The sequence below is a fragment of the Gossypium arboreum genome, chromosome 8 (assembly GCF_025698485.1).
Source record: "Gossypium arboreum isolate Shixiya-1 chromosome 8, ASM2569848v2, whole genome shotgun sequence".
NCBI classification, from domain to species: domain Eukaryota; kingdom Viridiplantae; phylum Streptophyta; class Magnoliopsida; order Malvales; family Malvaceae; genus Gossypium; species Gossypium arboreum.
In genome coordinates, this window is record NC_069077.1 from 139,400,680 (window position 1) to 139,472,768 (window position 72,089).

Below are 72,089 nucleotides of genomic sequence, written 5' to 3' on the forward strand. Positions count from 1 at the left end.
TTCTTGCATGTCTTTTTGCATTTGCTCCAATTTCTCGAGTTTCTTATCCATTGATTTTTTTCTTGTACCGTAAGGGTGCGTGGTTGGTTAGTTTTCGTTGGTTTCCAGGTTACTGAAATAATTTTTAATTAATTAGAAAACTCTTATGGCCTTTAATGCATGATGATATGATGTAATGCAAATGTATGAATGCAAATGAGGCATCAATTTTGATTCAATTGCCCTTAGAAAATTTCACTTTGAAAATAAAATCTTTTACATAAGGTCGAGTTACAGATAACATCTCGCTCTAACACTCAAAGTCCTAATTTTTCTAAGCAACGAGGCCAGCTCTTGTCCGCGGTCTGACTCCAACTCATACTTCACGCTCAGTGTGTCCGTCTGAACCGCTAAAGTTTGCAAGTAGTCTGCTACTTCCCAAATCTGGGTTATGGCTTCCCCCATAAGGTAATCTCTGTTTCTGACTTGGTCTTGCGCATGGTGAAGCTACTCTTTCTAACGATCCTCGTTTGCCTCGAAAAACTGGATCCGCATCTCGCAGTTCTGCAGTGACGCTTCTAACTCTTCTATCCTTCCTTTTATTTCTTCTATCTTGCTCAAGCTTGCCCTCAACTCTATTGCGGTGTTGCGGTTTCGATACTGATGCAGAGACTTTTCGAGTTCTGCCACTCTAGCACTTAATTCCCCTCGCTCATTTCTGCTTACTGACAGACTTTTCTCCAAATCTTCGTTTTGTGATTGAGTTTCTAGAAATTTTCTTTCCCACCGATCGGTATTGGCTTTTTCTTCTCGAATTTCGTGGCGCCATTGTTCGAAAGTCTTACCTAAACCCTCAGTCCTCATAGATAGGCGCAGCTTCTTGTAGTCTGTCTTCAAGCTGTTTAGGTCTTCTTCGGCCTTAGTTTTTCCTTTTCTCCATTTCTCAGCCTCTGACCTCTGAGCATCAGCGTCTAACCTTAGATGCATCAGCGTCTAACCTTAGATGCATCTTCTCTTCTTCTAACTGTTCGATCTTCTTCCCGAGCTCCGAATTCTTCTTCTCGAAATCTTGCCTTATAATTTCCAATTCTGATGGGGCAACATGTAATTGTTCCCTGATAGGTCGAGCATTCTCTAAGCTGGGCCTAGGAATATTATCATTAATCCTCTTCTTAAACCACTCCCTATACTCGGGCGTTACCATGGAACCGACGGCTAACCTCTTCATCCAACAAGTTTGCTTCCAAGCATCCGATAACTCCCGAACCTCTTTTTATAATAAGCACCTTTAAATGAGAATTCACTTTGAACAAGCCCGTAGGTCGTGAGTACAAACTACCTCGACTTATATTGCCTCAAGGCTAACAGTGGAGTATACCCGGTAGCTCCCCAAATTCCTAACAATGCCACCCAATCGAAGTTACCACATCGGTACATGATCTCGTCAGGAACCATCCAATAAGCTCTCCACTCGATATCCCCCTCCTTGAGGTTCTAAAGAATGTCCATCCACTTCTCCTCTGAGATATCCTCTCTCCTCTGTATAGCTGCTTCTTCTTTTAATGGGAAATAACCCTCGGAGAAGACTCGATAGGAAACTTTGTCTACCTTCCAAAAGTGCCCGTGGAACCATGCCATCAATAATTGTGCACATCTAATGAATCGCCCCTTGCCTGTCTTCCGACATGAGCTCAAAGATCTGAACGTTTCTGCCAATATTACCGGTACCGGTGTGATTCCCTTTTCAAGGCGATCAAACAAGTCAATGACTGCCTCGTCCACGTGTCTCAAAGCCTTAGAAAAGATCACTAATCCGTAGATGCTTAAGGCAAATATAGCAACCCTCTTTCTTTCATCTGGATGTGTCAAGATCAAATCTCGCAAATTCTCCCAAGGGATACATTTGTTATCTCCTTTTTGCTGAATCCGAGTAGTGACCCAAGGCTCGCTCATCCCAGAAATGCTCATCAGTTTCTTCACGAAAGTCTGACTACTAAAAACCCGAGCATAAGTCTTCCGGACCTGAATTTTGGGACACCTGAGCAAAGTAGTGTATTCCTCCATAGTAGGTACCAAATCCGTTTCTCCAAAAGTGAAACACTTGTACGCAAAATTCCAAAACTGTACCAAGGCTCGGAACAAATTCTTATCCACTCTAATGTCTAGCAGGTAGGATACGTCACCATAATTTTGGTAAAACAATTGCTTGATTCCTTCATTCCAACTAGCCCAAATGTCTCTCAACTCTTGCAGTTCGTTCTGTACTACACTGACGCGAGTGAAATCTTGCAGCTCCGATACATACCTTTCTGCCAAGCTATCCTCTCTCTCTGATTGCAACCTCTCTGACCATGCACGAACGGCCGCATTATCCTCAACTTTACTAAGAAAATCATTCTCCATGTCAAATTTTCTAACTTAGTAATTGAATACGGATTAACGCCTCCTTTAGTATGCAATGTTATGCAAAAAAGACAAAACAAAAAAAAACACCGGTTAGTGTCAATAATAGCTATTATGACGCATATACGGGTAAGTACTAAGGCTCGGCGCGGCTTTACCCAAGGATGGTTCCTAAGGTTCACTATATGCGGTTTAGTTCTAGAGATAAAGTACCCGAACCAGCAGATTCCTCAATCCTCACCCATTATAGGCTCATATAGATCGAGTTCGGCTCGGGGGGATACATTTCTCTATGACCATGCAGAGATGAAAATCTCACGGAATCATAAGTACGGATATACCCCGGAAGCAATCCACTAGCCCATGCGGAGGTGAAAACCTCACGAAAGCATAGTTTCTTACTCCCAACTTAGAAGGTGTGACCACAGTGGTCATGCAATGCCATGCAATATGATTCTATGGGACTTGAACCGAAACGAATGAAGTAAAAGGATCGTCTATTAAAAACCAAATTTTAAATTTTCAACAAAAGGACAAAAAATAATCTATTTTGCGGCTTGACTCTCTTATTGTCCCCAGTGGAGTAGTCAAGCTGTCGAAACAATTTTTTTTTGTTTTTTTCGATTTAAAAATGATGGATCAACTTTTTGGAAAGCGAAAATGGAGTCGCCACCGATCTTTTCTTGTTTAGGTGTGATCGGATCACCTAGAAATTTAGGTTGTTTTAATAAAACATTTTGGTTTACTAAAACAATGATTTTGGTCTACGAAAATATGAGAAAATAGGCTCGGGAGTCGGTTACGTATGAGGAAGGATTAGCACCCTCATTACGCCCAAAATTGGTACCAAATCGATTAAATACTGTCCTTTTGTCTAAAATTAAAAATGTTTTTAAAATGTGGTTCTTGTTAATAACATTTGAATAACCCGAGTCCTTTGCCAAAAATCTTCTTGTTTCGACGTTCGAAAATTTATAATTCGAAAATAACAAAAGGATGCCCAACTATTTGGTCCAACGAAAAATCGATACCCAGCTCAGTAGGGCACGATTTCTTGAATTTCCAAATATTGACCATTGCCTCACCTTGGAAGATATGAGTGAAATTCCGAAGAGACATTCGATTATTTTGAATAAATGGGAGATTGCAACCCAACACGATAGGGCACTATTCCCCGAATTGCCAAACATCGAACATTTCTTTCATTTTAAAGAGTTTTTAGAAAACGTGAGTGAAATTCCAAATGGATCTTCGATTGTTTTGAACAAATGAAAAAGCGCAACCCAGCACGATAAGACACAACATTTCAAATCCTCGATACAAGATCATTTTATAATTTTCAAAACTCATGCTTTTGAAATTTCAAAAGGATATTTAGTTATTTAGGTTAAACAAGAAAAATTGAAACCTAGTAAGTTAGGGTACTATTTTCTTGAATTTCCTAAATTCGAAATATTGCCTTATTTTTAATTTGAAAAAAAACATGGACGAAATCTCGAGAGAATATTTATTTGGTCAAACAGAAAATCGAAACCCAACACATTAGGGCACAATTTCTCGAATTACCAAACACGAAATATTACTTCGCTTTGAAATTTTATTTTTTTATTTTTTTAAAAGGCAGGGATTATGGAAACAAACTTGCAACGTATTTATTCGATTCATTTGAAGCAAAGAAAATGAAATGAATAATTTCAGGCAAATAGGTTGATTTCAAGCAAATAGGTTGGCAATCTCAATCATAATATAATACATAGGGATGCAAAACAAAGTAACAAATATGGAAAACATATATCAATAATATATTATACAATTTTTTGAAAAGTACAAACACGAAAATTGAAACATGCCCAATGATAATAATCTTACCACATACACTATTTAACGTTTCTAACTAATGGTTAAATAAAAATCTATTTTAAGAAAAATATTTTAGAAGGTAATAAAAATGTTAAAACAAATAAACTTGGAATGAACAATTTTAAAATAGCTAAATTATATATATATATATATACATAAACAAATAATACATGTAAAAATTTACAATAGATCGTAAAATAAATAAAAATAAAAATAAATAATACATAAAGTATATAAAGTTTAACATATAAATGAGCTTCAAAATAAGTATTATAAGAGCAAATTTAAAGTTAGTGTTATGCAAAATAATTTAAAAACCAAGATTCAAAAATGTATATATGTATATAATATATATTATGTGCATAGCAATAGTAATGTGTACCTATATAAAATTTTAAAACGAATAATGTACATATTAACAAGTTGTAACATAGATGAATTATATAAATGCAACCATGTAAGAATATACAAAAGAATATAAGAATGACATACTATATAATATAAATCAATAATTATACAAAATAATTTGAAACAAGATTTACTTACCAACAATTAACAAGATACATAAAGCATAAAACTTAATATAAATATTGTATATAAAAAAATAGTAATATAGGCAAGTGTTTGAAATAAACAAAGTATAATTTAAAATTGGGGAATAAATGGTATACATAAATAGATTTAAAGGGAAAAATATAAACATGTTTGCAAGGGAATTCAAATAAGTAATTCAATTAAATTATGTATATATATATAATAAAGAAAATAAAATAAAATAACAAAATGAAAAATGAACAAAGGGAATACAAGAAATTAAAATCAACCTTTTTTTTACTTTGGATTTTTGATCTCTATGTGAAAATACAATGTTTTTTTTTATCCCTCCTTTTCCTTTACATTTGGTTTTATGATGGCTTTTATAGCCTTGTTACAATTTTTTTTTTTTATTATTTACTATCTTTTCTTTTTACAAGTGGTAGACAAAAGAGGACTAGGGCGGCGCTTAGGGCTGCACATAGGGTGAAGAGGTTAGGTTTTTTTTCTTTTTCTTTATTTTTTTTATTTTTTTATTTTTTATTTTGGGTTGTATTTGGGCTTGTGGTATTTTGGGTTTTAGTTGAGTTTTGGTATTTGGGCTGTGATTTTATTGGACCCCGGGTAAAATTTGGATCTTACACCCAACATTAGCTAAACCCATCAGCCAACCCACTAACTCCAAACGGATCAAAACCCACTAAGCCCAAAATAATGCAGCCCAAAATTCTTTTAACCCTAGCCCATAACAATTAAAAAAAAAAGAAACTAAAGAAAACCCTAAGTCAGCCACCCTAGCCTCTGTCAGCCACCATACCGTCGCTCCACCTGCCACCAGCAACTCTGCCATCGTTGACCTCATCCACCTGCAACAGAAGTGATAGAAAGATTAAAAAAACAACAAGTTGTAACAATGGCTATATAAAGCCACAAAGCCACTTGTATTGACACTTTTTAAAAAAAAAATCAATACGAAAAAATACTTGAAAACATACATCAAACACAAGAAAAGGAGAAAAAAAGAGATCAAACTAGAGATCCTAATATCAAACAGATCTCCAAAAACAGATTAAACAAGTTTCATGAAGGCAAAAGGTTACCCCTTTTTTTCTTTTTTATTTATTTTCCTCTTATTTTCGAACCCATTTACATACATATATTGAAGTTTTCTCTATTTTCCTTAAAAAAAATCAATTACATATAAAAATATAAAAAGGAAAAAAGAAAAAATACCTTTTTTAAACTCCGCCTCACAGACAAGTGGCTTACCTGCAATAGCGTGTGGCAGGACGGGACGGTCCGATGGATGGACGGAGGGAAGAGAGAGGGCCAAAGGGTGCTCTCAGTGTTTTTTTTTTGAAGAAAAGAGAAGGAAAATGAATTTTTTTTGCAAAAATTTGGCCTTTTATAACACTACCAAAACGACGTTTTATTTAGCTACAAAACACCCCAAAACGACATCGTTTTGAGGCGACCCGACCCGATCCGACCCGCTCTACTCAGGATCCGCGCGTTTTTTCTTTAGAAGGGCTAATTGCGCTTTTAGCCCTTCCGTTTTTCTGCTACTTAGCAATTAAGTTTTTATGGATTCTTAATTTTGCCCTAGATTTGCGCTTGGATTTCAATTTGGTCCTAGGTGGTACAGCGCATTTTAGAGAGAAGGTTTATTGTCCGATTTGGTCCCTCCTTTTTGTTTGCACATTCGATTTGGTCCTTTCCTTCTTCATTTATTTTCAAATTCGCCCCGAACTTTCTGTTTCAAATTCAATTTAATCCCTTTTTTAATTGTTTAGCTATTTTACTGTTAAATTAGTTAATTTTATTATTTTTGCTATTATTTATATTATTGTTATTATCATTCATATGTATATCATTATTTATATTATTGTTATTATTACTATTATTTTTGTTTTATGGCTATTACTATTACTATATTATTATTATCTTTTTTATTTTCTATTACTATATTTAATCTTTTATTATTACTTGTTATTACTTTCATTACTATTATTGTAATGGGCCAAATCCGTCTGGGCCCAATAGAATGGCCCAATGCCCAAAACAAGCCCAAACACCCTAAAATTTTGGTCACTGGAAACCCTAGCAGCCTCCAACATCGACTACCCCTTCCATACCTCCGTACTCAAGATGCAAAGACGGCTTCCACGTCACACGCACACTGTAAGCAGACAAGAATAGCACAAGACAAAAGCAATGAAGAAAAAAAAAACAAAAAATTCCATGTATTTTTCTTTTATTTTCGACTATATAGAAGCCCTATGTTCATGAATAAAAAAAGGGGGGCATACACACATACATTATACGAAACTTGAATAGAAAAATTCAAAAACAATTTCTGAAGAGGTGATATTTCATAGTCTTTTTAATTTTTCTGTCATTTTTATTTTTTTTCCATCGATTGTTTTCATCATTTTCATTCTAAAACAAAGAAGGGGAAAAAGCAAACCTTACTTGCGAAACGGCCATGGATCTGTTCACTTCGTTGAGATCGAGGTTGGAAAAGTCCTAAGGTGCCGTTGATTGTTGTTGATATGCTATCGACCACCTGATTAAGTGGTGGATTCGGTGGTTGCTGGAACAGACCTTAATAAGTTGATTTTCTAAGGCTGTGAATTTTGGCCAAATGATGGCCGTGTTTGGGAAAAGAAGAAAGAAAAAAAAAGGTTTTAAAACCTAATTATCAAACGGCACCATTTATAATGAAAAAGCCCCACGTGTTGACCCATTTCGCAAGCCTGATCTGCACATTCCCACACAAAAATGGGGAATTTGTGCGATGAATCCTTCCTATCGCACCATGCTTTCAATTGCGCCCCAGTTTAATTAAGTTTTTTTTAAAATTTGGCCTTATAATTTGTGCGTCTTTTCACTTCGATCCGCGATTTAGTCTAGCATTGTAAGCGCGGGATATTTATCATTCTAGTCCTCGCATATTTGTGCGCATGGCACATTGACCCTATTTTGCAATTATTTTATTTGTAAATTGGTTCTCTTGTTTTAGTTTTGTTTCAATTAAGTCTTATCCACATTTTATATTTACTGCACATAAATTTTTTTTTCTTACATGCTAGATTATTAATTGTGTTATTTTGTTGCTTTGATAATTGAATTTTGTTTTGAAAAGCATTATAGTGATCTTTTATTTGTTCTCTCATCTTAATAATTGGCATATTATTTGTAATATAATTCATTTTAGTTTATGTATGCTATTAGTTTCATGATATTTTGCAATTTCTTTTGGATTTATCCATATATTTTAATGTTTATTAGATATATTTAGTGTTTATGTTTAATCTACATATGTTATTAAAGCCTGTTGTTCTTATATATATATATAGCTTTTAGTAAATTTGTACCTAATTTTTTTTAGTTTTAGTAAATGTATAATATATGATAAGATTAAGCTAATTTAAAATTCATATTTTTTATGTTATTTTAACATATAACTATCTCTAAAAGTGTCTTCACATGTGTATAGCCTATATTAAATCATTATAGTACATGTTATTAATTTCATATAGCTTTATGTAAATATTTTATGTATATATATTTTCCTTAAAATTGTTTATGCGTGTAATATATTTCTTTTTAAAGACCACATTTTAAATTGTACAATTTACTTATCGTATATATTTTTATTGTCGAAACCATTTTCAAATCGAGTTTTGGAAAATGAGAATCGATTTTTTAAAAAAACGAAAACGGGAGTCGCCACCAATCTTTTTAGGTGTGATTGGATCACCTTTAAAACATTTTGTTTTTAAAAAAATCATTAGTTTTGGTCCACGAAATAAAAGAATGGGTTCGAGTCGGTTACATGCACGAGGAAGGATTAGCACCTCGTAACGCCCAAAAATTGGTACCTAATTGGTTATCAAGTGTCTTTAATGTCGGAAATTTAAAAAATTTTAAAATGTAATCCTCCTTAAAATACTTTGATTTTGAAAATTTGGGTTCACTCGTATCAAAACATTGACTCTAAGTTAACCTTTTGGAAATCCCTATCTCGAAACGACAAATCGCCACATCCAATAAGTTAGGACACAACGCTTTGAAATTCCAAGACAGGTTGCTCGTATTTTGAAAATCTTAAAACTTAGAAGGGTACTTGACTATTCAAACTCAACGAGAAAAGTTGCAACCCAATAAGTTAGGGCACTACTTTTCTCAAGCTTTCAAACACCGTGTATTGCCTTTATAACTTTTGAAAATTTTGGAGCCTTATCTTTTAAAGATGATGCATGGGAAATCGTATTACATTATAAATCATAATAATATATTATTGCACTAGGTAGATAAAAATGAATACTATGATATAAAGAATAATTCATACGAGGTAAAAAAATGCAAACAAGGATATATGTATAACATGTATTGAATATGAATAAACGAAATATACAAACACACGAAATAATATTTAAATGATGCATGATGTAAAAACATAAATCAAATAATGTATGGTATACAAATAAAAGAAATATAGTGCATATTATAAAATAGACTTAACACATACATGATACATACAATATAAAACATATGAAAAGAAACTAATATATATATATAAAAAAAATTGATTGTTAACAAAATATACATACAATTGAAAAACAAGACATTTCATAACCATTTTAAAATAGCATTTAATAGATAATATAAAAAGAATAATAATTATATGATAATATATTGGTTTAGAAGTATGTAGAGATTTCATAATATAACAATATTAGTTTTAAAAAATAATATATAGTAAATAAATAATTAATTAATAAAAATATATAGTGTGAGTTAAAAATATGATTTAATAATAATAATTTTCATTTTTGAAATAATATATACAATATAAATGTAAATAATATAATTGACCATACATGATATACATAACATATATAAAAATATATAAATATTATTTAATAAAATGTAATATAAATATATAAGAATTATAGTAGATATAATATAAAATAACATGTAAATATATATAATTAATAAATATATAATATATGTGAAAAATACAATAATATATAAAAATAGTGATAATTTGAGGAAAACAATATATATAATAAGTAATAACAACATATAATTAAAAATAACACTCATAATAAAACAATTTTATAATATATAATATAAAAGTAAAATTAAAATAAACAAATAATACAATATATATATAGAATAATATAATAAATATAGGACTAAATTTGATGTTTAACAAAATTATAGGCGATTCACAAAGCTAAAACTGAATTAAGACCCAATTTGAAACATTTATAAATCGAGGGAGTTATTAGGCAAATAGCCCTATTCCCAAAACGTCACCGTTTCCCTAATACGATTGTAAATCATTGGGAGGGTCCAATTGAAATGTAATTAAAATGTTAATACCAAATTTCACAATAAATAAAATAGAATTGAAAGTATAAAAATAGCGAGGATCAATTGGGCAATTAGCCCAATTCTCAAAAATGCGCGGACCTTCCCTGTAATCGGTCGACGCTATGATCCTATAGTTGTAAAACGACACCGCTTTTAAACAGACTATATAAGCCACATTTCACCCCTAAAAATCATTTTAACATCTGTTTTTTTAAAAAAAAGAGACAAAAAATCCTCTGAAGAGGATTCGGGCCGATCCTGGGGCACGAGCTTCGTCGAGGATCTCCTCACGCGCCACGCCATACTGCACGGTGGTCCGAGGTTAAAATCCTCGTCCTTCCACAGGTAATCTCTTCCTCCTTCTTAAAAGCTACTACTTTTGCTAAAAAATAATGTACATACATGCATATATTCTAAAAAACACACGGTTAAATCACCTTTTCTTTGAAACTGCTTGTATTCTCTTTTATTTCTGTATGAGTATATGTGCGTGTCCGTAATCGTTACAAGAGTTACAAAGGCTTTTTATAGCCTACTGATTTATTACATAAGGAAAGAAATCTCTGATTTCTTGTCTATGGTATCTTTGACTGATATGCTGAGATTCTTTTAGTTTCCTTTTCTTGCTCTTCGTATCTGCTGCGTTTCCTTTTCTTGCAGGTATCCCAACGATCTCGGCGTTAATGATGGTGCTAAGGCTAGAAGAGAGGCCTGAGATCGCGGTGCTTGGACGATCACGAGAGGGACGGACGCATTGATGGCGCGTCAATCTGGGGAGTTGTACCGACACCTCCGAAGCTTCCAGAAACTGTTGCGGCGCGAGAAGATAGTGGGCAGAAACCTTAGGGTTTCTTGCTTGGGGCTGCAACCATTTGGGTCAATTGGGCCTTAGGAAATTTTGGGCTTGTAACGGGTATAGGCATTTTGGGGTAAATGGTGTAATTGGGTCTATTTTGTAATTGTAATGGGTCAAGGGTAATTGTAATGGGTCAAGGGTGTAAATGGGTCAATGTTTGGGCTACTGTAATCGGGTTAGGGTAACGGGTTAGTTTAGGGTTTATTGGATTTGTGTATTTGGGCCTGGGCATTGTAATCTGGACTGTTAAATAAACATTAATTTATTTTTTAATTTTGGTTTTGATTTTAAAGGCCCGGTCAAATTTGGGCCATTACAGCTGCCCCTCTTTGCTCATTGCTATGTAATAGGAATTGAGCAAAGACTCATAGAAAAACCCAAATTTGACCGGCTTTATGGTATTCAACCTTTTTTATGGTCGCCATATTGATATTTTTGATCTGCTCATTGTCGAACATAGAGATGTCGAATCTACCTCTTCAATTTGTAGGGATGCCGCATCAACTTGAATTCATTTGAGAATGTTTGAGAGTTATATCTGCCATATCCTCGATTTGTCCTTTGTAAGCACAATGATGCCAAACCATCTAGAGTTTGTTTGAGAACATTTGAGAGTTATATCTGCAATGTCCTCGATTTGTCCCTTGTAAGCACAATGATGCCAAACCATCTTAGATCTGCTTCAGTATAAACATCTGAAGGTTAGATCTGCTATTTTTGAGAACGTCTGAGAATCAAATCTGCTATGCCCTCGATTTGTTTCTTGTAAACACAAGAATGCCAAATCATCTTGGATCTGCTTCAGTATAAACATCTGAAGGTTAGATCTGCCGCCTTTGAGAACGTCTGAGAGTCAAATCTGCTATGTCCTCGATTTGTTCCTTGTAAGCACAAGGATGCCAAATCATCTTGGATCTGCTTCAATCTGAAGTCTAGATCTGCTGCCTTTGAGAACGACTGAGAGTCAAATCTGCTATGTCCTCGATTTGTTCCTTGTAAGCACAAGGATACCAAATCATCTTGGATCTGCTTCAATCTGAAGTCTAGATCTGCTGCCTTTGAGAACGTCTGAGAGTCAAATCTGCTATGTCCTCGATTTGTTTCTTGAATACCAAATCATCTTGGATCTGCTTCAGCATAAATGTCTGAAGTCTAGATCTGCTGTCTTCAATTTGTTCCCCATAAGCACAGGGATGCCATGTTGAAATCTTTAATCTTTATTGTCCCCTAGAGGACCGGACCTGTAGGATGAGTATGTGTCTATGCCTAAGTATGCTATGATTGGAATGAGTCGAATGTCCTTAACATGTTATGATGCAAAGTGCTGGGAATATGACCCCTATCTCAGGCGTCATCATTCATTCCTTCATTTGTCTTTCTCAAAATTTTATTCCATAGGCCTTCATCCAATGCTATGATCTACTGAGGATGTCTGTAAGAATTGAATCATCCATTTCTTTTTGGATTGGAAAAGAAATCCCTCGAGTTTCTTCATCTCTTACTTATGCGAATTTCTCGAACAATTGTCCTGTTTTAGTTTCTTGCATTATCTAGAAATTCCAAAGTAATGTGCAAAACTTTGTTTGTGAAAATATTTTAGTTCATCTATCATTATTCCAATGCAACATACTTTAAAAATATCCGGAGATGAGTAAATCTTTGAGAATAATTGGATTTGAATTGTTAATAGTACAGAGGAAATAAGTCCGATAGCATATCTTTAAGAAGAAATAGAATCTAAAGATAGCAAACAAAAAAAAAATCAAATGCTCTAAATATCGCCGCTTGAACCTCCACACATTAGTTCCCCGAAGCCTTTCTTGAGTTCGACATGTGTTTAAAAGATCCACGGTACTTTGTTGATGCTCCAATGTACACTGTGTCTCACTCTGTTAAGTCAAATAAGGTTGCCGTGTGTCCTTCAAAACCTGAGCTGCCCTTTCGGGTTTTCAACTCAAAATCCCTTTGGTCTCAAGGTGCCCTTTGTGGGTTTTCACCCTGGCCTCTCCGTTTTTTTTTTTTTTGAATTCAAGGCGCCCTTTGCGGGTTTTCACCTTGGATTCTTTTCTTTTAGACAAAGTACTTTTTGACTGAGTCTGAGTTCACCGGATTGGGTAGGCTCTTTCCATCCATTTTTGTCAAAATCAATGCACCTCTAGAAAAAGCCTTCTTCACAACGTATGGCCCCTCCCAATTTGGCATCCATTTTCCTCTAAAGTCCTTCTGAATGGGAAGGATTTTCTTTAGCACAAGGTCCCCCTCATGGAATTCCCTCGGGCGAACCTTTTTATTATAAGCTCGCATCATACGCTTCTGATACATCTGACCATGTCGGATAGCCTTCAGCCTCTTTTCCTCAATCAAATTTAGCTGGTCATATCGAGACTGAACCCATTCAGCTTCATCCAACCTTATCTCTGTTAAAATTTGGAGAGAAGGTATTTCTACTTCAATGAAGGTATTTCTACTTCAATAGGTAAAACTGCTTCTATCCCGTAAACTAACGAGAACGGAGTTGCCCCGGTAGAAGTTCTAACAGATGTCCGATATGCTAAGAGTGCAAACGGTAACTTTTCATGCCAGTCTCTATAAGTCTCAATCATCTTTCCCACGACCTTCTTAATATTCTTATTGGCAGCCTCCACTGCCCCATTCATCTTTGGGCGATAGGGTGAAGAGTTGTGATGCTTAATTTTAAACTGGTCGCAAACCTCTGCTATCGTTTTGTTGTTCAAATTCAATGCATTATCGGATATGATTCTCTCAGGCATTCCATACCGACAAATGATTTCCTTCTTCAAAAATCGACTTACAGCTGTCTTAGTAACATTTGCGTACGAAGCAGCCTCTACCCATTTTGTAAAGTAGTCAATAACTACGAAAATAAACCGATGTCCATTCGAAGCTTTCGGCGATATTGGTCCAATGACATCCATGCCCCACATGGAAAATGGCCATGGAGACGTCATGACATGTAAAGGTGAGGGCGGCAAATGAATTTTGTCCCCATAAATCTGACACTTATGGCATTTTTGGCATAATTGATCTGATCTCCTTCCATAGTGGCCCAGTAATAGCCAAACCTCATGATTTGTCTTGCCATTGTGAATCCATTTGCATGCGTACCACATACACCTTCATGGACCTCTTCTAGAATTAGCTTGGCCTCTACGGCATCGACACATCTCAAAAGTACTTGGTCTTTCCTTCTCTTATACAGAATCTCCCCGTCCAAAACATAGTCACAAGCTAATCTTCTCAAAGTTCGTTTGTCATTTTCGGATGCCTGTGCTGGATATTTACGATCTCTTACATATCGCAATATGTCCAGATACCAAGGATTATCATCCTTTTCTTCCTCTTCAAGGTTACAACAGCTGGCTGGCAATTCATAGACACTCATTTGAATCGGTCTCATCTCTTCCTCTTTGTTCGCCTTAATCATTGAAGCCAAGGTTGCTAAAGCATCTGCCATCTGATTTTCATCTCGTGAGAGATAGTTGAAAGTGATATCATCGAACTCTCTTAGTAACCCCAAAACTACCATTCGATAATTGATCACCTTGGGGTCTCTTGTCTCCCATTCACCTCTCAGCTGATAAATTACCAACGCAGAATCTCCATATACTTCTAGGGTTTTTATGCCTCTTTCTATGGCTGCTTGGAGCCCCATGATGCATGCTTCGTATTCAGCCATATTATTTGTACAGTCAAAATCCAACTTGCATGTGAAAGGGTAATGGTGACCATTCGGGGATACTAAGACTGCCCCAATTCTATTTCCGACTGCATTAGAAGCCCCATCAAAATTTAACTTCCATGGAGAATCTTTAGTTGCTGCTATACACATTAACTCCTCATTCGGAAAATCAAAGTTCAATGGCTCATAATCCTCCAAAGCTCTACTGGCCAAGAAGTCTGCCACAGCACTTCCTTTGATAGCCTTTTGACTTACATAGACTATATCAAACTCTGAAAGCAAAATTTGCCATCTAGCCATTCTTCCATTTAAAGCCGTTGATTCCATCATGTATTTTAATGGATCTAATTTCGAGATGAGCCAAGTTGTATGGTATAGCATGTACTGCCTCAATCTTCGTGTGGTCCAAATCAACGCACAGCACAGCTTTTCGATTGATGAATATCTCATTTCACAGTCAGTGAATTTCTTGCTGAGATAATAAATTGCCTTTTCCTTTTTCCTTGACTCGTCATGCTGACCAAGCACGCATCCCATAGAATTGTTGAATACTGACAAGTATAGTATTAACGGTTTATCTGGGCTAGGCGGAGATAACACTGGAGCATTCAACAAATACTGTTTGACTTTCTCAAAAGCATTCTGGCATTCTTCATCCCAAACACCTTGATTGTGCTTTCTGAGGAGACGAAAGATAGGATCACATTTCTCAGTTAATTGTGAAATGAACCGAGCAATGTAATTCAACCTTCCCAAGAATCCTCGAACTTCTTTTTGAGTACATGGTGGAGGCAACTCTCGTATGGCTCTGACCTTGTCTGAGTCAACTTCAATTCCCTTTTCACTGACTACGAAGCCTAACAACTTCCCCGATCTGGCTCCAAAGGTGCACTTCGCTGGATTGAGCTTCAACTGAAATTTTTTTAATCTTAGGAACAATCCTCTCAAAACCTCAATGTGTTCTTTTTCTGTTCGCGACTTGGCAATCATATCATCAACGTATACCTCAATATCCTTATGCATCATGTCGTGAAATAAGTTTACCATGGCTGGTTGGTATGTTGCCCCTGCGTTCTTCAACCCAAATGGCATTACTTTATAACAAAAGGTGCCCCACAATGTTATGAAAGTAGTTTTATCCATATCATCTGGATGCATCTTTATCTGATTGTATCCTGAGAAACCGTCCATGAAGGAGAACAACGAATATCCCGCCGTGTTGTCTACTAAAGTGTCGATGTGTGGCAGAGGAAAATTATCCTTTGGGCTTGCTTTGTTTAGATCTCTGTAATCAACGCACATTCGTACTTTTCCGTCTTTCTTAGAGACTGGTACAATATTAGCTACCCATTCAGAGTACTTCACTTCCTGCAGAAATCCTGCATCAAACTGCTTCTTGACCTCATCTTTTATTTTCAGGACAATGTCTGGTCGCATTCTTCGCAACTTCTGTTGTATCGGTCTACATTCCTGTCTTATCGGAAGACGATGTACTACAAGGTCAGTACTCAATCCGGGCATATCCTGATAAGACCATGCAAAGATATCCTTGAATTCTTGAAGCAACTCAATCAAGCTACGCCTTGTGTTATTAGCAATCAGTGTTCCAATTTTCACCTCCTTCCCTTCCTCTAAGGCTATATTTTCTATTGCCTCTTTTTCATGTGGCATGATTTGTTTCTCCTCCTGTTTTACCATTCTTAATAGATCGAGAGATACGCCACAATCTTGAACATCTTTAAAATCCTGAGACTCCTCTAAACACATGTCTTGCTCACAAGAGAAATCAGGAACGGCAGTATTAGCACTCATATCATTGATATCTAGAGACCTGTGAGGGGTACGAAAGAATATACAAAGAATGAATGAATTTGAGAATGATTGTTTATGTGCTATGAATAAAAGAATAGAAGTTGTTAGAATTTAAAGGAATATTGGTTGATAAAAAATGAGACAATACTCTTTTAAATTGGTAAAAAAGAAATTATGCTTTATTTGAATAATAATAGATGAACATAAGCCTATTCTCACAAATGTAACCTTACTACTCCTAGGCTCTAGAGTAATAAACATGTTTCGGAATTACTCGAAAATTTCTAAAGACTAGGAAGATCTTCCGTGATCAATTGTTTAGAGAGCTCCCGGTTAGTGAGGCGAATACCTCGAGGTTTTCCTGTCCAAACCACTCACTATGTACAACATTGATTTGATGGCTCTTTTCTACCAGCGTCCCTCCTGACTTAAAGGTTTTGGATATAGGTGGGAATATCATCAGTTCCTACTCCACTTCTCCTCCGTTCAAACGCGCCTTCCTTCTTGCTTGACGCTTTTCCATCTCTTGTCTCCTTTGTTTATAGTTTGGCTTAAAGCCCAAACCAAAGCGATCCTTCTTTTCTATCAATTTCTGGACTTGAATCCCTCCTTGCAACTCTAGTCCTTTTTCTGGAAATGCTTTTTTCCCCATCATTGTTTGCAAGGCCATCTTTGTTGCTCTAGATATTTTAGGAAGCGGCACCTTACTTCCCTCTGAAATGAAAGTAGCGTTAACAATTTCCAAGGAACGAAAAGAACACTCGATAGCCTCCTCGTTTGTCTCCACATAAGGGGCTTTACTAGTGAGCTGCTATGATGTCCTCCTTTGCATTGACGGTTATCAAGCGTCCGTCTGTCACTAACTTCAATTTTTGGTACAGTGAAGAAGGCACCGCTCCTGCTGAGTGTATCCATGGCCTCCCCAATAAACAATTATAGGAGGGCTTGATATCCATTACCAAGAAGTCAACTTCGTATGTATTTGGTCCAATTTCCAAAGGGATGTCAATTCGCCCCATTACTTTCCTTTCAGTTCCATCAAAGGCTCTTACCACATTATGACACGTCTTCATGTACGAGCTGTCAATGGGTAATCTATTCAATGTAGATAATGGAAGGACGTTCAAAGCGGACCCATTATCAACAAGTACACTTGGAAGCGTATATCCTTTGCAACGAGTGGTGATGTGCAAAGCCTTAGTTGACCCTATGCCCCCGGGTGGAATTTCATCATCATTGAAGTAGATGAAATTATCAGCATTGATGTTATTTATCAACCGGTCCAACTTATTAACAGATATATCATGAGTGACATATGTCTCGTTGAGTACCTTTAACAACGCTTCTCGATGCACTTTAGAGCTTAGCAGTAAGGCCAAAACCGATATGCGTGCTGGTTGTTTACGCAACTGCTCGACCACACTGTACTCACTATGCTTAAAGAACTTTAGAAATTCCTTAGCTTCCTTTTCCCCTACTGGCTCGTTAACAGTTACTTCACCTTTTTTTCTTAATTTCAACATTCTTGGGTTTTGTGGGCTCTACTCTGATGTCCCCCATGTCATAACGCTTTCCACTCCGCGTATGGGAACCTTCATCTTGTACATCTTTAGATGCACTGGCTATGTTTCCTTCTCCCGGCACCGTCACGCTGTAGTCATAACTCCATGGTACTTTCTTGCTATCTTTGTAAGGGAAAGGAGTAGGTGTAGGGATAATAACCTTGGGCGCTACTGGTGTCCCTATTTCATTATTCCCTGGCAAGGAGATAATGATCCTTGGTCTACTGGTTCTTTGCTGTTCATTTTCCAACACACATACTTGCTTTTCATTAGAGCTACCTTCATAAACCTGTAGCTTTTTGTTGTCCATAAAGCCTTGCACCAAGGCCTTGAATTCCTCGCAATCTTCACGGAACTCACCATAGTCCCACGCATTTTTAAAAGTCAACATACCCCTCTTCATCATCTCCTCCCTGATTACCTTCATAGGCATCCTTATCTCTTCAACGTTGCCCTTTTCCCTTACTTCACCGATTTTACCAATGGCATTTATTCCCTGATTGTCATGATTTGGTAAAGGATTCTCCGTACTTGAGGTATTCTCAAATTTCAAAACCCCATTCTTGATCAACCTTTTCTGACTTTCTTGAATCCAAGACAATTCTCGATTGAGTGCCCGATATTCAAAGATGATACTCACATCGGCATTTGCATCATACCATTTAGGATACGGAGGTTGTAATGGTTTTAAATGGAAAGGGGCTATAGCATGTGCATCATATAGATTTTGATAGAGCTCTCTATACGTTACAGGTATAGGTGTAAATTGCATCCTCTCCTGCCTAGTGTTGGATTCCTTTTGAGAGCCTTGTTGCCCAACTGTGGCTACTTTGGGTGGGCTAACTGTGACTGCTTTTGAATTGAAATCACTTGTATTGTTTACCTCGTTGTCTTTTCTTCTTGGGGCTGATCTTTTGGCTACTTCCCCCTCAATTCTTCCCCCTCTTATGGCATTTTCTATCATTTCTCCTGCCATAACTATGTCCGCAAAACTTTTAGTAGTGCTTCGAATCATATGGGTAATAAATGGGGCTTTCAGAGTATTAATAAATAGCATAGTGGTCTCCTTCTCCAATAGTGGTGGTTGGACCTGCATTGCTACCTCTCTCCACCTCTGTGCATATTGCCTAAAATTCTCATTAGGCTTCTTCTCCATGTTTTGTAAGTTAATCCTGTCAGGGGTCATGTCTGTTACATGACTGTATTGTTGCATGAAGGCTTGTGCAAGATCCCTCCATGAACTTATTCTAGCCCGGCTTAATTGATTGTACCATCTGGCTGCCGCACCTATTAAACTATCTTGAAAACAATAGACCAACAGCTGGTCATTATTTACATACCCCGTCATTCTTCTGCAAAACATTGTGATGTGGGCCTCTGGACAAGTAGTGCCATTGTACTTTTCAAATTCTGGCATTTTGAATTTATGAGGTAACACTAGATTTGGGACCAGACTTAAGTCCTTGGCATCAACCCCATGATTATTGCCAGTGCCTTCCAAAGCCTTGAACTTTTCTTCTAACCATCTGCAGCGTTCATCCAATTGCCTTGCAGCTTCGACCCTCAAATCCTCTTTTTCCACCATATCTAGATCGGGAACAAGAGGATTAGTAAGATTATCACCCATATTAAGTCCTGAACCAATCGGGAAATTCACGTGAACACTAGCATTAATCGGCCCATGTTGAAGCCTCACAGTAGTAGATGGCCTTCTAGGAGGTGCCTCAGTTTGCAATGATACATGCGGCGGTGTAAAACCTGGAGGAGGACCTTCATTTTCCTCTTCAGTGATGGCCATAGGAGCTTTTCCTTTCTCGGTGGCCCTCGATGAATCGAGCCATTTCGGCCATTATATTCCTCTGAGCTTCCATCATTTGCTCCCTCATCTCGTTCTGCATTCTAGCCAACTGTTCTTGCAACTGGTCTTGCATATCCTTTTGCAACTGTTCAAACCTTTGATCCATGTTCTTAGTTTTAGTGCGAGTGCCGTAAGGATGTGTAACTTCCAGTTTTTCTTTTCTACCTTTATAAAGAAACTTTAACTAATTAGGGTTTTTCTATAACCTTGAATGCATATGATATGATGTAATGCAAAATGTATGAATGCAACAAAGGCATCAATCTCGATTCAATCTCATTTAGAAAACTTTATTTAGAAAAAGAATATCTTTACATATAAGTGGATTACAAGTACGCTTTCGCCCTAGTGCCCAAAGTTTTAACTCTACTTAATAAAAGGGCTAGCTCCCTTCCGATGTCTGACGACGTCCCACACATCATGCTTAATACATCGGCTCGTACAGCCAAGTCTTGCACATATTCAGCAACATCTCGAATCTGAGCTATGGCTTCTTCCATGACATGATCCCTTTCTCTAATCTGCCCTCTAGACTGATGAAGCTCTCCCTTCAGATAATTTCCTTGCATCTCGAGTTGCTTGATTTGAAGTTTACCTTCCTGCAATGCTGCTTCCAAATTTTTAACTTTAATCTTTAGCTCTTTTAACTCGACTGTAGAGTCTTGGTTGCGATGCCAACGAAGGGATCTTCCAAGCTCAGTTACTTTAGACTTCAACTCTTTATTTTCTTCTTCCAATGCCAAATTCCGTGATTGCATCTCCTAAAACTTCTTTTCCCAGTACTCAGCTCTAGCCTTTCCTTCTTGGGCCTCTTTCTGCAATTGATCTGAAGACCCTCCTATTTTCGCTCTTCTCAAGGATACCTGTGCCTTTTTGTAGTGTTCCTTCAAGTCATCTCTATCCTCTTCAATTTTCCTCTTTTCCTTTCTTTCTTTTTCAACCTCCATCTTCTGGACATCAATATCTAAACTCAAGTACATCTTTTCTTCTTCAAGCTCTGCTATCCTTTTCTCGAGCTCCAGATTTTTCCTCTCAAATTCTTGTTTCATAATTTCTAACTCCGAGGGCATCACTTGCAGGTATTCCTCCATTGGTCGAGCTCCTTCCATATTTGGCTCAAGAATATTATCATTAATCCTTCTACCTCTCCATTCAACATATTCTGGAGTCGTAGCAGGGCCAATAACTACTCCTTTTAATCGACACGTCTTGTTCCAAGCGCTAGAGATCTCAATCGACCTTTTCTTGTAATCTGCTCCTCTATATGCGAACTCACTTTGAATTAACCCATGAGTTCTTGGCACGAATCGCCTCAAACCGAATCGCCTTAACACGAGCAAGGGGCATAACCAATGGCACCCCAAATTCCCAATAAAGGGACCCAATCGAACCGCCGCAAGCAAGAAAGAATCTCACCAGAATCATCCACGAGCTCTCCACTCAACGTCTTTCGATGAAGATTTTGCAAAGTGCCATCCAATTCTCCTCTGGAACATCAACTTTCCTAGTCAAGTAACTATATCCTTCATGGTGAGTAATCCTCGAAGAAAACCCGACAAACAACCTTATCTATCAACCGAAAATGACTATAGAACCAAGCCAGAAGCAATTGTGCACAACCAACAAACCTGCCTGCACCAGCCTTTCTACATGCGCCTAAAGACCTGAATGTCTCTGCCAAAATTGCAGGGACGGAAGTGACCTTCTTATTGAGTCTATGGAAAAGATCTGTGGTTGCCTCATCCACATATCCCAAAGCCCTAGGGAACACCATCAATCCGTACAAACTTAAGGCAAATACATCTACCCTTTTTGTTTCATCGGGATGCGTTAAAATCAGGCCCTTTAAAGCATCCCATGAAATGCACTTGTACTCACCTTTCTCTTTAATCCTGGCTGTAATCCACGGCTCACTCATCCCTGTAATAGCCATCAATTTCTTCCAAAAGGTTGGGACATTAACAGCTCGAGAATAGATTCTATCCATCTGGAACCTGGGACATCGTAACAAGGCAGTGTACTCCTCTACGGTAGGCACCAAGTCTACTTCCCCGAAAGTGAAGCAACTGTACGCTGGATTCCAAAATTGAGCCAGGGCTCGGAACAAATGCTCATCTATTTGAACATCAAGCAAGTAAGGTAAATCTCCGTAATTACCGTAGAATAACTGTTTAGTCTTGCTGCCCCATTGATCCCAAATCTCCTTAAGCTCTTGAAGATTATTCTGCGTAACACTGATGCGAGTATATTCTGGCAGCTCCGATATATATCCCGCAGCTACACTATCTCCCTTTTCTAACTGAGTTTGCTCAGACCATCTATGGACGTTGGCATTGCCCTCCACTCTATCAAGAAGTCCGTTCTCCATAATAAAACTCTCTAACTTAGAAACTGACCGAAAGTCGATACCTTTTAAATGCGAAATGATATGCAACAAAAGAAAGGAGATAGTTAGTATCACATGATAACAATAAACTCAAAGATAACCTGCAAGGGTAATAATTACAATATAATTCTATCTAGGTTGAGCTCTTACGGTCCTTCTATATGTGGTTTAGTTCTAAAGTTGAGGTACCTGAACCAACAGATTCCTCGATCCTCACCCATTATAGGCTCATTTGAATCGAGTTCAGTTCAGGGGGACACATTTCCCTATGGCTACACGGAGATGAAAATCTCACGAAACCATAGGTACGGATGTATCCCGAAAGTGATCCACTATCCTGCACGGAGGCGAAAACCTCACGAAGGCGTAGCTTCTCACTCCCACTTAGGGGTGTGACCACAACGGTCATGCAAATGCAATGCGTATTAGAATATAGCAACACATGCAATAACACAAACACATGTAATGCAAAGAAGATTAAATTTTAAAATTTTTAATTTCCGACATTAAGACAAGAGGTAATCAATTACACGGCTTGACTCTCTTATTAGTCCCCAGTGGAGTCGCCAAGCTGTCGAAACCATTTTCAAATCGAGTTTTGGAAAATGGGAATCGATTTTTAAAAAAGCAAACGGAGTCGCCACCAATCTTTTAGGTGTGATTGGATCACCTTTAAAACATTTTGTTTTTAAAAAAATCATTAGTTTTGGTCCACGAAATAAAAGAATGGGTTCGGGAGTCGGTTACGTACGAGGAAGGATTAACACCCTCGTAACGCCCAAAAATTGGTACCTAATTGGTTATCAAGTGTCTTTAATGTCGGAAATTTAAAAAATTTTAAAATGTAATCCTCTTTAAAATACTTTGATTTTGAAAATTTGGGTTCACTCGTATCAAAACATTGACTCTAAGTTAACTTTTTGGAAATCCCTATCTCGAAACGACAAATCGCCACATCCAATAAGTTAGGACACAACGCTTTGAAATTCCAAGACAGTTGCTCGTATTTTGAAAATCTTAAAACTTAGAAGGGTACTTGACTATTCAAACTCAACGAGAAAAGTTGCAACCCAATAAGTTAGGGCACTACTTTTCTCAAGCTTTCAAACACCGTATTGCCTTTATAACTTTTGAAAATTTTGGAGCCTTATCTTTTAAAGATGATGCATGGGAAATCGTATTACATTATAAATCATAATAATATATTATTGCACTAGGTAGATAAAAATGAATACTATGATATAAAGAATAATTCATACGAGGTAAAAAAATGCAAACAAGGATATATGTATAACATGTATTGAATATGAATAAACGAAATATACAAACACACGAAATAATATTTAAATGATGCATGATATAAAAACATAAATCAAATAATGTATGGTATACAAATAAAAGAAATATAGTGCATATTATAAAATAGACTTAACACATACATGATACATACAATATAAAACATATGAAAAGAAACTAATATATATATATAAAAAAAATTGATTGTTAACAAAATATACATACAATTGAAAAACAAGACATTTCATAACCATTTTAAAATAGCATTTAATAGATAATATAAAAGAATAATAATTATATGATAATATATTGGTTTAGAAGTATGTAGAGATTTCATAATATAACAATATTAGTTTTAAAAAATAATATATAGTAAATAAATAATTAATTAATAAAATATATAGTGTGAGTTAAAAATATGATTTAATAATAATAATTTTCATTTTTGAAATAATATATACAATATAAATGTAAATAATATAATTGACCATACATGATATACATAACATATATAAAAAATAAATAAATATTATATAATAAAATGTAATATAAATATATAAGAATTATAGTAGATATAATATAAAATAACATGTAAATATATATATAATTAATAAATATATAATATATGTGAAAAATACAATAATATATAAAAATAGTGATAATTTGAGGAAAACAATATATATAATAAGTAATAACAACATATAATTAAAATAACACTCATAATAAAACAATTTTATAATATATAATATAAAAGTAAAATTAAAATAAACAAATAATACAATATATATATATATATATATAGAATAATATAATAAATATAGGACTAAATTTGATGTTTAACAAAATTATAGGGCAGATTCACAAAGCTAAAACTGAATTAAGACCCAATTTGAAACATTTGCGAAATCAGAGGGAGTTATTAGGCAAATAGCCCTATTCCCAAAACGTCACCGTTTCCCCTAATACGATTGTAAATCATTGGGAGGGTCCAATTGAAACAGAATTAAAATGTTAATACCAAATTTCACAATAAATAAAATAGAATTGAAAGTATAAAAATAGCGAGAGGATCAATTGGGCAATTAGCCCAATTCTCAAAAATGCGCGGACCTTCCCCGGGTAATCGGGTCGACGCGCGGATCCTATAGTTGTAAAACGACACCGTTTTAAACAGACTATATAAGTCACATTTCACCCCTAAAAATCATTTTAACATCCGTTTTAAAAAAAAGAGACAAAAAATCCTCTGAAGAGGATTCGGGGGCTGATCCTGGGGCCGCTGAGCTTCTGTCCAGGGATCTCCTCACGCGCTCACGCGCCGCCCTGTACGGTGGTCTGAGGGTTAAAATCCTCGTCCTTCCACAGGTAATCTCTTCCCCCTTCTTAAAAGCTACTACTTTTGCTAAAAAATAATGTACATACATGCATATATTCTAAAAAACACACGGTTAAATCACCTTTTCTTTGAAACTGCTTGTATTCTCTTTTATTTCTGTATGAGTATATGTGCGTGTCCGTAATCGTTACAAGAGTTACAAAGGCTTTTTATAGCCTACTGATTTATTACATAAGGAAAGAAATCTCTGATTTCTTGTCTATGGTATCTTTGACTGATATGCTGAGATTCTTTTAGTTTCCTTTTCTTGCTCTTCGTATCTGCTGCGTTTCCTTTTCTTGCAGGTATCCCAACGATCTCGGCGTTAATGATGGTGCTAAGGCTAGAAGGGAGGCCTGAGATCGCGGTGCTTGGACGATCATGAGAGGGACGGACGCATTGATGGCGCGTCAATCTAGGGAGTTGTACCGACACCCCCGAAGCTTCCAGAAACTGTTACGGCGCGAGAAGATAGTGGGCAGAAACCTTAGGGTTTCTTGCTTGGGGCTGCAACCATTTGGGTCAATTGGGCCTTAGGAAATTTTGGGTTTGTAACGGGTATAGGCATTTTGGGCTAAATGGTGTAATTGGGTCTATTTTGTAATTGTAATGGGTCAAGGGTAATTGTAATGGGTCAAGGGTGTAAATGGGTCAATGTTTGGGCTACTGCAATCGGGTTAGGGTAACGGGTTAGTTTAGGGTTTATTGGATTTGTGTATTTGGGCCTGGGCATTGTAATCTGGACTGTTAAATAAACATTTATTTATTTTTTAATTTTGGTTTTGATTTTAAAGGCCCGGTCAAATTTGGGCCATTACATTTATATTTTATTATCCTTATGTATGTATTATTTGTATGTACCATCAATTTAAATTAATTTGTTACATGTAAAATTATGTTATATATTATTTGTTTTAAATTTCCTTTATAAATATAGTTTTATAAATTATGTATTTTGTACATATAGTTTTTTTTCTCCTTTTTGTGTGTATGATTAGATTTTTTAAAAGATTAGTTACATGAATAATTTATATATTTACTTATCCTTTTTATGTACATTATCAATTTCATGCTACCTTTTACAAATAATTATTCCTAAATATTTATATGTGTGTGTGTGTTTGGTACGTATATCTTATCGTGTATTCCACCATTTTTCATATTTTAAGTTTTCATGTACCTTGTCAATGTTTAAATGAATTTGTGTTTAAAATATTATGCATACGTTTTAATTTAAACTTCATTTTTATAATATCCATTTCAAAAAATATATATATCTAGCCCTAGTTTTTATATATGTGCAAATTTGTCAATCCACGTTTTAGGTGCCATTTTATTCGTCGTTAATTTAGAATGATTTTATGCCATATTGCTTCTAGAGGTGTGCATGGGTCGGCTGCCTGCCTACCAAGGCCCTTAGAAAAATGGGAGGGTTTGGGTAAAATATAGGCCCAAAACGGGCTTGGATAAAAAACGAGGCTGTTTAGAAACGGGCAGACCTCGGTAAGATTTTTTTGGCTCGAGCAGCCTGCCCGCCCGATTTTAATATTAAATTATTTTAAAATTTTTATTTTTAATTTTAAATAACTTTAGTACTTTTACTTTACTTTTTTGTTGTTTTGATGTTATTTTGATATTGTAAAACTTTTGTTATTAATATAATTTAATTCTTAATTTAGTTTTAATTTGTTTCAATTTTTCAATTTTAATATAATTACTTTTTATTATATTTTTAATTTATGTATTATTTTAATAATTATTTTAGTCCCATTATTTATTTATTTTTGTTTTAATATTTGTTTTATGTTTTAAATGTATTTGATTTATTATATTTTAAAGTTTTTATTTAATAAAAAAGCAAAAAAATTAATATAATCGGGCGGATACGAGCAGAGCTCAGGCCTACCATTTTTTTCTCGGGCCGAGCTTGGATAAATTTTCAGGCCCATATTCTGGCCCGGCCCGGCCCAAGCACACCTCTAATTGCTTCTTCGATTTGCATTTTGTTTCGTGTATCTAGTAGTAATCATTTTATTGTGTCATGTACGTTATCGTTGCATATTATTTATTCATTGTTTCATATCGTCATGTTAATTATTCTCCATGCGTTGTTGTAATTGGATTACATTTTTAGGTTCGCTATATGTAATTATTAGTTTGTTAGTTGATCACATCTCATATATGTCAATTACCCCATCTCATCGTTTTCATTCGATTTTTGAAATGTGGTTTTATAAAATCCGAATTTCATGATTAATTCCATTTTATTAATGCGCTTTAAGCTAGTTTCACATTTAAAAAAAAAAACTCTTTAAAATGAAGACGAGATTCGATATTTGGCAATTCGCAGAATCGTGCCCTAACGTGTTGGGTTGCAATTTCGCGATTGCTCGAAATAATCGAATATCACTTCAAATTTCACTCATATCTTTTAAAATCCCTTAAACGAAGACGAGATTTGATGTTTGGCAATTCGCGGAATCGTGCCCTAACGTGTTGGGTTGCAATTTCGCATTTGCTCAAAATAATCGAATATCACTTCAAAATTCCACTCATGTCTTCTAAAAATCTTTTAAAACAAAGGCGATACTCGGTGTTTGATAATTCGGGAATCATGCCCTATCGTGCTGGGTTGTGATTTCTCATTTGCTCAAAACAATCGAATATTCCTTTAGGTTTTCACTCATGTTTATTAAAAAATTTTCAAAACGAAGGCGACGTTCAATGTTTGGCAATTTGAGAATCGAGCCCTATCGTGCTGGGTTGCGCTTTTTCATTTGCTCAAAACAATCAAAGATCCCTTCGGAATTTCACTCGTATTTTCTAAGGTGAGGCAATGTTCGATGTTCGGAAATTCGAGAAATCGTGCCCTACTGTGCTGGTTTTCGGTTTTTCGTTGGACCGAATAGTTGGGCATCCTTTTGTCAAGTTCAAATTGTAAACTTTTGGATATCGAAACAAGAAAGTTTTGGCAACCAACTCGGGTTATTCAAATGTTATTAAAAAAAGAACCACATTTCAAAAACATTTTTAATTTTAGACATAAGGACAGTATTTAATTGATTTGGTACCAATTTTGGGCGTAGTGAGGGTGCTAATCCTTCCTCATACGTAACCGACTCTCGAGCCCATTTTCTCATATTTTCGTAGACCAGAATCGTTGTTTTAGTAAACTAAAAATGTTTTATTCTTAGGTGATCCGATCACACCAAAACAAAAGATCGGTGGCGACTCCATGCATTTGTTTTTCAAAAGTCGATTACCCCTTTTTTTTTAAATTTAAAATTTTTAAACCGAGGATGGTTTAAACAATTATTATTTACGTTATTATTATTACTTATTATTTTACTATAGTTACGATATATTATCATTATCATTATTATTATTTTACTTTTGTAACTTAATATATTAGTATTGTTACTTTTATTCTCATCGTCGTCATTAATATTATTACTATTAATGTATGTTTTTATTATATATGTATATATATGTATATATATTTATATATAATATTTTATTTACTTTATTTTAATATTATTATTATATTATATTTGCTTTTGTATTTCATTATTATTGCTAGTATTATTATCATTATATCATTATTATTAACATATATATATACATGTGTATTTTTATGTACATATTAGTTTTTTCTACTATTATTACAAATATATTATTTCGTGATTATATTATTAGAACATTATTTTTATTATCATTTTCTTTATTGTGAATATTATTGTTATTTTTATTCTAATATGGCATTTTAATATTTGTCATTAATTGTATCATCGTTCGCATTATTTACAAATTCCTATTGCATATGATATTTTTTTTTATGTTTTTAATAAATAAGGCAACGTATCGATTTCAACACTAAATCACCGGTTTCATCGCTATGTTGGGTGGATATCATTGGCTCGTGTTAAAAACGAGACGTCCTTCTAAAAAACCAAAAATTTCTAATTCTCGTATTTCAAACGGATCGCGATTAAATATTAAATTAAACTTGTATTCTTGAGAATTAAGACAACGCGTGTTTAACAAGATACCAATTTTGGGCGTCGCGAGGGTGCTAATACATTCCTCGCGTGTAACCGACTCCCGAACCCTATTTTCCTCTGAATTTTTCGCGTAAACCCAAATTCGGCCTTCATTTTTGTTCAAAAATAAATTTTTTTAAAAAAAGAGGATTTATTAGGTGCCCGATCACACCTAGAAAAAGATCGGTGGTGACTTCTTTTCTTTTTAAAACCGAAATTCCATTTTCAAATGTTCAAATAATCGCCTCAACTAGCGACCAAAGCGAAATTTACACGTCGCTACACAGTATAACCGAAAGAAATAAAGAAACTTATGATAGTCTCCTAAGAAATCAACTGGGATTCTTCAATCTTGACGGAAATCTAATTTAGAATCGGCTTCAATGGTGTTTTTCGAGTTATTTTCTTGAAAATTCTATAATGGCTCCCTTCTATCTTTTTATTTTTTTGTCATATATATGTCTTAGAATGCCTAAAAAAACCTAAAAATCATGATTTTTTGCTATTCAGAGTGCAAATCCGCGCAATCGACACGACCTACCATACGCTCGTATGGTAGCTCATGTGGGTCATATGGTCCTGTGAAATGGGCCTGCTCGTATAGGTCCTATAGCTTGCTTTGATTTTTTAGTTTTTACTCGTTTTTCGCTCATTTTTCTCCCAAATGCTCTATTAGGCATCAAAACATAAATTTAAAGTATTAGGAGTATAAAATTCACAATTAACGTCAAATTATCACCTAAAAACGCATTAAAAATGAGGTTAAAACATATTACTTTTAATACTTATCAATACTTTAAAAAGCTAATTGATGTAATTCTTTTATTTAAAGTAATTTATATTTGAGTATAGATAATAAATGAAAAGAAAAGTTATCTATAAATAATAAAACCATCTCCTTTGATAGCCATTAGGAGTAAATAGGGTAGTTTAGGTATTATAAAAATTAGTAGAAGTAATTTAGGTATTAAAACTTAATAAAGACAATTTAGTATTTTGAAAAAGAATTAATTTTTATAATTTTTAAATTTTATTTTTGCATTTAAGTTACTTGTTTTTTTTTATTTTGCTACTTAATGTTCAAATATATTTTTTAACAAATTTTAAATTTTATTTTTCTATTTTAATTATTTGTGATTAATTTCTACTTAATGATTAAATAATTCATTTATGTCTATTTATCCTCAAAAGTAGAGGGTTTAAATTTCTGAAAAAATAGGAGGATTAAAGTATATTTTAGCCTTCAAATTTATACTCCATAATTTGAGATAAACGAATAATCAACCTAACGCGAAGCATGAAAATTATTTTAATTTTCATTGAAAGAATGTTAAAATGTGAATTTGGTTAGACATTTTATAATTAATTTAAATATTAATTTTGTTTGAGATGATGAGATAAGTGGATGAGTTTTTGTTGGTCCCAAAAATTAGTCAATCAATATGACAATAACAAGGGGTGAAATTAAAAATCCTTTAAGAGTCGAAATTAAATTGTAATTTTTACAATAGAAAAATATAATTTTATTATTTTAATAGACTATATTTTTATAATTTTAAAAGATTAAATTAAATTTTTATATTTTAGGTTTAATCAAAGTGCAATTTTATCTTTACTAATTTAAAATTTAAAAAATTTTAAAAATCATATGAAAAAATTTGCTATTCTCCCTTGTTTCGCTATTGACAATGACTCACATTAATTAACACTACTGATTTTAAGCTAATGAAATCTTTCAGTTCACTCAAATTGCACAACAAATCAATCATGTTTATTTGAAGATTCATTTCGATATTTTCAAAATTCAAATACACGATTTCTTTTTAAAAATTTAATGTAATTTACTATTGGATATAAAAACACCTATATTTTTAAAGTTTATTTTAACACTCATTGATATTATCTTAAATAATTTATTTTTATTTAAAAGCTCAAATTTTAAAATCCGATTAAGTTCCTGACTTTGATATCTATCTGCTTGCACCAACCAGACATCGGAAGAAGGCACCAAACCCATTAATTAAACATGCATTTTGGAAGGAAGGAACAGCCATTAGTTATGTATTATCACATTTGGACCCCTTATTTCTTTCTCTTTTATGGTTCCAGCTGTTTACAACTTCGATTCACTCAATGTCCCGAGGGAAACACATTGCACGAAGCTTCCAAACAACCCCTCTCTACTCTGTTTCACCAAATCCTTCCCCCCTGTATAACCACCCTCTATCACTCCCCCATTTCAAACATCAGTAATCTAAATTACAATACAAACCCACCAAAATAATGACCACTTCGTTGCTTCTATCTCTTTTATTCAGCTTTGTAATACTTGCTTCAGCTGCCAACTTTAACCAAGACATCGATGTTACTTGGGGTGATGGCAGGGGCAAGATTCTCGAAAACGGCAACCTTCTCACTCTCACCCTCGACAAATTCTCCGGCTCTGGTTTTCAATCCAAGAACCAATATCTGTTTGGGAAAATTGATATGAACATTAAGCTGGTCCCAGGCAACTCTGCTGGCACTGTTACCACTTACTATGTAAGTTTTATCATCATACTTGTCTCTTATTTATATTACAACTCCGTGCTGATATGTGGGGTGACAATTGCAGCTTCGTTCGGAAGGGTCAACATGGGATGAAATCGACTTCGAGTTCTTGGGGAACCTAAGCGGAGACCCATACATAGTCCACACCAATGTATATACACAAGGCAAAGGTGACAAAGAGCAACAGTTCTACCTTTGGTTCGATCCCACCAAAGACTTCCACACCTACTCCCTTCTTTGGAACCCTCAACGTATTATGTATGTCTTCTTTTACAGCCACCCCCCCTTCCTTTTTAATTTTACAGTTTCGATTATTTTCATTATGTTTAATTGTGATTCTTTTGAATGTTCACAGCTTCGCTGTTGATGGGACTCCGATCAGAGAGTTCAAGAACTTGGAAACGACGGGCGTTGCGTTCCCAAAGAGCCAGCCGATGAGTGTGTATTCGAGTCTTTGGAACGCCGATGATTGGGCCACTCGAGGTGGTCTTGTTAAGACAGATTGGAGCAAAGCTCCTTTCACTGCTGCTTACAGGAATTACAAGGCTGATGCATGTGTCTGGTCCTCCGGGAAATCATCATGTTCCTCCACCTCGCCCTTTCAAAATTCATGGCTATCGCAAGAACTGGATATAACGAGCCAAGAAAGGCTGAAATGGGTTCAGAAAAATTACATGATTTACAATTACTGCACTGACACCAAGCGATTCCCTCAGGGACTTCCTAAAGAATGCACTGCTCCTTAACAGGGATTTTAATTTAATTTGTTATACCAGAGATTTTATTGATTAAATTGTGGTTAAAGACAGTTATTTGGAGAAAATTTTCTCCATTTGTAATGTATAATATAAGCTCAATAATAATTATTTAATATCATTTCAACACATTATTTTAATAATATTTTTACCAAAATCTTAAACTTTGGATCTTAAAACTTAAATCTTGGACATTAAATTTGGACATTAAATATTGAACTCTAAACTCTAAAACCATAAATTTTAAATTCTAAATTTTTATTTTCAAACCTTAGACCCTAGATTCAAAATTCAAGATTAAAGATTAAGAGTTTAGAGTTTAAATTTTAATTTAAAAATTATCAAAATGATATGTCAATAATAATAAAAATATTAAAATGACATTAAATAATTGATAATAATTATAAAATGATGTGACGTCTTTATTTTATATAAATTTTTCGGTAAATGTTATATTTTTAAAATGTTATATTTTTAAATATTATATTAGAACTTTTGACATAATTTATTAATTTTTATTAAAAGTCAACACATCTGACTTGCATAGAATACGGAAATCTCTATACTGCAATAATATAAGCTCAAAATTTAATTATTTTATACAAAGAAAATTGCATTTTAAATGCAAATTTAAGTGGGCAATATATATATATATATATATATTCGAATTGGACTGTGTATGATAATGGAAACTTTTAAAGTGGACCAATTATATTATATTACTATATTGTGATATTTTGCCAATGATTTGTTCATGTATTGTGTGCCAGCCGACTTGATGTTGGTGGAATATACATACATCCATTCCAAACAAGTCCTCGGTAGGACATTCCACAGCATTATTTTATAGGGATTTAGGTAGATCTCATCCCACCGTTCAAAAATTGAAAAGGTTTAAGTAAGAAAAAAAAAATGATGTTTGTTTTTTAATCGGGTCAAATTTTGGATAAGTTTTTCTTAACTCGAGCTTAGTTCGAATTTGTAAAAAAAAAATTTTTTTGCTTTTTGTTGTTGTTTTCACTACTTTTGCTGCTATTTTATTATTGTTTTGGTGTCATCTCACTATTATAATATTACTATTTTATTATTATTTAGATATTATATAACTCTTATTATATAGTTACTTTTGCTACTATTTCTAGATGTATTTGTTTGCTAAGTTGCACCTATATTAGTGTTATTTAAGTATAAATAATTTTTAATTTATTTTTAATTTGTTGGAAAATATTTATTTTAATGTTTTTAGTATATTATATTTTTAAATTTATTTTATATGAAATTAATAATATAAAAAATTAATACAGACGAGTCGGGCTCAAGTTTTAACATTTTTATCGGACCAAGCTTGGACAAAATATTAAGCCCATTTTTGGGCGAACCGAACTCAGGCCTAGAAAACACACCTAAAATTCTATTGAGACTGACCAGACACAATCCATGATCACCTGTACATTTAGAAGCTCAAAATTATTTAAATTAATATAAGCTTGATAATTATTTTAGAAAGTGACGCGACAAGACAATAATAAAAAGTATTTGAAGTATGAAAAAATGAAAAAAAAATATTGATGTAGTTGTAAAATATTTAAGATATTGTTGAAATGGATAACCATAAAAAAATTTGGTTTCAAATAGCGTTAGACTATTAACTCAACCCTTAAATAGTATTGGCTTAAAGATACAAAAAATCCTCAAACTTTTTCAAAAAAAGCAATTAAGCCCATACCTTTTTTTACACTCGATTGGGTACTTGAATTTTTAAAATACATAAAAAATACCCTCAAACTTAAAAAAAAACAATTAAACCCATGCTTTTATTAAAAATTAGAAAAACAATATTTAAAATTAGAAAAAATTATAAAATTTTATAAAGTCGTAAGAAAATTATAAAAAAGTAAAGAAATATAAATTTTAGTAAAAAATTTTATAAAATTATCGTACCAAAAGAAACATTTTATAATTTTTCTATAACTTTTATGGATTTTTATTTTTTATTATTTTTCATCACATGTCACACTGTGTTGTGACACGTGATGACTTTAATTGAAAAAACTAGGGGTCGTTAACTTTAACGATCAACAGTTAAAGTTTATTGTTAAAGGGATTTTTTGATGTATTTTATAATTTTTTTTATGATTACTATAAAATTTTACAATTTTTTTATTTTTACGATTTTATTAAAATTTAATATTTTTTAAATTTTTTCTAATTTTAATAAGAGCAGTGGCTTAATTGCTTTTGAAAAACTTTAAGGGTCGTTTTAATGTATTTTGAAAGTTCAAGTACCCAATTGATTGAAAAAAAAAGTAGGGGCTTAATTACTTTTTTTAAAGAAGTTTGAGGGTCTTTTTTATTTATTTTAAAAGTTTAAGTGCTCAATTGAGCGCAAAAAAAAATATTAAATTACTTTTTTAAAAAATTTGAAAATTTTTACACAATTAAGTGAGTAGTATATTATAAATTATTGTTATATTATGAACATTGTAGCTAGTGGGAAACACAAAATTCAAACGTGATGCATAATGTAAATCTATGGTTTTAAAAATTAAAGTGGGAAAACATGTGTCCTTGTCTATTAATTTAGATTGTAGTAGTAGTAGGTAAAGCTGCATGATTGAGATTTGCACATCTCTAGTCTATCTTTGTATATAATATATTATAATATATACTATAAACTTACGTTATAAATGAGCTTAATGCCAATCTTTTAATAATATTATCATGTGTATCTATTAAAGATAGGTTCACTTTCATACAAATTTTCCTACAAGAAAAATCTGTTTGAAAGTAACATAAAGTTGTATAAATTTATTCGGAAATTTTTGTTTAGTGTAATTATATATGATGGGGTAAATTACGAGGTTCAGATTGAAGATGGTTATGACTTTGACTGTGATTAGAGTTATCTTTAGGGGCATCATCATGCATAGTGTTTTGACGGGGAAAGTAATTTCTAATTATGGAAGCTTAGTTAACTTTAGCCTATAAGTCCCCCTCTAACATTGCACCCATTTCCTTCACAATTTCATCGTCAAACCCATTATTACATTTGATACTACTTTCCACCCAAACAAACACAATTTACAGCTTCTTAAGTTATTTAATCACAACGAAGCAATGGTTTCTTCCATTTTCAGAACAAATTATCTTCCTTTGCAGCAACACCAAGATGGATATAATCCCATTTATCGCAAGGTGTGTCTTGTTGGCCAAGTTTTCATTAGTTTTACATTGATGAACACTCACAGTGTGTACTGATATTATTGCAGTTTCGATCCAATGGAGTTGCAGTAGCACAGCTGGAAACGGGGAATGCTAATAATGAAAGGAACACCATGGCTAAACGAGGCCAACAAGCAACACAAATCAAAAGGTTACTTAACTTCTCAGGAGAAAAACCATCTACTCCACTTCTTGATACCATAAACCATCCCATTGATACGAAGAATCTTTCCATCCAGGTAAATAATTAATTACTATACTATTAGCTATAACTATGTGATGTACGAAGCAGAAAACAATGTATTTACTCATTTAACACTATAGGAGCTTGGGAAGTTAGCTGATGAACTACGAGAAGAGGTGGTTTATACAGTGTCAAACACTGGTGGGCATCTCAGTGCAAGCCTTGGGGTGGCTGAACTAACAGTGGCACTTCACCATGTTTTCGATACTCCTAAGGATAAGATTATTTGGGATGTTGGGCATCAGGTAATAATGTTATGTTGTCTATTGTCATATACAGTTAGCTCCATTGATGTATGATGGGTTATTCATTATTGACATACTGAATTTCGGTGTTTGCAGTCCTATCCGCATAAGATTTTAACTGGTAGAAGATCCAGAATGCATTCGATTCGACAGACATGCGGTTTAGCAGGGTTTCCGAAAAGGGAAGAGAGCATTCATGATGCCTTTGGAACTGGACATAGTTCCACTAGCATTTCTGCTGGATTAGGTACTTGTTCGAAGCTCTTCGTCATTGTTCAGAATAGTATTCGTTATTACATCTGCAACCACAGTAAATGCAAGTTAACGTAAGCTGATAATGGTGGGATGCTTTATTTCCATTTTTGTAGGGATGGCAGTTGGGAGAGATTTGTTAGGGAAGAACAATCATGTAATTGCAGTAATAGGTGATGGAGCAATGACTGCTGGAATGGCTTATGAAGCACTCAACAACGCTGGTTATCTTGACACTAATCTCATCATCATCTTGAATGACAACAAGCAAGTTTCGTTGCCGACTGCCACAATCGACGGTCCAGCTCCACCAGTTGGAGCTCTTAGCAAAGCTTTAACAAAGCTGCAATCAAGCAGGGAGTTTCGTCAACTTCGCGAAGCTGCAAAGGTGTCTAAATTTGGCTATGCGAACCTAAATACTTCACTATGATAACTAGGCAAACTGGTCTTATTTAAGTTGTTTTGACATATTGACAGGGTATCACAAAGCAAATAGGTGGACAGACACATGAAATCGCTGCCAAATTCGATTCCCACATGAGAGGAGTTGTTGGTGGTTCAGGGGCTAGCCTATTCGAAGAGCTAGGACTATACTACATGGGACCAGTGGATGGCCATAATGTAGAAGACCTTGTTATTGTGTTAAATGAAGTTAGATCAATGCCAGCCCCAGGGCCTGTTCTCATTCATGTCATTACCGAGAAGGGAAAAGGTTATGCCCCTGCTGAGATTGCACCTGATAAAATGCATGGTAATTACAATTCGGCACTACCTAAGCGGACTCGAAGTAAATTTCGTCCTAGTAGTGTTTAACACGGGTGTTTTACTTCTTCGTGTAGGGGTTGTGAAATTCGATCCCCAGTCCGGGAAACAAATGAAGAACAAGTCAGCAACACGATCGTATACTCAGTACTTTGCAGAGTCCTTAATAGCTGAAGCAGATGAAGATGATAAAATAGTGGGAATCCATGCCGCCATGAGTGGAGGAACTGGACTTAATTTATTCCAAAAACAATTCCCAGACCGGTGTTTCGATGTCGGTATAGCCGAACAACATGCTGTTACTTTTGCTGCTGGTCTAGCTTCTGAAGGGCTCAAACCATTTTGTGCCATTTACTCTTCATTCCTACAAAGAGGATTTGATCAGGTAATTCCAAGTTATAAGCTAACTTCAAAGTAATGATGTGATCGGAATCTGATAATAACAAAGAGTTCATTGATTGCAGGTTGCCCATGATGTTGATCTTCAAAAGCTACCAGTAAGATTTGCAATAGACAGGGCTGGCTTGGTTGGTGCAGATGGACCAACACATTGCGGCGCGTTCGACACTACTTTTTTGGCATGTTTGCCTAATATGGTGGTAATGGCACCTTCGAACGAAACTGAGCTCATGCACATGGTGGCCACGGCAGCCGCCATCGATGATCGTCCTAGCTGCTTTAGGTACCCTAGGGGCAATGGCATTGGCTCCATTCTCCCACCAAACAACAAAGGAACACCATTACAGGTACATCAATTTTATCCTACTACATCTCTTTAGTTGAAAACAGTCATACGTTGTTAACTAGAAATTCAAAAATGTTCAGATTGGGAAGGGAAGAGTACTAAGAGAAGGAAGTGGCAGGGTGGCGATTTTAGGGTATGGAACAATCGTACAAAGTTGTATGAAAGCAGCAGAGCAACTACAAATGCTCGGCATCTCCACAACGGTGGCGGATGCTCGTTTTTGTAAGCCAATTGACGGAGATTTATTAAGACAACTATCTCGAGAACATGAGATATTGATCACGGCGGAAGAAGGATCAATCGGAGGGTTTAGCACCCACGTCTCTCATTTCTTGTGCTTGAACGGACTACTAGATGGCAAGCTTAAGGTAACACTATCATCCATTAATGTACAGTTAGTGATAACATAGGTTAATATCTAAGCTAGTAATGAAAATTGAAGATTTTGTATGATTATGGTTCTAACATCAATGTTAAATGGTGCAGTGGAGGCCAATGGTGCTACCAGATAGATACATTGACCATGGATCTCAAAGTGATCAAATTAAAGAGGCAGGGCTGAGCTCAAAGCATATCGGCGCCACAGTTTTATCACTACTAGGACAAACCAGGGGAGATATGTAAAAGAAAATGTATAATATAAGGCAATTAGAGTTCGATTCATAGGTACACCTGTATGATAGTTTAGTGTATGTGTGTGGTAGGTTTACCTGTGCGTGTAAGTGAATGTTTGAGATGATTGTATTGCATTAATATATACACGTGGCTAAAATGTATTTGCATTAATTTCACATTTACTAATTCAAAATTTAAAAAATTTTAAAGGGTATAAATGAAAATTTTTTTATTTTAGGGGAGACCAGGGGCTCTGCTAGTCTCCCTAGGAACGCCCCTGTAGTCACAAACCCTCAAAAAAGTAGTTTTCATAAACCTTACAACTAACATAAAAGATACCTTAATTATACGAAAAAAAAGAGTTGAATTTTCAAATTTTATTTTTAAATAATTATTTATTCAATTTTTTGCTTATCAGCCATTCTTATATTAGGTTTATAAATATTAGATAATGACATATCCCGTTTGTGAGTCAAAATAATTATGTAACAAATCTATTAAAACTTGGTACAAAAATTAAATGTGAATTTAGCCGAAATGATAAGGTCGAGACAATTAAAATTATGATACCTTGGGGATAAAATCTCATAGTTGACATTTATATGTATATATATTTTAGATTTATCAAAATATAAAAGATATAAATATCCTTAAAATAATGTTTGTTATTTTATAAAATGAAGGGTATTTGGTAATTTTCTAACTACGTTAAGCTTTAATATATGGTAGGTTAAATTTTGCTATTTGTCCCTATACTTTACAAAAGTTGTGAATTTAATCATATATTTTAATGTAGTCAGTTTTAGTTTTGTACTTTTCAAACTATTAAATTTATTAAGTTAAGTTCGCTACTTCTAAATTTTGATACGACAAACATAGTATCATATGTGTAATATATCATGTCAGTTTGTTATATCCACCTATTATTTAATAAAAATCTAGTTAATGTATTAACGGTTGGTATTTTTGTCAGAATTGAAATTTCAAAATTCGAAAAAGTATAGGGACTTTGAACGGTCCAATTGGAAAATACAAACTAAATCTACAACTACATACATTGTACATGACTAGAGATTAATTTAACTAAATTAACTTAATTGCTATTGTTTGGGTCAAGACTTAAAATATGAAACTTACAAGGACTAAAAGTGATCAAATTAAAATATAAAGATTAAATCCATAAGTTTTACAAAGTTCAGGGACTTATTGCAGAATTTAACTTATATAGTACAGATACAATCTTAAGTCACATTTTAAATTATTTTCTCAAATAAAATGAAAAAAAAAAAAAGGAAGCAAAAATAATGTCATTTCCAAAATTGTCCTTGACCTTAAAGACAAAAAAAACGACACGGTTGGCCGACCCATTTGCCCGCCCTGTCAGGCACTCTAAATTTCTGACAGTGACTTTTGTAGATTTTTGTGCCAAAATCTCTCTTATGGTTCCGAGGGTAAACTTGTCCAAATTAAACCAATATTATTTACCTATGAATCTATGCTGTGTTAGCTAATATATATATATATCTAGATTTTTTTATTTTAATTAAATAAATATTTTTACTTCTATCATATTCAACAAAGTAAATAATTTTATAGAACATTAACATATATTTCGTACTTATTTAATTTTTCTAATATTTAATTATTAAAAATAACTTTAATTTTAAAACAAATAAATGCTTTTTTTGTTTGAGACATCCAATATTCAATAATTACAATTAGCCCCAAATAAATAAGAAATCCAGTAACATCAAACTCTTAAATAGGGAAAAAAATTTCCTCAATATTGTTTCTCTTGTTTTTAATAATTTTTATAAAAGTATACTTAATTATAAATAATGTCGGATTTTTTTAACAATCTCATTATAGGTTCTAATTATATCTTTTTTTAACATAATATTTAGAACTACTCTCAATCCATATATAGGAGGATAATGTACTTCTGTGCACTTGAATTCACGTCCTCCTATATTGGTAACATGTCCATGTTAATCAAGTTAAGACTTAATCGACTAAATAATTAAAGTAAAAATATATTAATCAATACCTTGAATTAAAAGTTAATTATAAACTTTAAATAAATAATAATAATAAAATTACCAGTTTTTTTTCATATTCTTTTTAATTATTTGTTTTTATTTAATTTGTTTTTTTTGCATTTTAAAGTTTGGATACGAAGGTATTTTTATAATTTTTAATTCTTCAAAAGAAAAATAATATTAATAATAAAAAGACAATTATAACCTTTTCCTTAACTGAAGAGGCAACAAATTAAAAGATGGTCCCAAGGAAAGATACCAGAAATTGTCATTTTCCAACTTTAAACAAAACATTAATTTATTATGGGACATTGTGGTATGGTAATGCTACCTTTTTTTAGGGATGTCTAAAATATCTAATCCTAAACCTCAATAATATTTGGTGATGGATTTAAATAATTTAATCAATTCTAGATTGAGTTTAGGATAGAGGTTTGAATGTGTTAAAGCGTATTATCCTCTTATTTATGGGTTGGGGAGCAGCTATAAGTAGTTTCAGGCGTCAAAAAGATCAAATATGATCAGAAAATAAAATGAGATTGTTAAAAAAAAAACTAATTTGATCATTTAAATTGGTATATTCTATGAAAGTAGTTGATGTGATTACGTATAATAAATTAAATTTTTTAAAATGTTTGACAACCGTTTTTTAGAGTTAATGACATTGGGTATACTCAAACGATGATCTTCATTTTAAATTAGCTTTCAAATTTTAAAATTCTAATGACATCTTTAAACTATTGAAATTATATCAATAAGGTTCTTTCGTTAGTAAAATTGTTAATTTAATCGTTAAATTAGACGTCATACCTCATGTGAAATAATTCAAAATGAAAATTTTAAAGAAAACTGAATATTGTGAGAATGGATGATGTAGAAATTTTGGTTTTAAGATTTTCGTAGCTTTTATAGCAGTTTTATTGTTCACTCTCTCTTTTTTTCGGTTTTACTTCATTTTTAGTTTTAACTTCTAAAAGTTGTGTGACAACATTTTACTTTTCTTTAAATTTTTTATTTTAAATTATGTCATAAAATTTTTCATTCGACAATTAAATTAACGATTTTAATAATGGAAGGACTTGTTGTAACATTGATAATTTAAAGATATAATTAGAATGCTTTGAAGTTTAGGGACCGATTTAGAATATTGAGAGACATAGTTTAGGGATGCCTATTGCAACTAACTCTTATGTGTACGAGGAATTTCCAATTTTATAAAGTGTATTTAATTAAAACGAAGTAAATTGGTGAGAGATAATTCAATCTATGATTTAATTGAAAAAGAAAATAGAACTTTTAACCTGGGTAAAAGAAATTAAGTTATACAAAGTGTTGGGCAGGGGATGGCGGTATTTCACAATGTAGCTAGTGTAGAGAGACACTAAGAATGATAATTTTAAAGGGTTAGAGGTGGTATTTGAGGTGAGTGTGGGTTGTAAAATTGATCTTGTTGCTTTCTTACCTTGGTGTTGAGATGAAGTATTTATAGAGAAATGACAACTTGGTGTGTATCCCAACCATCAAACGTTTTACTTTATAAGAATACAGGGTAGAGTGACCAATGCCAAGTAGAAGCACCATTGGAGTTGAAGCGAAGGGATTATGTAATATGATTGGACGAAGTCTCGTTAGGCTTGAAGAGGTATAGATTGGCAAATACCAAAAATGGATTCTTTCCTATCCCCCCCTAATGTGACGTGGGCTTTGGAAAAGCAAAGGTAAGAATATGTTCTTGGTGAGTTTATAAGATCTAGCTTTGTTACGTTTTATCTTTAAGAGTAGGCGTTGATTGATTTGGCGAAAGGTGATATGATAAGAGTATAACAATTGCCCTTTAGATGAAAGACGGATTATAAGTGACTTGAGTTGAGTTAGATTTCTAGAGATGCTCTTGGAAGTTTTGGTAAGGCCCAAAGAGATTTTAAAGCGTCATGATTATTTCCCTAATCATTGTACCCTTGTATTAAATGTTTCTGAATATGTGTTTATCTTCAATTGAGGCTTTTTAGCGTTGTTCCTCCTAGGTGCTACTTTAATTTCTTATCTAGATACCTATAAACAAGACTTTTTTGGGATTTCAGGATCCTTATTTTTTCCTTTTTTCCCCTCTCTACATCTATTCTTGTTTTGTTATTTTTGTTGAGAAATTCTTTATTCTTATCTTTCATCATTTTACTTTTGACATATTATGATGCGAAAATCCAAGATCTAGACAAATAAGCAAAACAAAAAAAAAAGAATTTAAGTGATTAAATAAATATCAAAAAGAAAACAAAAAAAAAACTTGTAAGTTTATTGGGAAGATTAAAATCACAATTTTCAATATCTTAAAATTTTAATAGATTTAAGTACACTTTCGCATTTAGTCTTATTTTTTATTTATTATTTATAATCTGACATGACAGATTTAATTTGTTAAGTTTTATATCAAATTTTGTTTTACGGTGCTAACATTTTGTCTAAAGAAGATCTAACACAATAGTAATTACTATTGTAGTGGATGGCACCTGTTAGCATTAATGAAATGCTTCCTTCATTCGTGTGGCAACTTTCTACATTTTCATTGTTTCCTATTTTATTCATGTTATGCTTTTATATTTTCTTTAATAGAAACGTTCCATTGATCACAAGAATGCACGTTCTTTATGCCTAAATAGGTTATGGTAGTCCTTTATACAATCTGCTTAGTTTTGCTTGGCAATTTTATTATAAAGTGGGTATTGTAGTGCGAGATAAAAAATAAGTTAAATACATTGTATTGCACCTTATCGCCTATCCAAATCTATAAATGGGAGGATAATGCACTTCAACACACTTGAACCCACGTCTTCATGCATTGACAACAATACACATGCCAATCGAGTTAATATTCAATCGACTTGACTTTGTCATTTTAAATATTTTTTTTATTTTTTACAACATTTATCACATTTATAAATACAAATATTAATTTTACTAAAATATTTGTTTAAATAAATTTACTTGATAAAAAATTATCATACTTATAAATTAGAGTTATGATTCTATTAGAAAACTTTTATTAAATGAATTTATATAACAAATAAAAATATTATATTAAAGATGCATCACTTAGATGAATCATTAATAATGGCATCTTAGCATTGCTATTGTCAAATTATTTTAACGACAAATTCCGATCAACTAATTGGACATTACTAAAGATGCATCACCTAGATCAATCATCAATACTGGCAACTTAGCATTGCTATTGTCAAATTATTTTGACGACTAATTACAATCAACCAATTGGACACTACTCAAGATTCACAAAGGACTCTCACCACATCAGCAATGCACGAAAACCAAATCTCAAATAGCTTATCTTTTTCACCATTATCTTGAAGTCTAATCTTGTATTCAATATTACACTACTCTATATTGACAAAGTCCTTCAACAATAATTCTCAATAGATCTAGCGACACACTTACCTCAATAGTTCCCATATATGCACCATAACACAACTAAAAAAAATTGAAAAACTAACGAAAACGACACTAAAAACAAAGTGAAAGTAAAAGAAATTAGACAAAATCTCCATAAATTAGCAAAGGGAACTATGAACACTATCACAATTTTGAGATAAAGCAAGGCAAACTTTTATTTATACACATGCTTTCAGTTGGTGATGTCCAATAAATTTCTATTGCCACAAGAATCACCTTAAAAAGAAAGTTGGAAAAAAAAATTAAAAATAAAAGTTGAAAAAAAAATCAAAGTAGGAAAAAATTTGAGGTTGAAAAAGAAAAAGGCAAACAAAATTTTGGAAGAGATTGAGATGTGCTTAAACCAAAGAAAGTTATAATGCGATGGCCCCTCCCAAAAAGTTATAATAAAGTATCTAATTGTAATTGTTAAAAGCATAAATTTGAACATGCAATCTATTTTACTTTATCAAATATCGAAGTTATTCTATAATTAGGTACTCGAATTTGATTTTTGTTTTCTCTAATATGGTATCCGTGTTATTTTCTTGGTCCAATTTGATAAAAATTATATATTTTGGTACTCAAAAATAACAATGTTAACTATTTAGTGTTTAATTCTAGTTTTAGGGTTGATTTGATGAAAATTAATTGCTAATACAATATGTGATTTTAATTCATGTTTTCAAATCTGAATTAAACACTAAAAAATTAATGTCGTTATCTTTAGGTACCAAAATATATAACTTTTGTCAAATACAAGTACCAGATTGAACATGAAAATAACACGGGTACCATATTAAAAAAAATATCAAACTTAGATACTGAATTATGTATTCAGTATTTTATTAGTGATTCAATTAATAATATTTTTATATAAATTAGTTTACCAAATAATTTGAGACTTGTATTAGTTTTATAATCTTTTATATTCTTGGCTCCAAATCATCTTATGAAAATCAACATTATTAAAACCGAATTGAATTGATCGATTAAATTGAAAACCAATAGTATATCAATTTGGAATAGATTTGTTCATAGATTGGATTACCCATCTAGGCCCGAAGGTTCGCCCGAAATTTGAGACGGTTTGGGTAAAAATATTATATTCAAAAAATAGGTTTGGACAAAAAAATTAGGCATGTTTAAAATATGGGTTGGGCTCGAGCTTAAACATTCAAGGCTCGAGCCTGGCCTAACCCATTTTAAGTTTATATTACTTTATATTATATTTATATATTATGTAATTTAGAACACATTACAAAAATAAATATATACTAAATATATAATACTACTCTAATGTAAACATTAAAATAATATTAAGATCACTATATAAAAAATTTTCAATAAATAAAAAAATATAAAATTATTAAATATTAAAATAATATAATATAAATATTTTTAAAAAAATAATATGGGCGAGCCTAAAAATAAGTTTGAGTTAGTCTTTTGTGAATATAAGAGAGTTTAGGCAAATTTTTAAGTCTAGATTTCGAGTAGAGTCGAGGTTGGACAAATATAAAGTATGTTAATATCATGCTTAGATCCGACTTGAATTCGGTTTGACCCAGCCAATGAACACCTAGTTTTATTTTTAAAAATTTAATTGAAATCGATGAGAACAAAAATGGGTGGTCCGGTTGAGAAAGGATGAAAACTGGCGGTCGTTATCATCTTTCCGGTTGGGCCCATGTCGGCACAGACAAACGACAGCAACTTGACCCAAAATTATTAAAATCCCCCAAATATTTTCGTCCTAACTTTATTTCATGGCCTATATAATTCCACGTGTCCCTCCTTCAGTAGAATAGATACCCAAAAATCCCATCTCCAAACCCAAAATAAAAAACAAACACTTCAAACCCTCCACGTTTGATCCAAGCATAATATTTTTTATTTCCATTGCTTTGATTTGATTCGCGATTATGGGAATCGAAATAAGCGGCGGCACGATTATTCCAGGAGGTTGGGGCGCCGCCGCCATGGCTGTCGCGGCTAAGACATGCGACGCATGTAAATCATCGGCGGCAGCTATCTTTTGTCGTACTGATTGGGTCTTTTTATGCTTGAATTGTGATTCCAATTTCCATTCCGGTCACGAAAGGGTGTCTATGTGTGAAGTTTGCGAACAAGCTCCGGCGGCTGTCACTTGTAAAGCCGACGCGGCGGCTCTTTGTGTCACTTGCGACGCCGATATCCATTCAGCGAACCCACTGGCTCGCCGTCACGAACGTGTACCCATCGAACCTTTCTACGACTCCGCTGATTCCATCGTCAAATCTTCCCCTTTTAGCTTCCTTGTGCCGACGACGGATCATAATGGTACTAATTGTAAACAAGAAATTGAATCTAACAAAGGGGATTTGTTTTTCACAGAAATGAATTCGTTTATCGATTTCGGGTACCCGAATTCATCTCAACATCTTCATGATGCCGCCATGGATAGCGTTGTTCCAGTTCAAACTCCAAAACCAATCATTCCAGTGATCAACGATGGAAATTGTTTCGATACTTTCAGCTATCAAACTCAATCATCTCTCAGTCATAGCGTAAATACTTCAAAATTGAAATCCATTTTCTTCAATTACTGCAAAATTTTCATAAATTAAACGGAAATTAAAAAATAAAAAATTTCAGGTTTCATCATCGTCGCTTGAAGTAGGAACAGTTCCAGATGGGAATTACCACGCAACACAAGTGGGTGGTTCAATCGATCGAGAAGCTAGGGTTTTAAGGTACAAAGAGAAGAGAAAGAACAGGAAATTCGAGAAGACAATACGATACGCTTCAAGAAAGGCTTACGCTGAATCAAGACCAAGAATCAAAGGTCGATTCGCTAAAAGAACAGAAACCCACAACGATGATGTCGATCACATGTTCAATAACTCGTCTTCTTTTGCTGTTGGTCCTGCTGGTTTCATGGCGGAAACAGACTATGGTGTCGTTCCATCGTTTTGAATGTTGATGTTTTATGTTTGGTTTAATTCTGTAATGTATTAAATTATTTAATCCAATTTCCAGCAAAGTAGAAATAACCTTATGGCCATTGAAAATCAAGGAAGATAGATGCTTAGTTCTTTGATTAATCATTAAAGTTTCTGATGTAAAAAAACAAAAAAACCAAAAAAAAAAACAGTGTATCGGTGGAGTTCTTCGTTTGTTTGCCATGGTTGATTTGCAGGATTCCTGCAAGGGAGATATATTAGTTATCATAAAAATGTTTATTTCAATCTCTAAATAAAACCAGATATATGGTAAGTAAATGCTTCAATTTAGTTCAATAATTTATCTCAATTTGATTTCGAAAATTTCAATAAATCCTTAGAAATATTGGTAAATCATTATTTTGAAAGAAGTGTAGATCAAACCAGAAATTTTGTTTAGAGACCGGGTCAAAAGGTAAACTTTTATTAAATTTTTAAAATTAAATTATTAATATTTCAAAAGAATTAAAATTATAAATTTCCGTTAAATCAAACGTTATAAAACACTAAATTAAATATTATATATTTGGAAAGGGACTATAAAATAATTTTCTCATCGTGACCAAGGCTCTTGCCTGCCTCTTTCGACTATGCCCTTAATTTTGAGAAGATAATTTAATTGTTCGTAAACATGTTAATTTAACAATTTTACGATAAAATCTAATAATATTTTTGATTGGAGTGAAATTTACAAGTAAATCTTTTAATATTTTTAGAGTTAAGCACGTAAAATTTCTCGTTCAGTAAACTTTAAAATATTTAAATTCAATCTTCAAAATAAATTATCATTTCAATCATTACTTGCTAATTTTGATATTAATGTCATTTCGGATATGATTGAGTAAAGAGAGTATTTTTTTTATAGCTGGTTTAATTGACTTGATCAACCTCGATTTTGGCTAAAATGATTTAATTTGTTGACTTAGTTGTATAATCAATTTTGCAATTTCATTTGTCGATTAGTGATTATTGAATCTCATTATAGGACTTCCTATTGATACTTTAAAACTATTTTAAATATAATTAATTTTAAATTTTATAAAAAAATATATGATATAACTTATATTAAATCAACCAAGTCCAATTATACAAACCCAAACCCAATAAAATTGAAAAATATAACCCAATTGTTTTGGGGTTAATATGTAAATTTACCACCCCGTTTTAATTTTGTTGATATTTGTCATTATAATTTTAAATTAAAGGTAAATTTACCACTATGCTTCAAATCTATATTGAATTTCACCACTTCAATTTTATTTAATTGAATTTTGACATTAAAGTTTCCTTTTTTAATTAAATTTTACTATTCAAATATAATTTAAATTAATTTAAGTTAAATTTAATAAAAGTTAAAATATTTTATTTAATAATTAATTAACATAATATCAAATATTAATAAAACTGTACTTATAAAAAATAAAATGAAGTAATATTTTATATTTTTAAAAATCAAGTCTTCCTTCCATTAAATAAAAATTTGAAGTTAATTTGTAATTTTAATAATTTTATAAATTAACTTAATGTTTACTATTAAAATAAAATATTTGAAATAATTTTTCCATTATATTTTGTTTTCAAATATTCTTTTTTTTGAAAATTTCAGAATGGGCTTTGTACTAAAGAATTTTGTTTTCAAATAATTAAAATCAATATCTAATGAGAAATTTTTATTTAAAAATTTGATGGAAAAATTAATTAAAATTTAAAGTTTAATGGCTAATTCCAAACTAAACCCAAATAAACTTTACGATGATAATTTACACTATAAACTTTTAAAAAAAAAAGACTAAACCCAAATAAAAAGAAATTAATTTTATCTAATAAAACATAATCCAATAAAAATTAAAAATATTAAAAAAGGTAATTACACCCAATTTTACGAAGTATTAGTGAATTTATGTTTTGGTCACTCAATCTCAAAAATTATAAAAATATTGTTGAATTATTCGAATATTTTCATTTAAATCACTGCATTATTCATAATATTTTATTTTAAGTCATTGGTTTGTTAAGTTTCTTTCTTAAAAAGCTTGGCTAGCGAGTGATAATTTGATGATTGATATGGTAGATTAGTACCCATCAATAAGTAGAATAATATAACTTAGACCCAAGTCAAGCAGACTGTAGCACCCCAAACCCGACCTAGACGTTATGGCCGGATCCAACATGTCACATCGAAGCGTTCAAAACATTTTATATTGTTGATCCAGAAAAACCTACTTAGTGTTTTAAAAGATAATTTCATTATAGGTTAAAGTGAATGGAAGCTGTGCACTAGGTAGGAAACCGGAAAATAGGAGGTGAGTCTATCGGACTACTTAAGTACCAAGCTCCCTTCGGATCCAATCCTAGACATGCACACAGCCATTGCCACACCTTAACGTCATGTATATTTCTAGGAAACCGATTTGATTAAGTCATTTTTAAGAAAAGTGATTAATTTTGGAAAATACTTTCATTGCGGAAGCTTTGCTTGTTGTCGTGTTATTTTGAAATCAATTGTTATTTTTTTTTTGAAAACGCGCCCTAAAGCTATCCAATTTCAACAGTTAAAATAAGTAATACCTATCTTAGTAATACATATTAAAACCATCAAAAATAATTAAGTGGCCTTATTACATTTAAAACCCAAACCTCAACGTAAATAATAGGATGTCCAGTTCACGAAGAAAACCAAACTTTCGAATGGGTGGCCACTCGAATTCCCTCACGACTCCAAGCCCACTATGGTTGGGGATTTCTGCGTAGATGAAAATAAAAGGGTGAGTTTGGGGAAACTCATGTGTAAGGAAAACCCATTCAAAGCCCAAGTCACTCAAGCCTATTGGCCTAAGCCCATTCGGTAATAGTGGTCTGGACGAGCCTTTTTGATTCAATAAATTGGGCCTTAGCCCTTATTCAAATAACAAGATGACCCATAGGCCCATTTTAAAATACATGCAACATCAATAACATATGCAAGCCCATTTGGGAGACTACTCAACCCACCAACCACTACACTCCACCCCGTACCAGCCCTACACTCCATGTGGGATTAGCTCAACCCACCCAAATTTAACACTCCACGATTGCGGCCTTCTTTGCTCGATTATCAAAGAATTGAGGCAAAGCCTCCAAGATCGTGGACAAGCCACTTCAGTACTTCCTCCGTCAATATCCCAATCCCATGCATCGATAATAACAACATGGCATGCGTAAATAACAACAATCAAACATGCATTTAGGTCAATTTAAACCTAGGGGTATTTCTGTAATTTATCTACTAGGGTAAAACTGTAAATTTTCCACTTTTAAAGGTATTTCAGTAATTTACCTATTTTAGGGTTTTTCATGCATATTCCTACTTTTCACGTACTAACAGAATCATGTACCGAGGGTTCTTACCGAATGGGCCCGTTGGCCCATCATTCCAATTTTGGCCCATTAAGCCCAAAAATATCGAGGGCACAGAAATCATGCACTTTGCAGTCCAAATTTTGCAGCTTACCAAAAACATTAATCGATTTACCTCACGAGCATTCGCTTTTTCGCAAATCTATAAAATACCGGTTTTCGGTATTTCGCTTTTCAACTTTTGCCGATCCGGACTAAGAAAGAGGGTGTTAGTTACACACATTTGCTATGCGACGATATGCTGACGAGATCCACACACGAACCGCCTACAATTGGATTACTAACACGTTAATCTAACTTATTCAAATACGAACTACGTATTAACCCCTTACAATATTCGGCCAACCACACCTACAGATCATAGTAAGCTTATAAGAAATCAATAAGCAATTCATTAACAAATTTGTCAATGTTTACCACATAATCATAATTTCACTGCAAGCTATCTTCCTGAGCAACAGTCACTAAATCATTTATAATTAGAGCTACGAAACTCCAAATCAAGTACCGTTAATTTTCCCTGAAAATAGACTCATATATCTTCTATCCATAAAATTTTCAGAATTTTTGGTTTAGCCAATCAATACCAGATTTTTCTTAAAGTTTCCCATGTTTCACTGTTTGACTAATCTGACCACTCTTCATGACGAATCAAATTTCTCATTGTACAAAATTCAAAATATGTTCTGGTTTATTTCATTTGAAACTAGACTCATTAATATTTAATTACATAATTTATTCAGCTTCTAACTCATCTCCCACAATTTATGGTGATTTTCCAAAATTACGTTACTGCTGCTGTCCCAAGCAGATTTATTACCAAATTCACTCTTTCACACATAACTTATTCAAATACGAACTACGTATTAACCCCTTACAATATTCGGCCAACCACACCTACAGATCATAGTAAGCTTATAAGAAATCAATAAGCAATTCATTAACAAATTTGTCAATGTTTACCACATAATCATAATTTCACTGCAAGCTGTCTTCCTGAGCAACAGTCACTAAATCGTTTATAACTAGAGCTACGAAACTCCAAATCAAGTGCCGTTAATTTTCCCTGAAAATAGACTCATATATCTTCTATCCATAAAATTTTCAGAATTTTTGGTTTAGCCAATCAATACCAGATTTTTCTTAAAGTTTCCCATGTTTCACTGTTTGACTAATCTGACCACTCTTCATGACGAATCAAATTTCTCATTGTACAAAATTCAAAATATGTTCTGGTTTATTTCATTTGAAACTAGACTCATTAATATTTAATTACATAATTTATTCAGCTTCTAACTCATCTCCCACAATTTATGGTGATTTTCCAAAATCACGTTACTGCTGCTGTCCCAAGCAGATTTATTACCAAATTCACTCTTTCACACATAACTTGCATGCATGTTATTTAAACATGTATATCACCAATCAATCATCACATATCTATGATTTTACTCAAGTATAATCTCCATTTCATCATTTTAAAGCACAACATATTAGCCGATTTTTCCCCTTAGCATCTAAGCACATGCATGCTCATTTGTTTGGCTCAACTTCACATATCTTCCATTTTTCATCAAAAGAACATGAAACAACAACCATTTCCTTCATTTTAATTCATGACTAAATGCTCACAACACAACTAAAAATCAAAATATGCTTAATGAGTTAAGGTAGAATTAAGAAGAACTCATGAACATCAAGATATAAGCAAACTACCATGAACTTACCTTCAATTTTCTTCCCCAAGTGACCGAACATTCAAGAGCTTTCTCCTCTCCTTTCTCTTCTCTAACTTTCGGCTATGATGAACAAAGATGGACAAAACTTTATTCTTTTCACCCCTTTTTCTTTTAATAAAATTTTATATTTATCCATTTAATTCTTTAATTCAAAAGACATGAAATGACCATCATGGAACATTTACCTAAACCATTATCATGGAATATTTACCTAAACTATTATCATGGAATATTTACCTAACCCATTATCATGAAACATTTACCTAACCCATTATCAATTTTTATCAATTTGTACCATAAATTATGGATATCAAGTGCACATATTGTCTACAACAACATGATGGCCAACCACTACATGTAAAATAGGAGGTTTGTCATGCAAATCCTCCTATTTTGCACTCCTATTTATTTGGCCACTACAAATTAGCCTATAGCATTTTCAAACATTTCCACATAGGTCCTATTTCCTAATTTCACTCCCTTTTTCTTATAGAACAAAAATTAATTAAAATTATCGGGTTCTATCTTAAGATTGAGCCTTCTAGAGGCCCACTAACATAATTAAACCTATGCCAACATTCACAGAATTCTCCAAAATTGAGGCGTTACACAGACAATCACTGTTGAAGATAAAAAAAGAAATTATTTAAATTTTAGTTCAAAACATTAATAATTATTTGACTAAGAAGTTTCATTTTTCATTTTTCAACTCGTGAAACAGTAAAAAGTGGTATAGTAAAAATAATTAACTTCAGTATTTAAATCTTTTTCCTCCCACTCTCCGCAAAAATGTTTCGATCCGTAGCTCGATCGGCCGCCGGAGAGCACCTCATACGCCGATGATGAATCCGTTCCCGCCCGGAAATTCGCCGTCTTAGGCTCTGCCGGAGGGATCCGTCAGCCCTTAGCTCTCCTCATGAAGCTTAACCCCCTTGTTTCTCAACTTGCTCTCTCTGATATCGCTAACACCCCTGGCGTTGCCGCCGATGTCAGCCACGTCAATTCCCGAGCTGAGGTCCAAAACAAAAACTCATTTCTTATATGAAAATGTGATTTTTTAGATTGAATTTCAAAATTTGAAATCACTGTTTTAAGTTTGTTCCGAGATAGTTTTTCTTCATTACTTTTTTTTTTTTTAATCTGATTCTTATGATGTAATTGTTTTGGTACAGAAAATAATTGTTGATAAATGCGATCATTTTTGTAATTTTTTTCAAGAAAAGTTTTGAAATGATCTAATATTTCGGAGATGGCGGTTTATATTCAGTGATTTAATTTTTTTTTCTATTGAAATTTGGCTTTGCTATTATGCTTTTATACATGTTATATGTAATGCATTAATCACCTGATTGAAATTGAGTGATTTTCTATTTTTAAAAGTAACTTTTCTTTATTTTTTGCATAATGTGTATTTGTATGTCTTTTGGTTTGGCTCGGTTACTAGATTTTGCTTTTTTTCTTAATAGGATTTAAGGAGTTAGAGTTTCAATTTCACAGTTCTGGATTGAATTCCCTGTTTATCAGAAATTTGACTGCAATGTGATTATATGTTTGTTTTAATCTCTTCAGAAATTTATATGACTGTGCTAAGAAATTTATATGACTGTGCTAAGAATTTCAGCTTGGTATGGCTTAGTTTCATTTAATTAGTCTATACATATATTCAAATGTTTTATATATATATATATGGAGTACTGATTACTTTTTAATCCTTTCTCAAATTGGTAATGGCTTCCATCTTTTTACTAATTTGTCTTTAATCTCAGCTCATTCACCAATTAATTTGATTTAATTTATCTGCTCTGTTTTCCTGCTGGTCACTCTTTCTTCTGGATTTTCATTTGCATTCATACTGTGATTCCTATTTATTTCAACGAGCCTTGTATACATTATATTTTTCTTGGCTTTACTTCAGGTTGCCGGATATGTTGGTGAAGAGCAATTGGAGAAAGCTTTGGAGGGATGTGATCTGGTCATCATTCCTGCCGGGGTGCCAAGAAAGCCTGGTATGAGTCGTGATGATCTTTTCAACGTCAATGCAGGAATTGTCAAGGGTCTATGTTCTGCTATTGCTAAGTATTGCCCCACTGTGAGTGTCTATCCTTTTTCTGTTAATCAGAGAAAGAAAAGAACATTTTATTATGGATCCTTGATGCTTCTAAGTGTTTAATAAGTTTTGCTCTATTTCTTTTATACAACTATTAAAATTTACCTTACCAAAATGTGATAACTTTGGAAGTGATGGGAGAAGTTTAATAAGTTAAACTGGTTATCATACAATTCCAACAATCGAAAGATGTTGTTTAACTTCAAAGAATTGTTTTTATTCTGATGTGACCTTTTTCTAAGTATAATGTTTTCTTTTTCGCCAAGTTTTTCTTTGATGAACTGAATTTATGGCACAGGCACTTGTCAATATGATTAGCAACCCTGTCAATTCAACCGTTCCAATTGCAGCTGAGGTTTTCAAGAAGGCAGGGACATATGATGAAAAAAGCTGTTTGGCGTAGCTACCCTTGATGTAGTTAGGGCTAAGAATTTCTACGCTGAGAAGGCAAAAATAAACGTTGCAGGTTTGTTCAATTCTATGCTTATCGAAGGCCTCTTATAAAGGGGGAGAACAAAGGAAATAACTAGTTCACCTCTCTTCCATCACACTTTTTTTTAGAACTGTTGTTTCTGAAGAATAAGCGAAATTCTTAGTTGAGGTGGCCCAGAGATCAAGTGTTTTAAGTAGATTTCTTTTCTCCTTTATGAAAATCCTTTTTGTCCAAAGTGCATCATAGCATAAGAAACTTTGGATTATAGGAGGAACTTTCTGTTAAGTTTTTTCATTTGCGTACAGATGTCAATGTCCCAGTTGGTGGTGGTCATGCTGGAATAACCATTCTCCCACTATTTTCTCAAGTACTTCCTTCTTCTCATTACCCTTCTTATCATTGATTTTGTTTAACATCAAAATGTATCTAATGCATAACACTATTGTTCTCCTTCCATTTTTTACTTATCGTAGTCTTCTAATTTCTAGTTGCATTTTATTATTATTACTTTTTAGGCCACACCAAAAGCCAACTTGGCTGAGGGGGATATCAAGGTTCTCACAAAACGAATGCAAGATGGAGACACTGAAGTTGTGGAAGCTAAGGCTGGAAAGGGTTCAGCAACATTGTCAATGGCGTAGGTATTAGGTTTTCCTTTCAATTGTATGGTCATAAAATGGAAGAACTAAGATTTTAGTCACTTCATTTTAGCTCGACTAGGTAGTCTTGTTTTCTTTATGCAGATATGCTGGAGCCATTTTTGCTGATGCTTGCCTTAAGGGACTGAATGGTGTTCCTCATGTCGTCGAATGTTCATTCGTGCAGTCAACGGTCACTGAACTTCCTTTCTTTGCATCTAAGGTAAACTTTCCAAAGGCATAACTTTTTTAAGTTCTTCATCCCGGAATTGAGCAATGGTACTTGCATTCCTCTTCGTCTGGGAATTGAGCAATGGTCATTTTTCGTCACATCACTCCGAAATCTCATTTATATATGATTGTTGCAGGTAAGGCTCAGAAAGAACGGCGTGGAGGAAGTTTTGGGATTAAGTTCTCTCTCAGAGTATGAGAAGAACGGACTGGAAAGCCTTAAACCGGAACTCAAAGCATCGATCCACAAGGGAATCAACTTTGCCAACCAGAGTTAGTTTAAAAATTATTTACAAATTTCTTCCCAAATTTTGCAAGACTGCATTGGCGTTGTTGCTCTTCTTCATAAGAGTGCTTTGGTAATCGGAGTTGTGTGATCGTTTTTTAATCATTAGATTTAGTTCAGTCAATTAAACCGATTTATTTAATTAAAATAATTTTGTAATATGTAACTAAAAATAAAGATTTATTTAATAGATGCTCTTCATAACTCGCGTGACTATGTTTCTGAATTTGGTTTGATCCTGCATGATTGTTTGCTGTTGAAATCTTTCTTTGGATCCTTATTCTTTCATTGGATTCGTCAAAGGTGGCTCATGCTCATGCTCATGCTCATGCTTGGGTAGTTTTTAATATTAAAAACTATCGTTGTTATATAAATTAACTCCTTCAATTATTAAAACCGATAATTCAACTATTAGATAACATGTCAAATCTTATATTACATAATCTACATAACTTTTACAAATAAAAACTAAAAATAAAGTAAAATCGAAAAAGAGAGAATCTGAGCGATAAAATTTTTGTAAAAACTCTGAAAACTTTCAAAACCAAGATTTTTACAATATTCATTTTAAATTATGTCACATAAGATTTAACATTTTATTTAACGGTTAAGTTAATAATTTTAGTAATAGAATAACCTTCTTGACACGATGGGAATAGTTTGATGGTGTAATTAGAATGTTTTAAAGTTTAGAGACTAATTTAGAATGAAGATTATAATTTAGGGATGTATGGTGAAATTAACTATTCTAATTTTAATTAAAAATTAATATTTAAAATAATGATAATAATATTAATTTAGTCATATAATCAACCTTCTTTTCTACGTGTCATGTCAAACTGAATAAAATTTTTGATTTTTTTTTGGTAAATTATAAGAGGAAGACAAAGTTTTAACATCAAAACAACGAGTGTAATTTATCCTAAATCGCACCTAAAATAATAAACATCTTAACCATTAGACTATACAGGAGTTCAGCTTTTGATTTTTTATTACACTCATAAACCCAATAGTCGGTTGATACCTTTAAAAGTTTTCAGTTTAACTAATTTTGGATTCGAATCCTTTGTTTTGGGATTCCAATTTCGGTATCTAATTCTTCCAATAGAATACACTGTGTGTAAAAGGAATCCATTTACATACTAAGATTCACATAATATGCGTATTAACTTACACGTGTAACAATTACATATTTAAAATATATGTGTTTATAAATAATATAAATTTAATAATAAAATATATGATTTGAAATTAATTAATAATATATGAAATATGTATGATATATTTTTAAAACGAAATTTAAACACATGAATACATCGATTAAGAATACTAAATGAATATATCAATCCTGAGCTAGTGTCGAGTTAATTACTAACATAAACTCAATTAACTGTTTATTAATATATATAATTGATTGAGGTAATAACGTGTGCATAATAAAATTAAAATGTATAAAAGATTAAAATAAATATTTAGTTGAGTGGTAAATCAAAGGTTTTATTAATATAATTGATGTAGGTTCAAATCTCGTAATATATATATTTTTTATTTTTTTAAGTAAAATATTATAGTGCCTTGAAATAATATAACTTATTTTAAATACGAATGATATTTTTTGTAATTTTTCTAATCGAGTTAGTACTCGATTGCCTCATGACACCAACTTAGTTATGAGCTTAAATAATAGTATAGATTAACTTACTATTTCAGAATCGAACCTACCAATTAGACTTGGGTCTAGAATCGATTAGGATATCGGTCCAGAATAATGAATTGGACCTATTGACTCATGAACTAGTATGAATTGATTAAATCAATTATCTCTATTTTCATATTTTTTTAATATTTTATGATTTTTTTTAAAACATTATTCAATTAAACCAAACAACTGAATCAGCCATTTTTAATTTCCAATTTTGTGTAATGTGTGATGTTTTTATGTTGTAATTATATTAAGGGGGAAAATGAATTTTTTTCTTCCAAGGAGGTTAGAATTAAATTTAAAGTTTTTGGAGGACTAAACTATACTTTCACCATTGTATTACATCATAATTTCATAATTATTGAAAGGGTTTAAGTACAATTTTATCACTTTTGAGTCAAAACCGTTACTTCCCCTTAAATTTTCTAGAGGTCGAATTAAATTAAAAGATTTTGAAAGGTCAAAAGCCAAATTAACCATTGTATTGCATTGCAATTTCATGATTTAAAAAATAGTACAATTTATCATTTTTGTGAGCCAAGACATTCAAGTGGTAATGCAATATTTCGAAAATGTGATTATTATGTTTGGATTTCAAACATGCGGTTAATCTTATATAATGTCAACATTTTGAAATATAGAGGATAATCTCAATACCATCTCTTCTTTAAATAATCTTACATTTTAGCAAGATTTTATCTTTTACTTTTATTATTTCAATCAATTTTGTCCCTTTTATGTAAATAAAATATAAGTCTAATTAGAATAATAATTTTTAGTGGGGTTCTACTTTTATACATTGTTTTACCAATCTATTTATTACTAATTATTATATTACTTAAAATGATTATTTTGTGTTTCTAGCTATTTTAAGAGTGAACTAGTTGGTGATGTAATTAATTTTTATAAATTATTATAATTATGATTTATAACTTTATTTCAACATTATATATTTACTTATTAATATATAAATTGTAATAAAAATAAAAATATTATAATTTAATGGAATGAGATTAAAAAATATTAAAGAAACTAAAGTTGTTTTAAAATTTCTATAACAAAGACAATTTAGAGAAAATATTTATATACTTCTAAGTAACTTTACATCCCATCAACCAGACACTAAAATCTTACATTTCAGTCAAATAAATCGAATATGACAACGTAACATACCCAAAAAAACTAGCAGCAGCAACAACAATAGGAACCCCATGGCAACAATAGGATCTTCATAAGATAAGCTCATGATAGCCATGAAAACACCATTTCACAAAAACTGAACCCAATCAAGCTTATAGCAGCAAAGGCCACTTCCAACCCGTATCTTGATTCGCACCAACCCCAACAAAATTAGTAGAACACATAGCAGCAAAAGTCGAACATAGAACCAATCCCACACCACAACGACAATCAGCCACCATACATCAATGATAGCTTAAAATGATACGATAATTAAAATGCAGATTAAAGTGGTTGGGGTTTGTTGATTCTAGTTTTTGCTAATTTGTTTGCCTCCATATTTGCCAGTCGAGAGATCTAGGAGATGTACCATACATCAAGAGGAATCAAATTTGAGAAAGAACTAATGATTTCCAGCATCAAGGCTGGGGTTGTATTAGGCAATTGTACCGACTTAACAACATTTGAGCTGCGATTGAAACACGATAAAGCCTTAAATATTTTACTATTCAACGTACACTATTGGTAGAGGTGGTAGCAATGGAGGCTAGCAGAGGCACCCGCCTCTTAAAATGGAAAATCTTACTTGTCGAAACCATTTTTTAAAGGGATGTTTGAAAAATGGGGATCGACTTTTGAAAAACGAAAACGAGAGTCGCCACCAACCTTTTTAGGTGTGATTGAATCACCTTATAAAACGTTTTGGTCTATGAAAATTAAGAAAACAGGTTCGGGAGTCGGTTACGTACGAGGAAGGATTAGCACCCTCGCAACGCCCAAAATTGGTACCAAATTGAATAGTTTTCTGTCTTAATGTCAAAAATTTGAAAGGATTTAAAAATAGGATCCTTTTTAAAACCGAATTATTAAGTTGAAAATCGAGATTCCTTAGCTCAAAGAATACAAACATCACATCCAGCATGATAGGACACGATATTCTTAAACTCAGAATCGAAATCATCTCGTGATTTACAAAATCTATTTAGAAGGATACTTTAGTCATTTAGACAAACGGAAATCGCAACTCAACATGTTAGGGCACTATTTCCGAATTCCTAAATCGAAAAACATTGCCTCATTTTAGAAAAACTTTTGGATAAAATGACAATTAAATGAAATATATTTTTTAAAATAATGATTTGAATAAAATTTTAAAAAATAATTTACTAAGAGTAATAATAAAAAAATTATTAAAAATGAAAGAGTTTGATATGGTACTAAAATTATTTAAAAAATTAAAAATATAAAAAATCAGGAAACATGGATTAAATCAAAATAAAAAGGGTTGAAAACGAAGATGAACAAAGAATAAAATAAGAACAAACCGTAGAAAATAAGAACGTAAGAGGGAGAGAAATTTGAGTGAAAGCTCTCAAAAATTTTTATTGTTTCCCAAAACTCCAAAGGTTCATTTACAATGAAGGGAGAGGCCTCTATTTATAGTTGAACCTCCTCAAATCCAACGGTACAGATCAATTACATCACCATTTAAGATTAAAAGGTATCTACAAATTAAATCTCTAAAATTACAAAATCATATCTTCTAAGATTGCATATCATATCTAAGATTGCAATCATATCTAAGATTGCGTATCATATCTAAGACTGCATATCATATCTAAGATTGTATCATATCTAAGATTGCATATCATTGAAGATTATATTTCCATATGAGTCAAGCTTGTAGATGGACATTAAATCTTTTCAAGTAATGGGCCATTCCGATCGGGCCAAATTATATTTGTAATTCTGGACTGAACTTGGACTTCGTTTTTTTTTTGGGTTTATTATTTTTGTTTTTGGACTTATTTCTGGGCCCGGGCAAAATTGAGTGTCTACAGCTGCCCCTCTTTGCTCATTGCTGTGTAACAGGAATAGAGCAAAGACTATAAAAGGACCAATTTTGCCCGGGCTCGCCGAGTCTTGACTTCTTGATCCTTGATCTTCTTTAAATGGCCTCTTGATGACTTCAATCTGCTTCACTGCAACTCAGGAAGGCGATATCTGCTATCTTTGATCTGCTCCTCGTCTAATACAGAGACTCCAAATCTGTTATCTTCGATCTGCTCCCCGTCTAAAACAGAGACGCCAAATCTGCTTCTTCAATCTGCTCCCCGTCTAATACAGAGATGCCAAATCTGTCATCTTAGATCTGCTTCGATGTAAACACATGAAGGTCAGATCTGCTATGTCTTCGATCTGCTCCCCGTCTAATACAGAGATGCCAAATCATCTTGGATCTGCTTCAATGAAGATCCAATCTGTTATGTCTTTGATCTGCTCCCTGTATAATACAGAGATGCCAAATCATCTTGGATCTACTTCAATGAAGGTCAGATCTGCTGTGTCTTCGATCTACTCCCCATCTAATACAGAGATGCCAAATCATCTTGGATCTGCTTCAATGAAGGTCAAATCTGCTATGTCTTCGATCTGCTCTCCGTCGAATATGGAGATGCCAAATCATCTTGGATCTACTTCAATGAAGGTCCAATCTGCTTTGTCTTCGATCTGCTCCCCGTCTAATACAGAGATGCCAAATCATCTTGGATCTGCTTCAAAAAAGGTCAGATCTGCTATGTCTTCGATCTGCTCTCCGTCGAATATGGAGATGCCAAATCTGTTTCTTCGATTTGTTCTCTAACAGTACAGAGATGCCAAATCATCTAAGATCTGCTTCAGCGTAAACACGTGAAAGCCAAATCTGCTATGTCTTCGATCTGCTCCTTGTAAACACAAGGATGCCAAATCATATTGGATCTACTTCGATGTGAAAACATCCGAAGGTTAGATCTGCTATGTCTTCGATCTGCTCTCCGTCGAATATGGATATGCCAAATCTGTTTCTTCGATTTGTTCTCTGACAATACAGAGATATTAAATCATCTTGGATCTGCTTCAACAAACACACGAAGGTCAAATCGCTATGCTTTAGCTCGTTACCCTACCGCTTAGGGGTTAAGGCACATCAATTTTCATTGTCCTTGAAGGACATAACTCGTATAATGTGTATGAGTTCATGCCTAATGATTAGGATGCTATGATCGAAGCGAGTCAAATGCTCCTAATTAAACCTGTTATAATGCAAAATGTTTATGAATATGACCCCTATTCCAGACGTCACCACTCATTCTTTCGTTGAAGTTTATCCTTATTTCTCTCAAAGTATCATTCCTACTCAGCCTGTGGGTTTGTACCATTCTTCAAATGCTATGACCCAGCAAAAATGTCTGTAAGATGATCCTCTCTTAGGATCAAATCGTTTGATTTGTCCAATCATCATTTTGGACTAAAAAAAGAATTTCCTCGAGTTCTTTCAAACCTCACTTACGTGAATTCTTCGAACAATTGTTCTGTTTTAGTTTTTTGTTTTATCTAGAAATTTCCAGAGTAATGAGCAAAACTTCATTTGTGAAAATTATTTAGTTCATCTATCATTATTTTAATGCAACATACTTTAAGAATAATGGAAGATGAATTTAATCTTGAGAATAATTAGATTTGAATAAATTGTCAAAAATATAAAGGGAATTAATCTGAAAGCCTATCTTTGCGAAGAAAAAAAATCTAAATATAGCAAACAGGACAAAACTTAGATGCCCTAGATATCGCCGCTTGAGTGTTTATATGCCAGCTCCATGAAGACTTTCTTGAATTCAACATGTGTTTAAAAGATCTAAAGTACTTTGTTAATGCCCCGATATGCAACGTGTTTCACTCTTCGTTGAATTAGATATAGCAAGATTACCGTGTGCTCTTCAAAATTTGAGCTGCCCTTTCGGGTTTTCAACTCAAAACCCCTTTGGTCACAAGGCGCCCTTTGCGGGTTTTCACATTGGCCTCTCCATTTTTTTTTTTTGAAAACTCAAGGCGCCCTTTGCGGGTTTTCACCCTGAATTATTCTCTCCTTTAGACAAAGTACTTTTTGACTGAGTCTGAATTCATTGGATTAGGGGTGAGTATTCGATCGAGTCAAGTCAAAAATTTTCGAGTTAGTCGAGTTGACAAATCCTATTTTAGCAACCGAACTCAATTTGAAATTTTTTTGAATCGAATCGAATCGAGTCAAAAAATTTCGAGTCAAATCGAGTCGAGTTAACGAATCCTATTATTTATACTTAATGTTCTGTTTAGATGGACCGATTATTTAACTAGTAGATGAAGTACAAGATTATTTAACTACATGAATAATATAATAATTTAGTCTTTTAACTTAATGAGTAAACATTTATCAAAACGACGTAGTTTTACCTTTTAACTTAATTATTTTGAATTTTAACTTTTAATAAAGTAAACATTTATCAAAACTATGTAGTTTTGTCTTTTCTTATTCGGATTTTCGGATAACTCGAATTGTGTAATTCATATTCGAGTTAAACCGAAAAACTTATTTTTTTATTCGAGTTGATCCGAATAACTTGATTAACTCAAATAACTCGAACTATTTAATTCAAAATTTGAATTTTTTATCGAGTTTTTTGAATCGAATCAGATTTTGCTCACCCCTACATTGGATTGGGCAAACTCTTCCCATCCATTTCCGTTAAGATCAATGCACTCCCAGAGAAGGCCTTCTTCACGACATATGGCCCTTCCCAATTTGGCATCCATTTTCCTCTAAAGTCCTTCTGAATAGGGAGGATCTTTTTCAGCACAAGATCCCCCTCGTGGAATTCTCTTGGTCACACTTTCTTGTCGTAAGCTCGCATCATTCGCTTCTGATACATCTGACCATGACGAATGGCCTTTAGCCTCTTTTTCTCAATCAAGTTCAACTGATCATATCGCGATTGTATCCATTCAACTTCATTCAACTTTATCTCTGACAAGACTCGAAGAGACGGTATTTCCACTTCAATGGGTAACACTGCTTCCATCCCATAAACCAACGAGAAAAGAGTTGCCCTGGTAGAGGTTCTGACAGACGTTCGGTAAGCTAAGAGTGCAAATGGTAACTTCACATGCTAGTCTCTGTAGGTTTTAGTCATTTTTCCCACTATCTTCTTGATGTTTTTGTTAGTAGCTTCCACTGCCCCATTCATCTTTGGGCGATACGGCGAAGAGTTATGATGCTTAATCTCGAATCGATCGCAAACTTCGCTATCGCTTTGTTGTTCAAGTTCGCATTGTGTCGATATGATCCTTTCAGGCATCCCATATCGACAAATAATCTCTTTCTTCAAGAAATGACTTACAGCTGACTTAGTAACATTCGCATAAGAAGCAGCCTCTACCCACTTCGTGAAGTAATCAATGACCACAAAAATAAAGCGATTCTCATTTGAAGCCTTTGGTGATATTGGCCCAATGACATCCATGTCCCACATAGAAAAAGGCCATGGAGAAGTCATAACGTGTAGAGGTGAAGGTGGTACATGAATCTTGTCTCCATAAATCTGACATTTATGGCATTTTTTAGCGTAGTTGATACAATCCCCTTCCAAAGTAGACCAATAATATCCAAACCTCATGATTTGTCTAGCCATCATGAAACCATTAGCATGCGTCCCACAAACACCCTCGTGAACTTCTTCCAAGATTAACTTAGCTTTCACGGCGTCAACACATCACAACAGTACTTGGTCCTTTCTTCTTTTGTACAAGATGTCCCCATCCAAAACGTAGTCGCAGGCTAATCTCCTTAAAGTTCACTTATCATTTTCAGTTGCCTGTTCTGGGTATTTACGATCTCTCACATATCGCAATATATCCTGATACCAAGGTTTATCATCCTTTTCTTCTTCCTCAATGTTACAGCAGTGAGCTGGAGCCTCAAAGATACTCATCTGAATAGGTCTCATCTCCTCCTCTTTATTCACTTTAATCATTGAAGCCAAGGTTGCTAAAGCATCTGCCATCTGGTTTTCGTCTCGTGGGATATAATTGAAAGTGATGTCATCGAACTCCTCAAGTAACTCCAAAACTACCTTTCGATAATTGATCAATTTAGGATCTCTTGTCTCCCATTCACCTTTAAGCTGGTAAATTACCAACGCGGAGTCTCCATAAACTTCCAAGGTTCTTATTATTCGCTTTGTAGCCGCTCGGAATCCCATGATGCACGCTTCATACTCGGCCATATTGTTTGTGCAATCAAAATCCAACTTGCACGTGAATGGATAATAATCACCATTTGGGGATACCAAGACTGCCCCAATTCCATTTCCCACTGCATTGGATGCCCCATCAAAGCTCAACTTCCAAGGATAATCCTCTGTAGCTGCTACACACATTAACTCCTCATTTGGGAAATCAAAATTCAACGGTTCATAGTCTTCTAGAGCTCTACTAGCCAGAAACTCCGCTATCGCACTTCCTTTTATAGCCTTCTGGCTCACATAAACTATGTCAAACTCTGAAAACAGAATTTGCCACCTCGCCATTCTTCCATTCAAAGCTGTTGACTCCATCATATACTTCAGAGGATCAAGTTTTGAAATAATCCAAGTAGTATGATACAACATATATTGCCTCAACCTTCAAGTCATCCAGATTAAAGCACAGCACAATTTCTCAATTGGCGAATATCTCATCTCACACTCTGTGAACTTCTTGCGAGGTAGTATATCGCCTTCTCCTTTCTTCCCGACTCATCATGTTGGCCAAGCACACATCCTATAGAATTGCTAAACACTAGTAAATACAGAATTAATGGTCTACTTGGATTAGGTAGAGATAACACAGGAGCATTTAACAAGTATTGCTTAACCTTATCAAAAGCACTCTGGCATTCCTCATCCCAAGTACCTTGGTTGTGTTTTCTAAGGAGGCGAAATATAGGGTCACATTTCTCAGTTAATTGTGAAATAAACCGAGCAATATAATTCAACCTTCCAAGAAAACCCCAAACTTTTTTCTGAGTACGCAGTGAAGGTAAATCTTGTATGGCTCTAACTTTGTCTGAATCAACTTCTATTCCTTTTTCACCACAAAACCTAGTAACTTCCCCGACCTGGCTCCGAAAGTGCATTTTGCTGGATTAAGTTTTAACTTCCTTAATCTCAAGAATAGTTTCTTTAAAACCTCAATATGTTCCTCCTCTGTTCGAGATTTGGCAATCATATCATCAACATACACCTCAATTTCCTTGTGCATCATATCGTGAAATAAGGTCACCATAGCCCTTTGGTATATTGCCCCTGCATTCTTTATCCCAAAGGGCATTACCTTGTAACAGAAAGTCCCCCATAAGGTTATGAAGGTGGTTTTGTCCATGTCTTCAAGATGCATCTTTATCTGATTGTACCTTGAAAAACCATCTATGAAAGAGAACAACGAATATCCCGCTGTTGTAACACCCCTAACATGTATCCATCGCCAGAAGGGTTACGGAGTATTACTAAAATAATTCATGTGCGAACAGTCGAACAAAATATAATAGTGAATAATCATCTTATTGGTGTTTGCAATTAAACAAAACCGAATTCACAAGGTATTAATTTATCATGTATAAACAATTTCACAACCTATACGTACATATGATTTACAACATGGTTGCACTCATATATGCATCATAAAAAGAGGATCACTATTCATTTGGTGGTTTGCCATTATAGCCGAATGCATAACTAATTTTACATACACATAGTATTTAACTCATTCATAAAAATAATGAATACATCCCATAGGCCTAACTTCTAAGTAAAATTTTTTTTAAGTGACCTATTTAATTTAATAATTAGCCACCCATTTAGTATCGTTTCACTTAATCAAAAGAGTTGTATTATAGAAGCAAACATAGCCACTTTTGAAATTTTAAATTTTAAACCATATTCGCATGGTCATGATTACAAAAATAAATATTGTGGCATGGAAATCCCAAATTTAAAGTCTATACATGCCAAAATGTTATACTTAAGACTAACAAAAAGGGGTACCAAAACGTTGCAGGCAGGTGCGATGACTTCGATGATGGTCCCGAACACACAACGGATCAAAAGAAAATCTAAATAAGAGGCAAGTAAACACACCAAATGAGTTTTCAACTCAGTAAGTCGTAAGCAATATAATGCAAACAATTAACTTGATATATCGAAATAGAAACTAGAAAAGTCCACATTACAATTAACGCTTCAAAGTAACATTTAACTCCTTTTTATCTCAGACATCTACTTATTATAATAATATTCTTTTGCAAAATCAACTATCACAGCCATAGCAATCTATGCCATATATCACTTAGATTATTAATCTAACTACAAGTCAAGTCATGCTATTCAATCAAAGTATCATACAACCAAAAGCTTTAAATCTTTTCCTCAAAGTATTAAACAATGACGAAATAGATGGATTCATGCATATACGTTTCATAAGTCCAATTTCTTATTTCACTCAATAGCTTTAATTCTTTATTCAGTTCCTGCACTTATTGTATCAACAACCGATTTCGCACACATAGTGCTCGTTTAAGGAAATTCGCACACATAGTGCCTTGCTAATCCGCACACGTAGTGCCATTCAAATCCGCACACATAGTGCCATTCAAATCCGCACACATAGTGTCAATGTCATTTCATTATAAACAAATCAATTGACTTAATCCCATATGTATATACGACCACATATCTATCAATCAAGAAAATATATATACAAGAGTAGTTCTTTCATGATATGTGCGCACCATTTATGTATAAAATAACTAATCTTATAATTGCTTATGGACTTACCTTGTGTTGGATGAAACGGTTCCAATCGGCTACTCGATACCCTTTGTTTTTCCCTTGCTTGATTCCCCTCCTTTGGGTTCTTGAGCTAGAATAAACAAATTGACTAGTTTAATTACCTTGCTAGTTTATTTATATCCCACAATATTAATAGTTTCATATCACAAGAATCACACGACAAAATTTGATTTTCATCCACCTTATGCTTTCATTAAACTTAAGCCATTCGGTTCTCATTGACACATTCAAATATCAGATCATGAACATTGTTATTATGACCTTGTCTTTTTCCCTTTACTAATTTTTTCCATACAAATTTAAACTAACCATTCGGCTATTGACCACTTAAGATCCAAATATTATAAACAACCTAATCAATACTTCAATAAAACACACATATATATGTATATATACGACAACTACCCCTTGCTAAATATTCACACATATATAAATTTAATAATTTCCACTTCATCTTACAACCATCATTGTTTAAGACATTAAAACCTCAACTAATGTTTATCTAATGACTCAAGGCCGAATGCATATAAATTTTTAGTATACATATAAAGTTTATACTTTAAATAAATTATTCACATACTAACAGGCCGAATATCATCTTCACTAAACATTTAAACCATAATTCCTTAACAATCTTTTCACTTTCGGCATTATCACTACCAAAATAACAATTGCACATCACTTTGTCATTTAACACATAGTTTCACCACATAACCACCTTGACCGAATACTTCTAAAACTAGCAAAAGCTCCACATTTGTTCATACCGTCATTTAAGTTCACATATATCTATTTAGCTAGCTCATTTTCACCTTTCTAATATTTCTATCCAAAACATCAAAACACTATCCTCTTAGCATTTATCCATTATAACCGAATGCACATTTTGTCACCAATTCAAAAAAAATCCACATATGGTTTATAATAAAAGCTTGACTACTAACTCAATTTTCATAAAATTTAATAGAAATAACATAAAATCCTACCTTAATTAACCCTTAAGATGGCCGAATGCCCTTGACATTTTCCTTCTTCGTTCACTTATGTTTTTGGCAATGAGGATGGAAGAGAAACATTGAATTTCCTTGTTTTTATCACTCCCCACTTAATATATTATAACTTATTTTATATTATAACATATTTCAATTATATAATCTATTATTATAAAAAACATATAATTATTGTATACCAACCCCATTACTGTGCCCTTAATTTAAAAAGGTAAAATAGACATGCAAATCCACCATTTTAGTAATTCAACAAATAAATCCCTTGGATATTTACCTACCACATTTTCAAAGTTCTCAAAAAAATCCTTTCAAGTGACATTCACATTCATAAGACTAAATTAAAACATCAAATTTTCACACATGCACTATCACACATAGAAGATATGCAAATAAAATTTTAAATAAGTTTTATGACTCGATTTTGTGGTCCCGAAACCACATTCCACTAGGGTCAAATTAAGGCCGTCACAACTGCGTTGTCTACCAAAGTGTCTATGTGAGGCAGAAGGAAATTATCTTTTGGGCTAGTTTTGTTCAGATCCCTATAATCAACACACATTCGTACCTTCCCATCTTTCTTAGGAACTGGTACAATGTTAGCTACCCATTCAGAATACTTCACCTCTTGTAAGAATCCTGCATCGGACTGTTTCTTGACTTCATCCTGTATTTTAATATGATATTTGGTCTCATTCTTCGTAACTTCTGTTGAACTGGTTTACAATCCTGTCTTATTGGAAGACGATGCACCATAATATCAGTATTTAACCCTGGCATATCTTGATAGAACCATACGAAAATATCTTTGAACTCACGTAACAACTCAATTAGTCATTGCCTTATATCATCAGCAATATGCGTGCCAATTTTCACCTCTTTCCCTTCCTCTAGGGCTACATTCTCTACTGCCTCTTTCTCATGTGGCATGATTTGTTTCTCCTCCTGTTTCACTATCCTCAAAAGATCTAGAGACACATCACAATCCTGGACATCTTCAAAATCCTGTGATTCCTCTAAACACATGTCTTGCTCACGAGAGAAATCAGGATTTGTAATATCAATGCTCATGTCATTGATATCTAGGGATCTGTGAAGTATAAAGAATATACAAAGAATGAATGAATTTAAGAATGATTATTTATGTGCTATGAATGAAAGAATAAGAATTGCCAAAATTTAACGGAATATTAGTTGATAAAAAATGAAACAATACTCGTTCAAATTGATAAAAGTTATGCTTTATTAAAAAATAATAGATGATTGTAAGCCCATTTCACAAATGAAATCCTATTACTCCTAGGCTCTAGAGTAACAAGAATGTTTCGAGAATTACTCTAAAAAATTCCTAAAGACTACAGAAAGTTCCTCCACAGTCTAATTGTTCAGAGAGCTTCCCGGTTCGTAAGGGCGAATGCCCTCAAGGTTTCCTTGCTCCGATCCTTTGTTGTGTATAGTATTAATCTGATGTCATTATTCTAAAAGTAACCCTCCTGATATAAAGGTTTGGGATATTGGCGGGAATGTCATTGGCTCCCACTCCACTTCTCTTCTATTAAGGCGCGCCCTTCTTTCCTCTTGGTGCTTCTTAACTTCCTTCCTCCTTTGCTTATAGTCTGGCTTGAAGCCCAAACCAAAGCGATCTCTCTTCTCTTTTAGTTCTGGGATTTGAGTCCCTCCTTGCAGGTATTTTTCTAACCCCTTTCCTGGTAAGGCTCGCTTTTCCACTATCATTTGTTGAGCCATCATCGTGGCTCTTGCTATCTTTGGCGCCGGTGGCTCACTCCCTTCTGAAATGAAAGTTGCATTCACAAATTCTAGAGAGTGAAAAGAACACTCAATAGACTCTTCGTTCGTCTCGACATAAGGGGTCTTGCTAGTGACTGCGGCTATAATATCCTCCTCCGCATTGATGGTTACTAACCGTCCATCCGTCATTAACTTTAATTTTTGGTGCAACGATGAGGGCACCGCTCTCGCTGAATGTATCCATGGCCTCCCTAATAAGAAATTGTAGGAGGGCTTGATATCCATCACTAAGAAGTCTACTTCGTATATATTCGACCCAATTTCTAAGGGGATGTCAATCCTTCCCATCACCTTCCTTTCTGTACCGTCAAAGGCTCTTACCACATTTTGACATGTCTTCATGTGAGAATCATCAATGGGTAATCTGTTTAGAGTAGACAACGGTAGAACATTCAAAGCCGATCCATTATCGACGAGCACGCTTGGGAGTGTGTACCCCTTACATCGAGTGGTGATGTGTAGGGCCTTTGAATCCTAAACCAGTTGGAAAATTCATGGGGATCCCAGTATCGACCGACCCTTGTTGGGGCCTTATAGTGACAGATGGCCTCTTGAAAAGTGCCTCGGTTTGTGTAGGCACGTGAGGTAGGGTGAAACCTGGAGGATGATCCTCACCCTCCTCGCCAGTAATTGCCATGGGAGCCTTTCCCTTATTAGTGGCCCTCAGAAGTTGGGCCATCACAGCCATCATGTTCCTTTGTGCCTCCAACATTTGATCCATCATGTCGTTTTGCATCTTTGCCAATTGCTCTTGCAATTGGTCCTGCATGTCCTTCTTTAACTGTTCAAATCTTTGGTCCATGTTCTTAGTTTTTGCACGAGTTCCGTAGTGATGTGTTGCTTCCAAATTTTCTTTCTCTCACTCTCTTTCTCCCTATTAATTTTAACTAATTAGGGTCTTTCTATAAACTTGAATGCATATGATACAATGAGATGCTATGAAATGCAAATGCATGAATGCAAAAAGATGTCGATTCTGATTCAATTTCATTTTAGAAAACGTTATTTAAGAAATAAAAATCTTTTCATAAAACGGATTACAAATACACTTTCGCCGTAGGCCTAGAGTCTTAACCCTATCTAATAACAATGTTAACTCTCGTCCTCTGTCTGACGATGACTCATACATTATACTCAACGTTCTAGCTTGTACTGCCAAATCCTGCAAGTGATCAGCAACCTCTCGAATCTGAACTAAGGCTTCTTCCATGAGATAATCCTTATTTCCAACTTGATCCTGAAGATGGTGAAGTTCTCCCTTCCACTGTTCTTCTCTTGCCTCGAGCTGCTCAATCTGTAGCTCACAGCCCTGTAGTGCTACTTCCAACCTTCCAATATCGTGTTTCATTTCCTCGATCTTATTCAAGCTTACCTTTAACTCGATTGCAAGGTTACGACTTCGGTGATGATGAAGAGATCGTCCAAGTTCAGCCACCTTAGTTTTTAATCCTTGATTTTCCTTCTCTAGGGCTGATTACGCGACTGCATCTCTTGGAACTTCTTCTCCCAATACTCGACTTTGGCTCTTTCTTCCTGAATCTCTTGCTGCCACTGCTCTGGAGATCTCCCTAATCTGACCCTTTTCAATGTTACCTGGGCCTTTTTGTAGTGCGTCTTTAAATCATCTCGATCTTTCTCGATCTTTCTCTTTTTCTTTTTCACCTTCTCGACTTCCATCTTTTGAACATCGACGTCGAGACTTAAGCACATTTTTTCCTCTTCGAGCTTCTCAATCCTCTTTTCAATCTCCGAATTCTTTCTCTCGAACTCTTGCTTCATAACCTCCAACTCCGATGGAATCACTCGTACGCTTTCCTCTAATGATCGAGCCACTCCTAAAATTGGCCTAGGGACATTATCGTTGACTCTCCTACTAAACCACCCTTTATACTCAAGGATTGACGTCGAGCCTTCGGTCAAGATCTTCATACAGAAAGGCTTCTCCAAGCCTCAGAAATCTCTCGCATCTTCTTCTTAT

General features: G+C 33.7%; 3 protein-coding genes and 2 pseudogenes across 3 annotated transcripts; 4 read left to right on the forward strand and 1 right to left on the reverse strand.

The window, feature by feature from the left end:
* Positions 1 to 13,087: 13,087 nt before the first annotated feature.
* On the reverse strand, positions 13,088 to 16,019 carry LOC128296564 (uncharacterized; annotated as a pseudogene).
* A 15,089-nt stretch (positions 16,020 to 31,108) lies between these two features.
* Positions 31,109 to 32,480, forward strand: LOC108468843 (xyloglucan endotransglucosylase/hydrolase protein 22-like). The gene is made up of 3 exons (XM_017769702.2): positions 31,109 to 31,587; positions 31,661 to 31,854; positions 31,952 to 32,480. The coding sequence occupies exons 1-3, from the start codon at positions 31,330 to 31,332 to the stop codon at positions 32,340 to 32,342; spliced, it is 843 nt and encodes a 280-aa protein (XP_017625191.1). The 5' UTR covers positions 31,109 to 31,329; the 3' UTR covers positions 32,343 to 32,480.
* A 2,657-nt stretch (positions 32,481 to 35,137) lies between these two features.
* Positions 35,138 to 38,607, forward strand: LOC108468556 (probable 1-deoxy-D-xylulose-5-phosphate synthase 2, chloroplastic). The gene is made up of 10 exons (XM_017769436.2): positions 35,138 to 35,546; positions 35,621 to 35,812; positions 35,898 to 36,062; positions 36,159 to 36,309; positions 36,431 to 36,702; positions 36,792 to 37,065; positions 37,154 to 37,461; positions 37,541 to 37,822; positions 37,902 to 38,189; positions 38,308 to 38,607. The coding sequence occupies exons 1-10, from the start codon at positions 35,469 to 35,471 to the stop codon at positions 38,443 to 38,445; spliced, it is 2,148 nt and encodes a 715-aa protein (XP_017624925.1). The 5' UTR covers positions 35,138 to 35,468; the 3' UTR covers positions 38,446 to 38,607.
* A 7,081-nt stretch (positions 38,608 to 45,688) lies between these two features.
* LOC108467635 (zinc finger protein CONSTANS-LIKE 5-like) lies at positions 45,689 to 47,182 on the forward strand. Its single transcript, XM_017768344.2, has 2 exons — positions 45,689 to 46,468; positions 46,557 to 47,182. Exons 1-2 carry the CDS (start codon positions 45,845 to 45,847, stop codon positions 46,875 to 46,877), a joined length of 945 nt encoding a protein of 314 aa, XP_017623833.1. The 5' UTR covers positions 45,689 to 45,844; the 3' UTR covers positions 46,878 to 47,182.
* Positions 47,183 to 52,827: 5,645 nt separating this feature from the next.
* On the forward strand, positions 52,828 to 55,937 carry LOC108468984 (malate dehydrogenase, mitochondrial-like; annotated as a pseudogene).
* Positions 55,938 to 72,089: the final 16,152 nt, after the last annotated feature.

Coding starts and splice junctions, on each gene's coding strand:
- LOC108468556 (XM_017769436.2), top strand. CDS start 35,469: ATGGTTTCTTCCATTTTCAGAACAAATTATCTTCCTTTGCAGCAACAC. Junction 36,310..36,430: donor TAGCATTTCTGCTGGATTAG/GTACTTGTTCGA, acceptor CCATTTTTGTAG/GGATGGCAGTTGGGAGAGAT. Junction 37,823..37,901: donor ACAAAGGAACACCATTACAG/GTACATCAATTT, acceptor AAAAATGTTCAG/ATTGGGAAGGGAAGAGTACT.
- LOC108467635 (XM_017768344.2), top strand. CDS start 45,845: ATGGGAATCGAAATAAGCGGCGGCACGATTATTCCAGGAGGTTGGGGC. Junction 46,469..46,556: donor AATCATCTCTCAGTCATAGC/GTAAATACTTCA, acceptor AAAAAATTTCAG/GTTTCATCATCGTCGCTTGA.
- LOC108468843 (XM_017769702.2), top strand. CDS start 31,330: ATGACCACTTCGTTGCTTCTATCTCTTTTATTCAGCTTTGTAATACTT. Junction 31,588..31,660: donor GCACTGTTACCACTTACTAT/GTAAGTTTTATC, acceptor TGACAATTGCAG/CTTCGTTCGGAAGGGTCAAC. Junction 31,855..31,951: donor TGGAACCCTCAACGTATTAT/GTATGTCTTCTT, acceptor GAATGTTCACAG/CTTCGCTGTTGATGGGACTC.